This window comes from Corythoichthys intestinalis, chromosome 16 (assembly GCF_030265065.1).
Source record: "Corythoichthys intestinalis isolate RoL2023-P3 chromosome 16, ASM3026506v1, whole genome shotgun sequence".
NCBI lineage: Eukaryota > Metazoa > Chordata > Actinopteri > Syngnathiformes > Syngnathidae > Corythoichthys > Corythoichthys intestinalis.
The window spans coordinates 17,077,868-17,149,631 of record NC_080410.1 but is presented as its reverse complement, the minus strand read 5'-3'; the positions used below and the strand labels follow the sequence as shown (position 1 = coordinate 17,149,631).

The 71,764-nt window shown below is 39.0% G+C and overlaps 4 protein-coding genes across 6 annotated transcripts in view; 1 reads left to right on the top strand and 3 right to left on the bottom strand.

Annotated features, from left to right (window-relative positions):
* The first annotated feature begins 11,057 nt into the window (after positions 1-11,057).
* si:ch211-106h11.3 (CCN family member 1) lies at positions 11,058-28,964 on the top strand. Its single transcript, XM_057817823.1, has 5 exons — positions 11,058-11,266; positions 14,155-14,368; positions 18,504-18,944; positions 19,381-19,559; positions 27,376-28,964. The coding sequence occupies exons 1-5, from the start codon at positions 11,216-11,218 to the stop codon at positions 27,679-27,681; spliced, it is 1,191 nt and encodes a 396-aa protein (XP_057673806.1). The 5' UTR covers positions 11,058-11,215; the 3' UTR covers positions 27,682-28,964.
* A 5,194-nt stretch (positions 28,965-34,158) lies between these two features.
* On the bottom strand, positions 34,159-43,697 carry LOC130904902 (ATP-dependent RNA helicase DDX39A). 2 transcript variants are annotated; one of them, XM_057818002.1, is made up of 10 exons: positions 43,555-43,697; positions 42,757-42,973; positions 42,540-42,667; positions 40,485-40,761; positions 40,290-40,408; positions 40,089-40,220; positions 36,664-36,773; positions 36,347-36,491; positions 34,717-34,864; positions 34,159-34,354 (listed from the first exon to the last, which is right to left on the bottom strand). In XM_057818002.1, exons 2-10 carry the CDS (start codon positions 42,962-42,964, stop codon positions 34,338-34,340), a joined length of 1,284 nt encoding a protein of 427 aa, XP_057673985.1. In that variant the 5' UTR covers positions 42,965-42,973; positions 43,555-43,697; the 3' UTR covers positions 34,159-34,337. The 2 variants fall into 2 exon arrangements, with proteins under 2 accessions (XP_057673985.1, XP_057673986.1); XM_057818003.1 differs by lacking the exon at positions 43,555-43,697 and having other exon boundaries at positions 42,540-42,662; positions 42,757-42,901.
* A 5,194-nt stretch (positions 43,698-48,891) lies between these two features.
* Positions 48,892-59,008, bottom strand: gcat (glycine C-acetyltransferase). Its single transcript, XM_057861557.1, has 9 exons — positions 58,732-59,008; positions 55,555-55,685; positions 54,760-54,861; positions 54,527-54,673; positions 53,302-53,456; positions 53,076-53,158; positions 52,355-52,526; positions 49,347-49,468; positions 48,892-49,217 (listed from the first exon to the last, which is right to left on the bottom strand). The coding sequence occupies exons 1-9, from the start codon at positions 58,949-58,951 to the stop codon at positions 49,066-49,068; spliced, it is 1,284 nt and encodes a 427-aa protein (XP_057717540.1). The 5' UTR covers positions 58,952-59,008; the 3' UTR covers positions 48,892-49,065.
* A 3,823-nt stretch (positions 59,009-62,831) lies between these two features.
* tom1 (target of myb1 membrane trafficking protein) overlaps positions 62,832-71,764 on the bottom strand; it is a 13,416-nt gene continuing 4,483 nt past the window's right edge. Inside the window, exons 7-16 of one of the 2 annotated variants that reach the window (XM_057861554.1) lie at positions 69,042-69,158; positions 68,726-68,859; positions 68,586-68,628; positions 68,376-68,499; positions 68,071-68,137; positions 67,911-67,968; positions 66,199-66,264; positions 65,787-65,849; positions 65,655-65,694; positions 62,832-63,484 (exon numbers count right to left, since the gene is read on the bottom strand). In XM_057861554.1, coding sequence (XP_057717537.1) covers positions 63,390-63,484; positions 65,655-65,694; positions 65,787-65,849; positions 66,199-66,264; positions 67,911-67,968; positions 68,071-68,137; positions 68,376-68,499; positions 68,586-68,628; positions 68,726-68,859; positions 69,042-69,158 — 807 coding nt within the window. In that variant the 3' untranslated portion in view covers positions 62,832-63,389. The remainder of the gene's footprint in view (positions 63,485-65,654; positions 65,695-65,786; positions 65,850-66,198; positions 66,265-67,910; positions 67,969-68,070; positions 68,138-68,375; positions 68,500-68,585; positions 68,629-68,725; positions 68,860-69,041; positions 69,159-71,764) is intronic. The other variant, XM_057861556.1, reaches the window with a different exon arrangement.

The window sequence follows — 71,764 nt, the reverse complement described above, 5'->3', positions numbered from 1 at the left end:
AATCTCTAGATACATGGCCCCATTCATTCTTTCCTTTACACAGATCAGTCATCCTGGTCCCTTTGCAGAAAAACAGCCTCAAAGCATGATGTTTCAACCCCCATGCCTCACAGTGGGTATGGTGTTCTTCGGATGCAATTAAGTATTCTTTCTCCTCCAAACACGAGAACCTGTGTTTCTACCAAAAAGTTCTATTTTGATTTCATCTGACCATAACACATTCTCCCAGTCCTCTTCTGGATCATCCAAATGCTCTCTAGCGAACCGCAGACGGGCCTGGACGTGTACTTTCTTCAGCAGGGGCACACGTCTGGCAGTGTAGGATTTGAGTCCCTGGCGGCGCATTGTGTTACTGATAGTAGCCTTTGTTACTGTGGTCCCAGCTCTCTGTAGGTCATCCACTACGTCCCCTTGTGTGGTTCTGGGATTTTCGCTCACCGTTCTTGTTATCATTTTGACGCCACGGGGTGAGATCTTGCATGGAGCCCCAGATGGAGGGAGATTATCAGTGGTCTTGTATGTCTTCCATTTTCTAATAATTGCTCCCACAGTTGATTTCTTTACACCAAGCGTTTTACCTATTGCAGATTCAGTCTTCCCAGCCTGGTGCAGGTCTACAATTTTGTCTCTGGTGTCCTTCGACAGCTCTCTGGTCTTAGCCATAGTGGAGTTTGAAGTGTGACTGACTGAGCTTGTGGACAGGTGTCTTTTATACTGATAATGAGTTAAAACAGGTGCCATTAATACAGGTAACGAGTGGAGCCTCGTTAAAAGAAGTTAGACCTCTTTAACAGCCAGAAATCTTGCTTGTTTGTAGGTGACCAAATACTTATTTTCCACTCTAATTTGGAAATAAATTCTTTAAAAATCAAACAATGTGATTTTTTGTTTTTTTTTCCACATTCTGTCTCTCATGGTTGAGGTTTACCCATGTTGACAATTACAGGCCTCTCTAATCTTTTCAAGTAGGAGAACTTGCACAATTGGTGGTTGACTAAATACTTATTTGCCCCATTGTACATGAGCTCATAAAACCATAACTACCAGTGTAATCTAAACAGATGAACAATACCTGAAAAATCCGTGTCAGTACTTCTGCATTCGGCAACTGTTATATTATTTGTAATTTCACCTCATTTTGGTCACTCAAGTGGCCGGAGTATCAATCTACACCTCATGTTAACACAAGCTGCACAGATTGTTAGAATTTTGTCCACAAACCATCAACGAAGTGATAAGAACAAACATACAATCTTTTAGGTGGATTCATTAGGTTTAAAGGATACCCTTAACTTATTTCTGCTACTGGTTTTGATTTAAGGCGTATGGCGAGGTAGATCCACACTGGCACTTTGAAGCTACGAGCTCGACGCTGATCAAAGCATTCCACTTTCAACCACATATATAGGCACTGCCAGCGTTCACACATGGCACAAAAAGTCCCAGAGCCTCATCTACGCCGTGCTGAATCCATTTTTGGAGATTCCGTGGGTTCCTCTGGTTTGATTTTGTAGTTTTACCTTTGTCTCCAAACTGCTTACTATAACCGCACCTCATGTTGTTCTGTCTAAACCGGAAGTCCGTAGCAGAAAATGTCAAAGATGGCGCCGCTTAATTTTCGCATAGGAAGCTTGTCTATAAAAAATTGAACTGGGATGGTAAGCATTAAGTGATCATGTTTCCCTGCCTTTGACGGTGATAGACGTCCAATCCTCTTTGACTGGGAGGCTTGCAGTTATCGGATGATCGCTCCCAGTCAAATTGGATTGGTAGCCAATGAGTTCAAATGAAAGTGGTTAATGCTTGTAACGTTTACTGTAATACAGACGATCTCTGCTATCCCTCCCTGTCAAAATGGATTGGATGTCTATTGCCACCAATGGCAGCCAATGAGTTAACAAAATTTTGCGGTGTGGAGTACCATAACCTGCATAAACAGCATACTTATGAGACATATAAAGTAGTAGATATAAAAAGTCTACCTGATTGCAGGTTTTAGTGATAATAAAATACGACACCAAAAAACATGTTTTTCTATACCTGTACAACTAATTTGTAAATGTAAACATAAATATATATTTTCAAGATTAAAATAACTATATCAGACGGTGAGGTTTCACAAGTCAGCACATACTCTTACTGCCGATGTGGCTATGCCAGTTGAACTGATGAAATTCCACTACAAGGATTTAAAAGAGATCTGTTTTTAGACATATGGTCAACAAACCTGAAGTGATAAAATGTTCAGTGGGACAAATATTGAATCTATGAACTTTTTGACCTCACAACATAGCCACTGGCTAGCAGCCGCAGGAAGTACAGAGTATTTTCTCTCTTCAGACATTAGAAATGTTTTTTAAAAACACTGCAGCAAAACAAGGCGGAGGACGCGATGTGCAAGTCAAGTCAAATATTTATTACTGGCATCGACCGAGGAGGATTGCAGACGGTAATTGGGTGTCCTACATTAGTACAAATAATAAGATATTTGTATCAGAGCAGACCAGACAGAGTGGCAGGCCACAGTGGAGACCTGAGTCCACCTTTACCACCTCCCATCTGTCAGCTTACATGCAGCCCAGCTGCTTCCTGAAAATACCCCCAGCCTGTCCCCTCGCTAAAATCGGAGGCATAGATGTGAGATGCACACTACATTTTTTGCGAAAGAAATCAGAATCGGAATGGTTTCAGAAGAACAAAATACACGTTCTGGTGTGGTCAAGTCAAATTCCAGACTTGAACGCCATTGAGATGCTGTGGCATGACCTAAAGACAGCGATTCATTCCAGTCATCCCAGGAATCTGACTGAACTACAGCAGTTTTGTGGAGAAGAATGGGCCAAGATTAGTCCTGATCGATGTGCTAGACTGATCTGCAGGTACAGGAAGCGTCTGATTGAAGTTATTGCTGCCAAGGGGGCAGCAATAATAATACATATTTTTCCCCCTTCTATCATTGTTTGCATGATATCCATATTAAAATATGAAAAACTATAAATGTTTGGGTGATTTTAGTTAAAGCAGATACTGTTTTTTTCATCTGTGTGATTTTGACAAAGATCAAATTTGATGGTGATTTGATGCAGAAATGTGAGAAACTCCAAAGGGTTCAGATTCTTGTTCATTCCACTGTAAGTAGTTAACCACTATTATGCTAACATAAAACTCTCCAAATTCCTCTTGTTACCAGTCACATTGACAACAGAAAATGACTCATCTGTTTTACCAGTCACATTGACAACAGAAAATGACTCATCTGTGGCAGTGGCACCTAGAAGTTGACGGCATCTTAGATGTTGAGGTAATGCAGAACTTAGAATTGCCTTCCTGTAGTTGCCCTTAATGCAGCGAGTACTCATGAACATACTGGAGTGTGTTGCGTTCAGTTACAACTCCAAGAAGGAGTGGAAATAAATGCCCTGTTTCAGACCGCACTGAATGCAGGATGAGGCTGTTAAATTCAAGACTGTCCTGCATAAAACAGGGAATATGGTGACACTAAACCTTCCCCATGAAAAAAAAAACGTGAATGCCTTTTTGCCTTGTGTGACGATGCTTCCACCATACATACAGTATATGAAATTTACTATCTGTATCGACTATATGTTTGTATTGTGCACTTTATTTTGATAGTTAGTTTCCAGGGAGATGGATGTTTATCACCTTCTGATGTTTTGGCATTATTTTCCCAACAGAGGACGCTGTCCTAAGAGCAGGGGGCAAGGAATAAGGTGGTGGGTGTTTATTAGACTGTAGCGGTTGGGTTTGAACAGAGGTGTGCTGTATGTGCAGGCCGAGGTGGGATCGGTGTGTCCAGGACCAGAACACACGAGCCTCAGTCCATCTCACCGCTGGCCTCACATAGCCGTCCTGCACATGTTTACCCTCAAACTGTTTGTGAGTGAGGCTCCTTTTTCAAGGTATCACGCCCGCCCCACCGACCCCCCCTTTCTGCCAAATAAACATTGCACCGGAAATTGCATGGATATCTGGGATTTTTGAGGGTCCCACTGGAAAGCGGGAGAGGGCTCGAACAAGGGTGCTCTCTGTGACACCTTGGCGGTGAGGATGAGATGTGTGTATGTGTGTATGGGGGGGTAAAAGACTCAGAAGGGGGAGGGAGTGGCGTTGGTATCCAGAGAGGTGGGTGCGACCTTGCCTTGGGTGCTTGGAAGGGAGGACTCACACACAGTCACTCACAAGTACAGGTGACCCAGTTTCCTGTGACCCCGTCGGGAGTGTGTGCAAAGGTTGACTCATGCTACGCAGTATAAAAAAACATCAAATTTATGGTGAAATATTGGCAGCTGTTGTTGCAAAACAGATTGTAGTTCTGATTTCATTAATTTTAATTTTACAGTACAGTATTTTAAGTTTCTAATAATGATTAATATTATTAAGATAGTGATGTCACCACGATTGCTGCAATGATGAATCGATTAACTCGAGTAATTAGATGGGAAAAAAAGCTTTGAATCAAAATTTGTTGCTTCAAGTATTCGATTAATTAGATTGGTGTTGCAATGGTTTGGTTTGATAGTGTTTCATTTAGTTTTATTGATTTGGTTGGATACACTGCCCTCTAGTGGCAACAGTGAATATGGCATAACTCATGTAACATGGCTAAATCCAGCTGCTCCCTGTTAAGACCAACATGAGGTTGTTTTTGTTTGAGCTAATATTTTTTATATGCATTCGTAATTTCATTTAGAGCAGGGATAGCCAACGTCGAGCCTCGAGGGCCCCTATCCAGCTTGTTTTCCATGTATCACTCCTCCAACACACCTGACTCAAATAATCAGGATCATTATCAGGCTCACGCAGAGCTTACTGATGAGCTGATCATTTGATTCAGGTGTTTTAAAGGAGGGAGGCATGGAAAACAAGCTGGATAGGGGCCCTCGAGGACCAGAGTTGGCTACCCCTGGTTTAGAGGTATATTTAGCCGTTTTTTTGTGGGAATATGAGTTTGAACGCTTTGTTAAGAGCATTGTAAAAAAAAAAAAAAAAAAAAAAAAGGAACGGATTTTATAGCATTTAAGCTAGCAGACTTTTGCTATGCAAGTTAGCCAATTGTTCTGTTGTTGTACTTAGATCCTCATTTATCTTTTATACCATTTGAGACTAAGTGCAGGTATTTTAATTTACATTTAAATGAAAGTGCAATTCTGCATAGTTTGAAGAAATATTTTCTGAAATATATTCTGCAGTGCATTAAATGTTCCTAATCCGATTATTCGATTATTCTAACTAACTAGTTGATCGATTAATCGACTACTAATATAATCGATAGCTGCAGCCCTAGTCACCACCATCCAAAACGTTTACATATGGACAGTATAAAAATAAATAAATAAATAAATAAATAAATTTTGGTACCATCATTTTTTTTTATTTAAGATGGGTACTGTAGCAAATTATACCATTTAACATGTATTTTACCACCATACAGTACGCATATCTTGTATAAAAAAAAATCTGAATGACACCACACTGCATAATAACAGCTTATAGATCTACCAATCTACAGTAGAGGATGATAACATTGTATTTATCCCTAACTCTTCTATTTAGTACCGCTCTATCATTTTTTTCCAATTTGGATTTTTCTCATTCTATCTGGCCTGTAATTGGGATGTCATGCTATTCTGTTCTGTATACCATGTATGTCATGTGTTAGTATCAATTACCCTACATTCAATGTGCTCATGAGACATTTTTATACATGTATGCGGTAAAACAGGAATGTTCCAATATAAGTTCAAGTGAATGATCTATTTTTTCATTGGGAGTTTTGAACGTGCTTGCATCTGCAGATGGATAAACATCTCTTACCCAAAGATGACTAGGCAGCCATGAACAAGTGTTGAGTGAAAATTTTTTGAAATGTGTACGAATGGAGAAGTGTATACATAACACACCTTTTGCTAACGTTACTCTTATGTGTTTCAGTGTTTGGGAAGTCAACATTAAAGTTCCTGTTCTTGGTTTAAAAATAACTTTTGGGAGTTAATTCCGTTCCTGTGCTAATCCTTTCTACACCTTTCTCTTTGCTTGTTTTTCTATTCCAGTTATTCTGTTTTGGAAAAGGTTGGGTTCTATGTGGCCACTTTTAGGTTATGTCATGGCATTTTTACCACAGGAAAAATCGCAACATATCTGTGAGCTAACTCCTAGATCATTTGTCTACTTGTCCTAAAGAGTATTGTGAACTTGATTAATGAGTTGCTTCAAAAGAGCACGCTGGTAAATGGGCAGTCAGTCAGGGTGTTTAGCTCAGTTGTCTGTGTGCTACACTGCCAAGGTGGTGGCCTGGCTTTGATGATGGGGCAAAATATTACATATTTGACTTGAAGCAACACTAGGTAACTTTTTAACCTTTATAAAATATTTTCATAACATTTGTGATAACATGTCGACTGACAACTAATTGAATGGCACCTCGTTTATATCTTGAGGGGGTCTGTATCGCTTTCACCGGCACTAATTAACTTTGAGGAGGGTGGCAGGTAGCCTGCCACTCAAAAAAAAAAAAAAAAAACTACAAATGTGCTGAGCGCTTTTCGGCACACATCACTTCCCCCTTTCCCATTCATTATAAGGATGGAAGTTGACACAAACTCTTTTGCTCAAACTCTGCAAAGATGGCATAGCAACAAAAGAGACAAAAAGTACTGTCTGAGGAGGAAAAAAAGAGAAGCTACCAGGATATACCGAATAAACAATAGCCCGGCTTTCACTCGCTGGTGTGACCCCCCCCTCTCTCTTACGAGTTCGGTTGGGGTGAGGGGGCTAGCCACACTAAGCTACATGGTTGCTAACCATCTTATGCTATTGTTTAGCCACGACTGGATTCATTACTTTATTACTATTCATTCTTTGCACACCTGCTGGATACAGAAATGTTGTTAAATCCATCTGCAGGCGACCGGGAGATTGATTTTTGATTGATTGATGAATTTTACGACACTGCATGGGTGTGCGCTGGTCCTCATAGGAAACGCTAGCCTGGTACACCAGACTCACCGCTCTTCCAGCTATTGAGTCTGCAGATAAAATTCCCAGGGCGGAGCAAGCCACAGCAAACAGACAGCGGATGGACCAATCAGCGACGGGCGGACGTGACGTTAGTAAAGCGACAAGGGACTTGCGCGCGGAAGTAAACATACGAGGAGAGGGGAGTTTATTCAACATGGCTAGCGCGAGACAGACTGTTGTCAATTACTTGTGTCGGTGTGTTTTTGGTAATTTAAAACTGATTTTACCGTGGACTGGAACATATTCTCAGCTCTCCTGTTCGCCATCTGTGTTGTTGTGGACACGACTTCCGACGCGGAAAAGTGACGTTGCTCGTTAAGAACACGTCACGCAAATAAACGAATCTGATTGGACGGTTGATTTTGTTCTTGCTCGAGAGGCCGTTAATGGGCTGGGTTCCAGACTATTCTCACAGTGTTTGAAAAATACAGGGAGAACAGTCTGGCTGTGGCAGGCAAGGGAAACGCAGTCTTCCTTAAGGCAAAACACTACCACGTTTTTCCACTGGCGTTGCTAAAATCGACCAAAACTGAAAAGCTGCCAAGTGTTGCTTTACACTGAAGTCTAGTTTACTTAAAATGTTGAGTTCCAACTAAGTAACTGGAAACTTAAATTTTGTTCTCAATTTTGCATACGCTTTATGGTGATGGTACGTATATCTGGTCACTTCCTGTCCATATCAGGTCACTTTTTGTTGATATGGGGGCACTTCGGGGTAACTTCTTGTTGATATTAGGTCAGACTCTGGTGAATAGGGCCATTGGAAATGAATGGAAAATTTTGGCATTTAGAAATGATGTTTTTGGCAAATTTTGGCCAAACCGTTCATTTTTGGCAGAACTATACACATTTTGTATGCATTAGCATCCTGAATTTTTGATGTGTAAATGATGTGATTTGGACGAAAACTGTAGAATAAGAAGCATTTTGAACTTTCACTTCTTTCAAAAAAATAAAAAATTGTTGGGCGAACGGTAGTTTTTGGTGTGCCAAACGAAAGAGCCTGCATCTCGTGAGAATTCCAGTCATTTTGTGTTTGAACTCTGTCGGTGTGTCAAATGGTTTGGGCTAGGTAGCGTGCCGAAAAACGCTATTAAGAAAAAAACAACAAGATTAAAGATGGTATTTGCATTACATGCAAAGCTACCATCAATTAGCATTTTGAACATGCTTTTAGTGAGGCTGTTATACATTTGTGTTTGATCTTAGGATGCCTTAGAACTACAAGGAATGAAAAATCATGGTACACTAATAATCTCATTGTGCTGCTACTTGTTTAGATGAATCCAGTACGAAAAATAATCCTCTTTCTTCCATTGCCTTCGCTGCTGGCATGTGCTTCTCACCTCTCACCTCCCTCAGTGTACTGTATACATCCTCCCATCACCTCACGCTCATCTTTGAAGCTTCAACTGACTCGTTTTGAAGGTTTCCTCTGTGTCACCCGCCATTGCCTAACTTTTCCGACTATTGCCCATGAATTTCCCTTCCAGCTCTGAACATTACTTTGTCTGACTGCCGAGAATGTTTTTAGGTGAACTCGTAAAGCAAACTCGTGTCACTTTGACCATTACAAGTCCGCTGTCATCTTTGAATTGAAAGGTCAGCGGCTTAAAAGAGATTGTTTTTAGCAGGAGTGCTGGTATCCTCAAGGGCAAATGACTACCTCTGCTTTGGTGTGTTTGGAAATTTGGTAGGTTTGTTTATTCCGTCTGGGATGGAAGCCACTGATGTAAAAACGTCTTTGAAGTGTACATTGACATTAAATAGGAATATGCGGGAAAACACTGTTGTGTGTGTGCGCTGTTTGGTTTCACTAGAAGAATTTTCTCTTGACGCATAGGACTTGTTTACACGGTCCGGTTACATCACCTCCGAGCACTGACAGAGAGAGATGGACTGTGTGGGAAGAGGATGGAGGTTTTGCCAATGCAAAATGTTGCACTCTGTAAGTCTCTTTGTGTATATGTCTGTGTCAGCACAAACGCAGTAAATAAAGTGGCACTGTATCATATCATTAACATTTATCATACACAGCGTATGGCTAAATTCCTTTTCTGTAACCTTTGACCTCACGACCCCACAATTTAGTCACCTTTTTCGTTTCATATCACAAACATATCGTGTAAATTTGATAATCCCAATATCCTTCTTGAGTTATCTTAAACACAAACATACAGTCAAACGGATAGTCAAACGGAACCGAAAGCATAACCTCCACCTTTGTAGGTTTTACCAACTATGAACATTAAAAAAAATAAATGAGGCGGTAAACACTCAGGTGACTTGAAGTTCCGCTCTGAGACCCCGATTTTGGCCAAATTTCAAAATTGTCCGATATGCATCATTGGAAAGCTTGAGATGTTAATTTTGTGGGGGAAGAAAAATTTTGGACAGGAGGGCATTAAAAAAAAATTAAACAGCAAAACCATATATGGAGGTGAGAGCACGCGAGAGCAGAATTACAGATGCCATGACTTTAACAAGATATTATCGCGTACTTACCTTGTTTTGATCCAAAAACTCCATGTCGCATGTATCACTGAGTGTCAAGACACAGCTGTGAATGGCCATAGCTGGATTTTTGGGGGATTTTATGGTTGGAACAAGGTAATATAACAAGGGTCGCGATGCAGAAATCGCAGACATCAAGGAGTGGTCGAGATGTTCTTTTTCATATATTCATATATTTACCCTTTTAAACGTTTTTATTTTCAATTTTTCTTTGTTCGTATCGATTATCATCTAACATATCGGGAAAAATGTGACAGTAACAAAAAAATAAAATTTAGCGATAGTTATAAGGTAGATATCTGTGACTTTTTCACATACGCCATTTTTTTCACTGTGACGTAATTTGTTTAAAAGTTTAAAATATGCGAGTGAATAATTTTTTAAAGTCGTTTTTTTTAAACAAAATATTACACATCAATGAATGATTCTAAGCTATAATTACTTACCTTGTTTTCATGGCTGGGTTGAAATAAAAACGGTTGTGCGACGTCTGTAAATGGGGGTTTCCAGGGTAAAACGGGTAAATTAAAAATAGTTCGGGGGCTTAATGCGCCATGAATCTGCTATTGCAGCATATAGACATATTGTTCTATCAAGCACAACAGTTATTTTGGCTTCAAATAAAGCCGTTTCTTTTAAAGAGGAGTGCAAGAGCAGAAACTGCTTTTTCAGTCTTGTCTGTGTTTCCCGCCATAAATAAATAGTGGCTACTGCTTTTTCCATTTTTTTAATACAAAAATTATATTTACTGTTATCCACCTTTTAAAAAAAGGAAGAGAACAAGTTCAATCATTCATCTGATTCTGTATCGTGTTTGGAAATGAGTAATAAATCAAAATGATTAAAAAAAAAAAATACATTTTTGCTATTAGAGGCCCCCCAAAAGACAATTTTTAGATCTTTAAATTATTCGATTTTGGCTAACGAATACACTTTGACTAACAGATTGGCAAACATTGCTGAAACGTGGCATTAGCCTGGGCTATGCTAGCTTGATCTGTAGTGATTAACGCTTTAATCCATTCATGTGTTATGTGAATTGAATTTATTTTTTTCACCAGAACTAGAACATTTGCTGCCAGGCCTCTCAAGTTCAAACGGATTGAAAGACTAACGCCGTCAATGCCAGCCAATGTGTGCATGGAAAATGAAGATTTAGTATGTAGACAGGTTAAAAACATTTAAGAAGTAATGGACTCTTGCTAGCATGTCATGTGAAAAAAAACAGCAAGCAAGCAGGAGGTATGGGTGCAAAATGGACATTAAAGCTGCAAAATATTATTTCCACTTGATCATAAATAAATAAACAGCCAAAGGCCGGGTCGTCTTTGGAATGTAGTAATTCAGATTTTTATGAATGACCGCATTCATGTGTGACCACACCCCCTTTCAGTCTCAACCCCAGTTGGTGCGCGCCTTCATGGTCATTGGTTTAGCAAAGCAGCAGTGGGCGCGGCTGCTATAAAAAGCACCGCGCTCATATAAAAACAACCCCTAAACTTTGATCGATGACATTAAACAAGTGATGGAGGACGTTTCGTGAACTTTAAGTGAATTGGATGTAATCTTTTGTGCACAAACTCTATTGTTGGTGGAGCGGAAGAGGATTAATTCTTCTCCAACAAGTCACGCTTCTTGTCGTCTATGTGAATCAGCTGACAGCATGGGGAGACTGCTTGTACTTGCTGTCATGCAAGCGGTGACAGTCACTTTGGTGAGTATGGGAGCTTTATTTTTTGTCTAATTGACTTTCTTTGCACTGGGAGTGCAGACACAATGGATATACAGTAAGCAGCTTGAATAATTGTTTGTGCATTACCTAATTGTATTATCATTTGGAAAAAAGCTTCATTAAAAAAATGGCAACAATATGTTTATTGTCACTTTTTTGTCATCTAATGGGGTTTATTTGCTACAAAACAAATTATTCTAGTAATCAATATTTGATACTACATACAAGATATAATTAAGAACTGCCATAAAAAAAATCCACAAAACCAAAAAGAACATTTTTGTTGACGAGACTTTCATTTGAAGAAACTGGGTTGTTGCTATTTTTTTTTTTAAAATAATTGTTTGTTCTATGTCATACATATATTATAATGGAAATGTGAATATTCTATCGCTGCATGAATTCCAATTCATTTGTGTAAGAGGCTATTGTTTGAGATGAAAATGCTATAATTCATTCATATTCATTTTGTCCTTTATTGTAGAACAAGTGCACACAGTTTAACTCACTGACTGCCATTGATGGTGATAGATGAAATAATGAGACTTGCTCTAAAAATGAACTATTTCAACACTGAAAAAAGGGGGAAAGAATCCAACTGTTCTATTGGATTTAATATTATTCTAAAAATCAACTAATTGGTCCCCTTTGAAGACAATAGATGTCCAATCCATTCGGACTGGGAGGGGCTAGCAGTGATCTGTGATTAATAGAATTGCCCGATAATGACTTTTTAACCGATAATTGATACCTTGATATTGTTCAACTCCAAAAATCTGATACCGATATTAAACCGATAGATGCAGGGGTGGACATACCAAATTCATGATTTTTCAGTCATTTGTTGTTCATTTAATTTTTGCGCCACAAATGCAAATGGTCTTCTCAGTTTGGAGACATCTAATAGTGAATAAGTATACCTGGTGTGGTAAGCTATGACCAACCCTTATACAAAGGCAGAAGCCTTCTTAATTCACTTTGAAGGCCACATGCATATTGGCCCAAAACCGATAATGAAAAACCGATGTCGATATTATCCGGTATCATTTTAAAATGCTTTTATTGGCCGATACAACTGTAGTGTTTAACAATCACTGTAAAAGTTTAAAGACAATGTCCGTGACTGACGAACTAACTAACTGAAGTCAGAGGCACTTGAAACATGATCATTTAGCGCCAGCCTCCCCAGTTAAAATAGATTTGACATCTATCGCTGTCAATGGTAGTGCATGAGGTAAATAATGGAACAGGCAGTATACATGCATGTAGGTATTATGCTTTCGGCAGTAAAATAATGTTATGAATTAATTTCAGGTTGTTTTTTTTTTTTATTGCGGATATTTTTTTAATGCAGTTCGTTTCTGTGAAGATATTACTTTGTATTTGGGGGCTCACAGCACAAATAGGGTGAGAAAAAAAAAGATTTTTAAGACAGAAGCGTTGCACTTTATTTTTGTTCAACGTTGACCATTTACATGCCAAGTGACTATTTTTTGTAATTTAAAAACAGTTTAACCCCATTGGACCAGGCAAACAACACACAAACAAACTAAAATAGGGTGTTAAGAAAATGATCAACTACTATCTTTCTTCCCCACATTGCTTCCCACGATATTTCCAATTATTGAGAGAGGGATTGTAAGGCTTTAGCCAATTAAAAAAAAAAAGCTTCAAAGGCTGCCAAAATTCTCTCTACTCATTTAACGTTGCCTTTTAAATTCTATGTATACGAAAAACGGTGCCATTATAGATTGAACGCGACAATGCATGAGTGGGTAGTGCAGCGCATGCATTAATTGCGTTAAATATTTAAAAGTTATTACCGCCATTAACGCGATAAATTTGATAGCCCTAGTTTAAGCCAAAACTAAAGACTCTGGATGAGTGTAAGACATTTTGTCTGTAACGTTAAATACAATTAGAAAACGATTTAATTTAAAAAATATACTGTATATATATTGAAAAAAGGCATGTCAGATATTTTTTTGCCGATTCCGATACTTTGAAAATGACGTGATCGGACTCGATCGATCGGGATGCATCTCTAGCTGTATGTGCTCATACTTCAGTGCCATTGACTGCGCTACACGTTCAATTCATTTGGACTCGGAGGGACAAATGAATGAATGTTAATTCGCCACCCCCAGTTAATACAGATTTGACGTCTAGCACCGTCAAAATGCCAATGAGTTTAATGAGTGACATGGGAAGGGTTTTTCCTGAGCTATCTCTATCCTTTGTTCATACTGTCCCCTTTAAAAAGTAGGTGGGAGGAAAAAGGTATGTAAAAAAACTCCCCCAAAAATATTTTATTTTAAGGCCGTAATGCCCAGCCCCATACATATATAAACAAACCACACACAGTATTGACATTTTTATCAATGCAGAGAAGCCTCTTAAGTACCTCTACAAGCATAGAAGTTACATAACACCAGAAAAAGCTGAGAAACCCATCAGTCCGCAAAGGGGATTCTATCTGTGGTTGTTTGCCACAATCAGAGAACAATCACTTTCAAAAGACGCCTGTAGTTGTCGCAAGTTATTTGAGTGTGTGTGTGTGAGAGGGAGGGAGACGGTATGGAACAAAAGATGTAGGGGAGGTAGTGATGGGGTTAGAGAGCATCGCTTTCATCCATTCTAAGCCAGCAAAATCCCAGTAGAAGGTGACGGTTTGTTACAGATATCCCCGTGGGGATCGAGACAGAGCTGGGTATTCAGGCAATGCTCAGCCCCGCAAACTTAGAGGAATTTCTGTGATGTGCGTAACTTGAGTCTGACTATTGTCCTGCGAGTTTCTAATGTAGCTCTCCATTGCATGGAAAGTACAGCATATAGTTTTGAGAACTTGTACATCTCTTTCTGTTACATAGGTGACTGCAGAGTGTCCGGTGGTGTGCGAGTGTCCGGCCGCGCCGCCATCCTGCCCCCCAGGAGTCAGCTCTGTGCCAGATGGATGCGGCTGCTGTAAAGTGTGTGCGGCGCAGCTGAACCAGGACTGCCACGAAGGACAGCCCTGTGACCACCATAAAGGCCTAGAGTGCAACTACGGCAATGATGTCGGCCGTACCCACGGCATCTGCAGGGGTAAGAAGTGGTGGGACGGCCACTGCAGAGAGCTGTTTTGGGTTTCGATTGGGCAAAGACTGGCTCTTACTTCACAGGGTTACTACAGCTCAAGCCAAGTTAAATTCAAGACTTTTTAAAGGCGTTTGAAATTTAAATATAAAGAGGCACTAACGTCATCTTCAAATATTTTAAAGAGTTTCATAAGATAGGTCAGAATGGAAAAGTGTCTTGGTTGAAGTAGGTTGTCCGTGTAGTTTTTTATTTTATTTTATTGCAAACACATTCGCAAGTTAAATAATTCTGGAGAAGGTTGGTTTTGAAATCGGTCAAAAAACGTAGCACCAAGGTAGGCAGGCAAGCCTGTATAAATAACACAGTATTTAAATGTAGATGTGCATTTGCTGCGGTTTAGTGCAATAATTTTGTCGCACGACCAGTTCCTGTTTGTCACCTTTTTCCCACGACCATCACACCAATGATGCTTTTCTCAGTCTAGCTGAAAGGCACTTTCGTGATTTGTGCGCCAACAAAAGTCGAACTCCTCACCTGGTCCCTGACCATTTCTTTCCAGTCATTACACACCGTGTAAGTGTGTTGCCATCAATGAATGAATGTTTTTTAAGTATAAATATTAAAGTGATATAACTCAGCACTTTAGAACGAGTCACAGCGAAAGTGAAGTGCGCCTTTGGAGTCGTAACCCCACTGAAACAAGACTGTCAATTGAGTGAATATTTTATTTTTATATAATTGTGAAAGCGCAAAGTTAATATCATTTAAGAACGATTGTAGTCCATGTCTCTGCGATGTGTCAAAGTCACCATACGCATTATCACGAGGATCCCACTGACAGCCGATCAAAGCAAAGAGTATTTGAATTAGATCCAGCCAGCTGCATATTAATGAAAAACCACACACATCTGCAGAAGAACGCCAAAATTACCAGCTAAAGTAGCTTGAAATATGACATTCTGGGCACTTTCAATGTAAATTGTTGCGGAAAACCAAGGTTCTAAAAAAAATACTGTAAAAAATAAAACTTTACTGCCACTTTAAGACGGACTCAACCACAAACCAAAATTGAACAGGAAAAAAATAACACTACGGGACATCGAGTAGTGCGGTCCAGTCGTTGCTAAATGTGGATCCACTTCAACGTTGCACAGAAACAGGAAGTGACAACTCTTAATCTTATCTGTTTTATTCTTACACAAAATAGTTCCTTTAGAGATTTTCAAAGTCAAGACTTCATTGTTTTCACAGCACCATAGTTTAGTTACGGTTGCGTGAAATCTCGTGAAAATCAACTAGATTGGCGGCATACCGCTCCCAAAAATCATAGAAATGGTTTTAAAAGTAATTGCACTTAACATGATCAACTGTGTTTGTTTAAACAACTAGATGGCCACAATGGATAAGTGTTCATTTATGCAATGAGGAATCTGGATGTTGCATTTTGTTGCCGAAAGCGACTCTATAAAGTTGCACTGAATTTTTCACTTTTGTTATTTCCGTTAACAAGTTTTACTGATGTTGCCATGATAGTAAATCGCCAAATTATGTTTGAAACATACAGTGTATCATAAAAGTGAGAACACTTCCTCGAATTTCTGCAGATATTTAAGTATATTTTTTCATCGGACAACACTGACAAAATGACAGTTTGACACAATGAAAAGTAGTGTGAGTGCAGCTTATATAAAAGAGTTCATTTATTTTCCCCTCAAAATATAGCCATTAATATCTAAACCCCTGGCAACAAAAGTGAGTACACCCCTTAGAAACTATGTACATCCCTAAATGTCCAAATTGAGTACTGCTTGTCATTTTCCCTACAAAATGTCATGTGACTCGTTACAGGAGAGCTGTCAGCATTGCTGCAGAGATTGAAGAGGTGAGCCTGTTAGTGCTGAGACCATACGCCGCACTCTATATCAAATTGGTGTGCAGTGCTGTCACCCCAGGAGGAAGCCTCTTCTGAAGACAGTACACAAGAAAGCCCGCCCGTCTCATCAGACCATAGGACATGGTTCCAGTAATCCATGTGCTTTGTCTTCAGCAAACTGTTTGCGGCCTTCCTTGTGCACCGTCTTCAGAAGAGGCTTCCTCCTGGGGTGACAGCCATGCACACAAATTAGATGTAGAGTGCAGCGTGTGGTCTGAGCACTAACAGGCTGACCCCCCACCTCTTTAATCTCTGCAGCAATGCTGACAGCACTCCTGTATGAGTCACGTGACATTTTTGAGGGAAAATGACAAGTAGTGCTCCATTTGGACATTAAGGGATGTATGTAGTTCCCATGCCGTCTACTCACTTTTGTTGCCAGGGGTTTAGATATTAATGGCTATATTCTGAGTTATTTCGAGGGGAAAATAAATTATTATATAAGCTGCACACAGACTACTTTTCATTGTGTCAAAGTGTTATTTTGTTAGTGTTGTCCCATGAAAAGATATACTGTACTTAAATATCTGCAGAAATGCGGAGGGTGTACTCACTTTGTGATACACTGTAAATAAAATGGTTTTGTGATTTCAAACTAACATTTTTTTCGATCGGATCGAAGATATCTTAATGCAAATTAAGGCCTTATTTTTAAAATAAGGGATTGACTTCCTTTTAAGACTTTTCAAGGTTCTGCAGGAACCCTGCTTGAGGGTTGTGTAAGGGAATGTGTATCTTCAGGGAGGAGAATCTTGCTGTTAAGCCAAACGGCTGCAGTTTCTCTTTGATAGGAGCTTGAGGTTTGAAGCCAGAGCCACCTTTGAAAAACAGAGCACCTTCATGAGCTGCACACGGAAAACCGTCCAAGTCCGGGATTTATATAAGTAGTTCAGTGTGTACACAAACAACCCCATGAAACACACAAACACGCACGCACACACAGTGGTATTTTTATGTGTGTTTATTTGCGGGTGTTTCTATATAAAGGGGGGGTGTCCAGGGTGTTGTATGGGGGAGTCCCACAAGGGGAACGGATTTGTAAACAAGTCTAAAATCTTTTCTGGGCTAAGAATAGAATTTGGTTCACAAATTAGGAGATAGTGTGTCTGTCCTTTTTAAGTGCACTCATTAAAGGTGCCCATTACTGGTCCAAGGGTTTCCCCCAGAACTATCAAGCTCAAAATAAGTTTAACCCTTTATAAGTCACTCATTGAAAACATTGGCTACCATGGATTGTGCTAGACGTCCAATCCATCCAATGTTCAGTCACCCCTCCCTGTCAAAACAAATTGGACAGCTTGTGCTGTCAAAGGCACGAAATATGAGCCATTCCTCCCAGTTCAAATCAATAAGACTTCTACCCTTGTCAATAGCAAACAATGAGTTAAATACTATGCGGGGATTTTTTTTTTTTTTTAAATAGTCTTATTATTTAGGTAACTAGAGGGTATTTATTTTTTCTCAATTTTAAAACATGTTATTAATTTATAATTATATTTATTAATTAGAAATTATATAAAACTATTATCAATTAAAAAAAAAAAAATATATATATATATATTATATTTATTTCAAGTTTCTCTTTATTTTTTCAAAAATAGTCATTTTCCCTATACAGGGTTTGAAAAAAAAATAGCATAAATGAAGTGCAGAAAATCTATCCTAAGTATCTTTATCTCTCCCCTATTTGTGCTGTCAGCCTCCAAATACAAAGTAAAACTTCTCAAAGAAACAATTTCTTGTGGAATAATTCTATCTAAATGCTAGTTGCTACATTCCCTTTTTGGCAAACAACAACAAAAACGCTGCTTTTTTAAAAAAAAAATTCTGCAAATGAAAAACTTAAATAAATTTATAAAGTCGATTTTGTTTTTAGAAAAAATACTACAAATGTTACGTTGACTCAAAATGAGATTACAACTAAGTCGTACAAAAAGGCAAATACAGTTTAAACGAACAAACAAAAATGCAATTTTCAGTGCAATGGCTGAGAGCTAGGACAGGTTTGTTCACATAATGACTGTAAGATGTTGCCAATTCGCTTTCAAACGTATCTTCATATGCAATGAAAATCTGAATGTTTTTAATACTTTCTTTTGTAGCACAGTTTGAGGCAGGTGCAAAGGCGCAAGAAAAGCCTGGCAACTGCCAGGTTTATAAAGCTCTGGGGGGAAACCCTGCTAATCCACTCGTCTTTCCTTCTTTTAGCAAAGGCAGAGGGCCGCTCCTGTGAATACAACGGGCGAATCTACCAAAACGGCGAGAATTTTCGAGCCGGCTGCAAACACCAGTGTACCTGCATAGACGGGGCAGTGGGTTGCGTGCCTCTTTGCCCTAGCCACGTGCCCTTGGCTTCACCTTCCTGTCCGGCTCCGCAACTGGTGAAGGTGCCAGGCCAGTGCTGCCTCAGCATCGACTGCCACAAGGGAACGACCATCATGCCACCCGTGCACCATCGACCTCAACCTCCGAGTTACCCGCCGTACCCCTTCCTTCCCTACCCCGTTTACCCTTACATGAAGCCGTACACGAAACCTTACCAGAAGCTGTACCCCTACAAACCCAAAAATGAGATGGACACTCTGGGAAACGAGCTTGTGGAGGTGGGGCGCAAATGGGACAAGCCTCGTGGCCACAAGCACCTGGCGGGTAAGTCGGAGTTGTGCGTCCGTCTGTTTCCTGTGAGCAGTAAAGCACCGTGTTTTAGCCATTTTGACCCTGTAACGCACAAACAGCTCCACTGTCAGCCTTTCGCTGCGTGTATGTGTCAGCATTTACATGTGGCTTGTTTTCCACTAGCTCCCTGCACACCAGAGGTGCTCTCTCTCACACATACACACAGGTCTCATACAGCACATACCTCTGTCACCCAGCCTTCCCTCTCTGTAATCACCCTCTCTATGTGTTAGTGTTGCCTTTTCACTGAATGAGCCCAGTGTGCTTTCCATCTCTATTTGCCTCTCCTTTTCCCCTCAATCCCCCTTTGCCATTTCAACCTCTAATTTAACGTTCACTGATTTTATCCTCTAACTTTCTGACCGATTTCGCATTGGTTCTTCACGCTTGCTTTTGTTCCTTCGTACAGCGTGGAGGCAGTTGGGAGATCAGTGCATGGTCCAGACTACTTCTTGGTCACAATGTTCTCGCAGCTGTGGGATGGGCATTTCCTCTCGCGTTACCAATGACAACGCTCGCTGTAAACTGGTCAAGGAGACCCGACTGTGCAACATACGGCCCTGCAGCTCTGTGTCTATGCCAGCCAAGGTGAGGAACATTCTCAAGAAGGGCTGAAGTACAAACTAGAATGCTAGTTCTATCTATAATGCTCTGAGTCCATTCAGGAAAGGGTCACCCTCAAGGGATTCGATCAGTATTAATATCATAGTGTGTGTACAAGGCCCTGCTGCTGGGTAGCAGAGAGGCATGCTGGTCTGTTCCATCTATTCACAGTTCTGTTGCTGTGTGGCCAACGTCCCATGTGGGATGTGATGAATGATGGAATTTGTCACTTCCTTTGAACCCAATATATTCAAGGTTGCCTCAGAAAGCCAACATTAATCAGAAAGGATATGAGGACACTTTTAAATGTCAAACATCATCTGGAATTTGCCAATCCCAGTTTGGTTAGTATTAATACACTGGAGCCTTGGAAATAGTAAAGAGGGATGCTAATGTAGGTTGTGAGCATCTAAAACGAAATACGGAGTGTGCAGTATTTTAAAAGTGATTTTGTTTAAAGGATAAATTGTGAATACCAACAACTGAATAATTAGGCATTGTAAAACAAGCCCTCATTCTTTCTGGAAAATCTCTACTTTCATATTTGCCCATCAAATCACACTATCACACAAAAAATCACAAGCAAAATACCAAGACATAGGTAAATAAATAGAGTATACATTGTTCTGAGACCAAACTTTAAAAAAGAGAAAAGAATGCTTAAAAATTGTATCTAACTACCAAATAATAACCACATCCTTTTTCCCGATTCAGAACTCTTTGAATCCTCTTATCAATATCATATTTTAACCTATTTTGAACATAGGCGGAGTTTGACTTTTGGGGCAGGGGGGGCACATTACAACATGTTGATGACCCCGAAATGCAGTGTCAGCATTAAAATCTCAAGAATATTTATAATTATAAGTTTAATATGAGCGTTTTTTGTTTCCCATCATTCTTGAGTGGAATTCCAAATGAGGCTGCTTAGGCTATCTTTGCGCCAAGATCGTCATCCGTTGAGTATGGTACGCCCGCTCGCTGGTGTCGTGCCAATGTAGCTACCCCAGTCAAAAATTGTGTCCCCTGGGCGGAGCCATATGGAGGTAGATTTGTGTCTTTATTATTCAAAGACAGCAAAAAAAAAAAAAAAAAAAAAAAAGTGTTCGAATGCAGAAATAAATTTCTAACGCAAAATAAAAAATTTTTAAATGCATGTGAAAGCTTTTTTTCTTTGATTGATTTAAAAAAAAAATTTTTTTTTGAAGCAACTTTTTTGATTGAAGTAATGTTGATTTGTGTTTGGGCCAAATTTTGGCTAGGACATTTTTGTCTTTATTATTCAATCAAGCAATCCTTTTTGTGTTTGGGCTATATTATGGGTAGGACTTTTGTGTCTAAATCATTCAATCCCCCCCCCCCAAAAAAAAAAAAAAAAAAAAAAAAAATTCAATCAAAGAAAAAAATTATTTGAACAAAAAATTGCCCTCACCCCCCCCCTTTTTTTTTTTTTGAAAATTATATGCAAAGCAAATGACCGTCTAAGTTGCTAGTCACATGATCTGTTCGAAAAATAATTTTGACCCATTAGAAAAGTATAATTTTTTTGTTCATTTCATTCATTTTTGTTGCAGTATTATTCAGGGGTGAAAGTGGGCCAGAACGGTCATGAACGCAGTTCCGGTATAAGATTCAGGGCCAGAACGCAGTTCCGGTATAAGATTCAGGGCTGGAATGCTGTTCCGGTACACTGTGCTTTGATTCCGAAAATATGACGGCAACTGTCAAAACGCTATGTAAAAAAAAAAAAAAAAAAAATGCTAAGCTGCCACACATGCCAAGAAGAAAACAATCTACCAACATCAGATTTACATACACAAGTGTTAACAACAAGCATAATAAAGTGCTTGTGTAGCGTAATCCGTTTCCACCAATATTTATAATCTATTTTATTCCACGGACGGCATGAAGGTTTCCCCAGCTCCTGTAGTTATCCGAGTCTGATGATGATGAGTCACTTCAATGTGAAAATGCACGCAGCAAAGCAAAATGGCTGTACTCATTTATCCGTTCAATTGGCTGACATACTGACATGTGATCAGCAGAGATAGTTAGTTCTGATTGGTTCAAATGTGCATGTTTTCTGGAACAGCAAAAAAAAAAAAAGTTGAATTGATGCGACAAAAAAAGAGCAATGCAACATAAAATGGATCAAATCTTTAAGAGCAACGAAAGAGTTGAGGAGGCTTATTTATCATATTTTGTTTTATTTGCTCTGATGGGGAGGTTCAGAACATCTTAGCTGTCAACGTGCCCTTTGGACTTATATTTGTCCATTTATTTTAGGCTACTTATTCATTTCCTTATGATTTAAAAAAGTCAATTTTCAAACTATATTTCATTTCACTCTGCATAGTATAAGTCATTTGTACTTATTTTTCTGAATGTACGTTACTTATATCTTTATCATTATTTAAAAAAAAAAAGTAAATGTTTACATTTACTTCAGTTTTAATATACATCCTATGTTCTTTAGTAATTAAAATTGAGATTTGGCATTGAGTATGTGAGGAAATAAGGGAAAATAAAAATTAGGAGATGAAGGTTGGGGTCATAGCTTTTTTTTGTTAACTTTTATTTTGCAAATCATTGAAAAAATACAAATTTGAATGAAAATCAGTTTTTGTATGTGTTCTACAAATAACTGTGCTAAAACAGTTTTCTTTGCATTTCAGTAGTTCCCCCCCCAGAAAAAAAAAAAAGAAAGAAAGAAAAAAAAAAAAATACAATTTCTGGCTCCGTAGCGACCTTCATGTCGGGGAGTTCCGGCAAGAAATTCTCGGCACTTTCACCCCTGGTATTATTGCTTTACAACTTTTATATACATAGGAAAGTCAATTACATTCAATGACACTTTTCGGCCACCAGAGACCTGGACCCCCTGCCCCCCTCTTAAAATCCGCTCATGATTTTGAAGCCATGTCTTATTCATTCTTCCTCTGGCTAACATACAACATTCACCCAACAACTGTGTGAGTCACAGTCTCCGAATAAAGCCGGACATATGCACAGACTGATTCTAATCTGAATTACCTATATAGTATGACTTAGATTGAAGTGCAGGTTAACGGACTTTTGGCAGAATAACCAATTCAATTCCAATTAAGGCAAGTATGTGTGTTTGTGGGGGGGGGAAAAAAAGCTAATCTATAATTTTAAGATGACTTCTATATACCCCGGTAATGTTAAACTTGCCTCATTGAACCCCATCTTCTGTGAAAGACTGTGTTTTGTCCAACAGAGTCCAACAGAATCCTGTACTTCCAATTTGTGAAAATGAATAAATGCATTCATCTTCAATAGTCTTCATCGGGGTCGATTTTAGGCGCGACAGCCCAAAAAAACGCACTAACAAATGACACTCACTTTTACACTTAAGGCCATTTTTGTCTCAAAATTGAACATAATGTTGATACTCCTGCAATGTGAAAGGAAGTTGAATTAAGCATTGGGAATTTATGAAAACTCCAAATAAGAAGACAAGAGTTGAGATTCATATCCAGAATTTCAAAAAATGAGAAAGGCATTCTTAACGACAAGCTCACTATGCTAAGAATAAATTCAACAAGAATTTGAAATTCATGTGAAATGTGCTGATCTCATGCTACTGATCCAACATTGCCATGCAATACCCCCTTAGGAGCTGTGAATAGTGCAGGGGTAACATTAGAGCAATTTGTAAAACCCGAACATTTTGGGCTTAAGTTGCCCTTGAGTGAATTTTTACACCACATACTTTTGAAATTTATTTGAGTGCTTCTAGTCTACTAGATTGAACAACATTCTGTTTTCTACTTTAAATAAAGAAGCAATATTATATGAACAAAACAGAATTTTAAAAAATCATTCACCAGAGATGTAATGGAAAAAAGAACATTTAAAACCAGAGTTATATTGGTGCACTACTTTTTTTCCTTTTGAAAATGTAAATCTATGGTATAAAGTCCAATTAAATGCATCTAATAGAAAAATATTGTATTTTGGAACTGTCACAACACTTCATAACAGTATTATTATTTGTGGGGGTTTGTGATTGGAGTTCCACTCAGCTTCTCTTCACTGTGTGATTTCAAAAGCACTTGAGTCACCAACTCTGTTGTTCCCTCACATTTAATACACAACATCCCCCAACAAATGTTCTGCCTACGCAGAGCCACTCAGGAGGCTGATGGCTGGTTACGCACCTGTTTCACGTAATATTTGCATAGCTGTCGTAGGCGTTAAAATGTGCATCAATGTCATTTGTTACTTATTGTTGACATGCTCTTAACCCATGTGGTGTTCTGACCTTTTTTGTTTTCTCTGCCCCTCGACTTTAGAGTATTAACTTTGCTTTCAAGTCTGTGCGTTTGGATAATGACTTGTTTCACACTGCTAATGCCGTGAAAACGGTAACACGATATCACTAAGCTGTCTCAGGAATGCTGTTTTCTGCCATCTATTTACTTTAACACTCATCCAGTAGGTGGTGTGGAGGCATGCTGTATTATCTAACTTTTTTAAATGTTAACGTCTCCCATGGTGAAACATCCATGCTTGAAGTCCTATTTTCAAAATTTAGGAATTGATATATTGATCAATTATACGTGAATTCTGTTGATGGAAATGTTGATTAATGTTGTCTTTAAGTGACGTAAAATGTAGGAGTGCCATCAATCTAACCAGTAGAGCTCTGTTAATTTATTGTTGTCAAGTGAGTTGTTAAGAGTAAATTAAATAGTAGAAAAAAAAATACATTTCTTGGATACTGTTGTCATGGTACTAAAATTTTTAACTCGATATCGATATTCCCCAAAAAAACTCGGTAAAATTTACAATACTGTGAAATAAAACAAACAAAATTGAACGTTATTTTTTGGGATATCCAGTCATGTACACTGCTGGCCAAAAGTATTGGCACCCCTGCAATTCTGTGCAATGAAAAAAAAAAATCCAAAATGGGCCGGGCAAAAGTATTGGAACCCTCAGTATTTGGTAGCACAACCTTTCGACAAAATAATTGCGAACAACCACTTCCGGTATCCGTCGATGAGTTTCTTACAATGCTCTTTTGGAATTTTAGACCATTCTTCTTTGGCCAACTGCTCCAGGTCTCTGAGGGGCCGTTTACATGGTGACTCTCTGAGAATACGAACAATTTCAAATTTGCATTTTCATTTGCGTCTCCATATGAACAATGTCGCAATTCCACATGAAAACGATGTAGTATTCATGCCAAGCCCTAGGGGGCAGTACAGATTTACCGGGCGACAGAGAATGATGCACTTTGACCCCACCAAGCACCCTCAGCCTGGAAAAAAATATGCCCGCCCATTTGAAGCGATGTCATTTTTCTTTTGTTCAAAAAGGCACAAAAATTGAAACGTTCAACATATTTAATTTAAAAATATTATTAAAACAGTACATTAAAGCTGACATTCCGCCATATTTGCTGTTTTTAATGTTTAGTAGCAGCGCTGCGCATGCCCAATGTGACGTGTACGAGCGCTGACTTTAACAGCGCGCTCTCGCGCGGCAGGAGCCTTTGATATGCATGCTGAGGAAGCCCCCCTCAACCCCCCGCAATCGGATTCTTTCACTTTGGAGGCAGGATTCAGAATTTTTCGTTTTCGCCTTCCGTCTTCGCCAGCACCATATGCACGCGAGGCGAGTCCGCAACTCAGTCATTGCGTCTTTGTGTCGCAGAGTCGCCATGTAAACTGCACCTGAGATTTGAAGGGCTCCTTCTCCAAACTGCCATTTTCAGATCTCTCCACAGGTGTTCTATGGGATTCAGGTCTGGACTCATTGCTGGCCACTTTAGAAGTCTCCAGTGCTTTCTCTCAAACGACTTTCTAGTGCTTTTTGAAGTGTGTTTTGAGTCATTGTCCTGCTGGAAGACCCATGACCTCTGAGGGAGACCCAGCTTTCTCACACTGAGCCCTACATTATATTGCAAAATTTGTTGGTAATCTTCAGACTTCATAATGCCACGCACACAGTGAAGCAGTCCAGTTCAAAAGGTAGCAAAGCAACCCCAAAACATCAGGGAACCTCCGTGTTTGACTGTAGGGACCTTTTCTTTGAAAGTCCTCGTTTTTTCCCCTGTAAACTCTTATGTTGATGCCTTTTCCCAAAACGCTCTACTTTTGTCTGACCAGAGAACAATCTTCCAAAACGTTTTTGGCTTTGTCAGGTAGGTTTCAGCAAACTCCAGCCAGGCTTTTGTATGTCTCTGGGTCAGAAGTGGGGTCTTCCTGGGTATAGTTACACTTACTGATGACACTGCACACGGTAGACACAGGAACAATCAGGTCTTTGGAGATGGACTTGTAGCCTTGAGATTGCCCATGCTTCCTCACAATTTTGCTTCTCAAGTCCTCAGACAGTTCTTTGGTCTTTCTTTTCCCCATGCTCAATGTGGTACACACAAGGACACAGGACAGAGGTTGAGTCAACTTTAATCTATTTTAACTGGCTGCAAGAGTGATTTAGTTATTGCCACCACCTTTTATGTGCCACAGGTAAGTAACAAGTGTTGTTAATTACACAAAGCAACTCATGATTTTTAAAAGGGTGCCAATACCTTTGTTCGGCCCATTTTTGTAGTTTTGTGTTAAATGATAATGATTTCTTTTTTCCCCCGCATTCTCTTTTGTGTTTTTCATTGCAAGCAAAATAAATGAAGCTATTACTACCAAAGCATTTGTAATTGCAGTCATTATCTGGGAGAAATTGCGCATTATGTGCTGGAATTGCAGTGGTGCCAATACTTTTGGCCAGCAGTGTAGCTCTTAAAAGCTATACTAAAACTCTTTAAATGAGTTTATTAGTAGTAGAGGTCCAATCCCTTTGTAATGGGAGGGTAGCAACGAATGAACACTGGACCATTCGCTGCCAACCCTCCCATTCAAGTGGATTGGACATCTAGGGCTGTCTACAGCAACCAATAATTTAACAAAGAAAATGCAAAAAATATCCTCCATTTCAATCAAAGTAGGCAAAATCAAATTGACCCGATGTCAACAAATTTTATAGTGACCTGAGTCTCGACACTCTTGCAACCAAATATCATATCCCAATACATTTCAGTATCGATACTTCAATACTTTTACAACTACACACGAGTGAGTGAAGTTTAGTCTTAACTGGTTGCCAGTCAATCCCAGGGCATATACCGTTCTCAAAAGTGTTACGTGGGCTCTCTAGTGGGCAAAAGATTGACTGAATTTAAAAGGAAAGCCAAGAATTTCATCATGTGCCTCCCTGAAAAAAAACAGAATTTCATCTTCGTTATGGTAACATTGGAGAAAAAGGTAAAGAAAAGCCAGTATTGCCAGGAAGTGGCCGCCTGGCATGGGGGCAGATATTTTCTCGATGCTGGTAGATTTTGGTTAATCAAATCTGAGTATTTAAGATTGCCCTCACTTCCTCGTGGCGTCATTAATATTCATTATCACATGCACCTGTGCTCGAGTCAATCAGGTATGTATGTGTGTGGGTATAACAGATGTCATAAAATGGCTGCTCACCTAAGCTGCTCCTTTTTTCTTTTGGGGCTTGAACATTAGGGGTCTAAAAATTGTGTACCACATAAAGTTCATGTATACCGTGTTGGCTTTCCGTTTAAGTACATTACCTTTTTCCCCAATATCTAAGCACAGTACTAATGTATTCTTTAATATGCGTGTTTTTGGGAACGTGACATGAAACTGAGGTGGATGGAGACCAGCTGATAGAACATGCTTAGAATTATTTCTGACAAAGCAAATTCACTTTTTATGATGAATCTCTTTGTGTTCCTCACTTTCTTCCACTACAGAAAGGAAGGAAGTGCTCCCGTACCCACAAAGCCCCCGAACCCCACCGCCTGTCCTACGCCGGCTGCAGGAGCACTCGCCTGTACAGGCCTAACTACTGTGGTGTATGCAGAGACGGCCGCTGCTGCTCACCCCGTCGCACACGCACCGCCAGCGTCACTTTTGCCTGCCCCGACGGCGAACGCTTCACCAGATCCGTGATGTTCATTCAGTCGTGCAAGTGCAGCGACGAATGCAATCACCTCAACGAGGCGGCCATGCCCCCGCAGCTCTGGCTCTACGGAGACACACACAAGTTCATTGACTAGCTACACAAAGCCTACATTCCCATAAACAACGAAAACAACATTGAACATGGAACATTGAAACCCCCACACCACGCAGTCTGCATTTAAGAGGGTTAAAAGGCACTCCCTATTTCAGAGTACTTGTCAATATATATATGTATATTTTTTTTTTCATTTTCATTGTTTGTCTGTACTCAATCTAATGATATTTCTCTTTTTTTTGCTTGTGTTCAACAACCTTAATTGAGTCAAGACATATTTTACATTAGAACAATGGCTTTCAAAAGTGTGGTGCGAAAATCTCACTCTAGTACACAGATGTCAAAGTCGAGGCTCAGGGTCCAGATCCGGGCCACACTCATTTTATGTGGCCCACGGAAGCAAATCATGTGCAACAACTTCATATTTCTTGCTCTGATATAAAAGTTTAAGATTGTAACCCTTAAACTTCTATAAATCTTAACTTTTTGTTACCAGTCTTTCAATTGTTTCTGATTTAAAAACAGCTATCGTTGAGTTTGTCCCGTACGTATACTGTACGTAATGATGTGAGGTGAGCATACATTTACGTTTTCGCAGTCATAAGGGCCCTCTGAACTATAAATACGATGCGGCACATGACAAAAATGTGTTTGACACCCTTGCTTTAGTAATATGCAAAAGCTAGACTAAATTCAATTACATTTTTTAAATTAATTTTTTTTTTATCCACCAGTGTATGAACCAATTGTAGTTCAGTTGTAATCAACTTAAACTACAAAAGATTCTTATTTGTTTAAAAACACCCCCCCCCCAAATATTTAGGATTAACTTTTAAGTGTAATGCCTTTTAACTCAATCTTTAAGTGGATTTCCATTTTTTTCTTTAAAACAAGTGCAGTGCTAATGCTCAAAAGAAAACCTTTGTCTTTATTCTTAAATATTTAGCGTATAAATTTATTTTAACTCATTGCCTGCCAGTGATGTTGATACACTACAAATTCATTTTGACGGGGGGGCTGGCAGCACTCAATTAAAAAATTTTATCCTCATAAAGACCTGGCATTTCAATGATTGACCTACATAGGGTTAAACATTTTATAGATAATTATTATTAATTTAGCTTTCTTAAACACATTAATTGTAGAAAACAGGTCTATGCCAGTGACATAGTGACCAGAATTAACAATTATTGCTCTTCCACTAGACAGCAGAAAGTACAGAAAATTTACACTGAATGAGCAAATCTGTTAATCAAACTTTTTATGACTGTTTGGTGCCGTCAAGTGTCCATGTAAAATGTCTTGGCTCAGTAAAGGTTAAAATTAACCTTATAGCCGTCAACAAGTGAATGAGATTTGAAGAACAAAATTATATTTTTTACATATTTTTGAAATAGGGAGTTGCTTTTCAATGATCCTGTAGAATCTCTGTCCTTCCTGTATCTCTGAGTGTGTGCGGATTTTTCGAGGAGAAAGGCAAGAATTGATCAGTGTAGATTAAAATGTGGTGGTTTTTTTTGGGCCCTGATGGAGAATTTCGCTTCCTCAAGCCAGCAAGCTGTGCATCATGAAGCCCCTTGAACTTTGAGACTTTTTGCTTGCTGGGGATGTAAATAGCTAAGATAGTAATACATAATTTTTGCTGATTTAATTTGTTGTTCATGAGTGAAAGTGGTAAAATAGTACTGATAAACCAAAACGTGGAGGTGGACAGTACTTGGCCCAAAGGCCTGATGTTGATGTCATTCAGACACACACTAGGCCCTCATTTGGTATTTATTCATTCATATTTATTGTTGGGTTTCACACACAAACGACCGAGTTTGGAGCGTCCGAGTGACAAAACAGCTAAGGTCTGAACTACCACAGATTGACCTTGATCATATTAATGATGGATGACGGTTACAAAAACAAAAAGATGAAATGATGTGTTGAGGTTTGAAATGCATGTCAAAGGTTGTTTACACAGCTGGATTTATCCCCCGCTTTGATTCCTCAAGAAACTGAGGCATTTAGCAGGCATGGGAGCAACAAGCCTGCATGAGAATCTGGTGTAGGGAAAGCGACCGCCTGTTTCTGTGCAAATTACAATCCTGAGAGATAAATCTTTGCTCCCTGGGTTGCTACAAAAATAAAAATTGCAAACTGTTTGTACTGAGGTAAACCTATCATTTGTGAAGGGAGGGCGCAACCGCCGCGCTGGCGAAAAAGACCTGTCATCAAGCAGCTACGCTTGGAGGCTGAGTCATGAACTGGAACCATTAGTCATGCTTCTTGCTTATACTGGAAAGTGGAGGCAATGAAGGGACTGTTGTGAGAGGCGCCTCAGAACAGTCAACAAGAAGCAACTTTTTATGGACATTTTTGGGAACTTGATGCAGTCCTTACAAAATACTTATTTTAAATCATGAGACAAATTCTATTGAAATAGTCCTGCTGAGCCATAGTGGCTTAAGCATTTTTTAATAAAACCACAAAAGCTTTCTTAGTGAAATGGTGTCAAAGGTTTTTGCCGTGTGTCCTGTGCCGTTTACCTACATAGATGCCGTTGCTCTGGAACTATACCTTTAGTTTTGATATAGGGACACACTAGAGCAGCAATGTCCAGGCTGTATATAGGCCAACCTTTTTACCAGTTGTACTGAAATAGTCCATGTATATTTTAGCACTGAATACATCTGGGTTGGGATCTTTTGTATGCATCTCAGTGCAAATGTTGAGGATTGTAAATCTATGAGTGTACATTAGACTCCATCTGTAATAATTACAGCATGATTTCAAATGTTTATTTCATTAAAGACTTCTCTAGAGTCAATTATTTTGGGTAGAAAGAAAACAGAATCGGCCTTTATATACATAACGATGAGTCAACATGTCATGCTTTACATTATGAAATGTTAACATTTATAGTCTATGCATAGGGGTAAACTTTTGAAGTCACATTAGATTTTGGAAATGGACAGGTCATTTGCAAATGAGTAATTGAAGAAGAAAGAAATTTGCATTAAAAGTGGGAGAGGTTTTAAAATATATATATAAATGCAATTACCCATCACATATTGCTGGCGTCAAGTAGAATCCTTGCCTCTCCCAAACCACCACTTTCCAGGAAACCCGAAAAACTGTTTTTGTTCAGCCATGTATGCTGCAGCATTAAATAGAAAAAGGAATTTTCAGCACTTTGTAATGGTGCATTTTTGTTAAAAAATAAAATGCAATAATACCAGCGGTATTTGGGACTGAAAAATAAGATTTGTGAAGAAATATACTGCACTTTATGCAACCATTATTTTGTTCATGGAATTATACTGGTCCTTCTCAAAAAATTAGCATACCGTGATAGTTAATTATTTTCTGTAATGTACTGATAAACATTAGACTTTCATATATTTTAGATTCATTACACACAACTGAAGTAGTTCAAGCCTTTCATTGTTTTAATATTGACGATTTTGGCCCCCCCCAAAAAATCAAGAAAAAGCAAAAATCCTTATCTCAAAAATTAGCATATCATGAAAAGGTACTCTAAAGAAGCTACTAACCTAATCATCTGAATCAACGAATTAACTCAAAACCCCTGCGAAAGATTCCTGAGGCTTTTAAAAACTCCCAGGCTGGTTCATTACTCAAAACCACAATCATGGGCAACACTGCCGACCTGACTGCTGTCCAGAAGGCCATCATTGACACCCTCAAGCAAGAGGCTAAAGACACAGTAAGAAATTTCTCAGCGAATAGGCTGTTCCTAGAGTGCTGTATCAAGGTACCTCTGTGGGAAGTCTGTGGGAAGGAAAAAGTGTGGCAGGAAACGCTGCACAACCAGAAGAGGTGACTGCACCCTGAGAAAGATTGTGGAGAAAAAAGGGCCGATTCCAGACCTTGGGGGACCTGCAGACACAGTGGACTGAGTCTGGAGTAGAAACATCCAGAGCCACCGTGCAAAGGTGTGTGCTGGAAATGGGCTACAGGTGCCACATTCCCCAGGTCAAGCCACTTTTGAACCTGAAACAGCAGCAGAAGCGCCTGACCTGAGCTACAGAGAAGCAACACTGGACTGTTGCTAAGTGGTCCAAAGTACTTTTTTCAGATGAAAGCAAATTTTGCATGTCATTCGGAAATCAAGTTGCCAGAGTTTGGAGGAAGACTGGGGAGAAGGAACTGCCAAAATACCTGAAGTCCAGTGTCAAGTACCCACAGTCAGTGATGGTCTAGGGTGCCATGTCAACTGCTGGTGTTGGTCTACTGTGTTTTATCAAGGGCAGGGTCAATGCAGCTAGCTATCAGGAGATTTTGGAGCACTTCATGCTTCCATCTGCTGAAAAGCTTTATGGAGATGAAGATTTCATTTTTCAGCACGACCTGGCACCAGCTAACAGTGCCAAAACCACTGGTAAATGGCTTACTGACCATAGCCTTACTGTGCTCAATTGGTCTGTCAACTCTCCTGACCTGAACCCCAGAGAATCTGGGGGATATTGTGAAGAGGAAGTTGAGAGATATAATTAATTGTTGGTTGACTTTTTATGTACCAAAACCTTTTTTTTTTGTATTGGTCGGATGAAATATGCCAATTTTTTTGAGATAGGGATTTTGGTTTTTGACTTTATTGTCAAAATCATCAATATTAAAACAATAAAAGGCTTGAACTACTTCAGTTGTGTGTGATGAATCTAAAATATATGAAAGTCTTATGTTTATCATGTTTACAGAAAATAATTAACTTTATCACAATATGCAAATTTTTGAGAAGGACTAGTACATTTAAAATAAGTTACTGATCAAGCTCAATTAACACTGAATTAATACATATTTACAAATTCAAGGAAAAATTCCCAAATGAATTCAACAATTACAAGACCAGATAAAAATCGGACGTTGGCCTTAACTGGTCAATAGGCCATATTTTGCTCACCATTGGGCTATAATTCAGAACATGATACTGGGGTGTCTAATAGGATTACTTCAAAAAGGTGTCTTCCTGCAGCAATAAAGCACCTACAAAGCAGACAAGCATCGTTTTTTTTCTTCAGGGCCCTCCTTGAAACAGTTTAGCTGCCATTCACGGCGCTAGCTAGACGTCCAATTCATTTTGATTGGGAGTAATTTGATCAATTACTACTCCCATCTTTGCAACGCTGTTTCCGTTACCGAGAATGTGAAGGCGAGTGTTACTATTATTTGGTTGAATCACACGCGAGATGTCAGAGCGACATGGAGATAGCAGAGTGGGGCAGCAGAGGAGGGAAGGGAGTTGTGACGCAGTCGCAAACGCGATTCTAGGTGGCTCTGAGAGTTAGCATAGCATTCGCCTTCTCGCTAGCATTAGCATTTAGCGTGGGGAGCATCATCTTAAACTCTCGGGCAACTTTTTTTTTTTTTTTACACATACAGTTCTTGCCGTTGAGGTGGGTACAATTAATTTAAAATAATGGACTGCTTTCCTGTTGTGTATGCAATATCATTAACAAGTATGCATTGTCGTAGTAGATGTGACAATATTTGTTTTTTTATTACAAAAAACAGTCACTTGCCGTAAACTTTTCTTGATGTTTCCATAAATCAGAGCCTCATCTGCATGTTGTAAAATATATCTACAGTATACATATTTGGATTGTGACGGTACAGACAGGTCACGGTTCAGTACGTACCCCGGTACCGGGGTCACAGTTCGGTGTGGGTTCAGTACAACAGGAAAAACGAGGCTTTTTCTCTCACAGCATTTGACCTTTAAAGTTTGTATACCATTACACTCTTATATAGGTGAAATTTTTAAAAATGTAAAATGTGTGACCTATGTTTTTTTTTTTTTTTTTTAAAAGACCATTCAATTGTTTAATATAAACATTTGATAAGACGTTACATAATTGATCATGTAATAAAGTGTAGAACATTTACTCTGCGGAGTAATAACTCTTACATTGAGGTGACAGAGTTACAAATCTCCCAAAAAGTAATTGAGTTAGTAAAAATTTTTTTTTTTTGGAAGTAATATTAACAACACTGTCCAAAATAATTTGCCCTAGAAAGGGTTAATCAGGTATATTCTTAACTCAGAACCATGTAGTTATCAGTATGTTCCTATTTTTAGATACTGCAGGTCTTAACCAGAATGAGTTACTGTGTAGTTTTAATTTGCATATGAAATTTTCCAAAATGCAATTTGTTCATAGTGGGCTATTACAACTGACATGGAAAAATACATGCAATTTTTCATTTCAAAATAGCAACTGTTTATTGAACAAATCACTTTCTTGTGAAGAACATGAAAAAATATTTCTAATTACATTACTTGCAACATTTCCTCTAGAAAATATGAAGATAGTGTTACAATAACTTTTTTCACTTTTACATTCTGATGGCATACATATGGTTTTATTGGCGATATAATGAAGTCCGGGGGAGAGGGGGCAAAAGATTCTCACATGAAGGGTCCCCGAAAACATGAAAAGCCCAGGTTTTGCCTACAATACAATCAAAACATATCTGGAATTTTTAAGTTGACAACAGAAAAGCAAAATGGCTTTTTGTAAAATGTTTAATTTCACTAAACAAAAAACATGACAAATAAAACAATTCATATACCATGTACCCAAAAATGGCAATAAAAATAAAGTGTGATGAACTGGAACCAGCGGAGCTTTCAAATAAAAACAAAGTAGGTCTAAATCGAAGAGGATGTCTGCCAGGCCAGGAGATTCATCTGGACTGCTCAACTAAAGTGGAAAAAGTTGGCAGACATGAGAGTTATGTTTGTTAAAAAAAAAAAAAAGCACAACAGCTGAACATACCAACTTCTCAACAGGTGAAACATGTAAAAGCCATTTAAATTTAATGAGAGCTATGTAGCTGCATAACATCACCAACTGTTTTCCCAAGTTGCCGAAACGACTCAATAACACTGATTATCTGCGGGCCGCTCTTGACATCAGACTCCACTGAGCAGTTGCACGCAGGATAATTACAGGTGATTTACAGTAAAGTGACCACAATCTATCTAATCCACAAACCATCCCAGTGGGTCGGACCACCGGGCTCAGCGTCATTACAGCTGCTATTAGAAAATGCCAGGACTTACTGTAAGAGGAGATGTCGATTTCATCGGGCAGCTCGCCCACATTGACCTCAAAACGGTCCTGTACGTCGTTCAGAGTCTTGGCATCAGTCTCGTCCGACACAAAGGTTATAGCCAGGCCCTTGGTGCCGAACCTACCAGCGCGGGCAACCTGATAAAAGCAAGGATGCCAGCTGTGAATCATAAAAGGGGCAATTGAAGTAGAATTTGACCCCTTGTTTTAAAAAATAATTAATAAAGGGGGGGTACCTTTTCTCCTTATCGTCAATATGATCATTTAGTATTTAGAAGAAAATGAACGTCAACTATACACAACCATGAGGAACTGATACATCCAACAACAGTCGTATTGAGCGATCGTTAGAAGGCACTAGCAAACCAAGATCATTAATAACTACACAACACAAACATAGGGTAACAAAAATGAACTCATTGACTGCATTAGACGTCCAATCCATTTCGTCAATGGCACTGAAAGATTGCATTTACAGTCATCCCTCCCAATTTAAATGAATTGGATGTCTATCGTCATCAGTGGCAGGCGATGAGTTAAATGAATGAGGTGAACATACACAGTGTCCCTTACATATAAAAGTGTGGCGCACCGCCACACCAAAATAAATGCCGTCACGCCTTGCAAATGTTTTTTTAAGATAAATTTATAATTTGTATAATTTAATAATACATCTAAATGAATATCTATAGCTCATTATTCACGCACTATTTGCCAGAAGTCTGAAATAGCACGTCAAATACAATTTGTTGTTTTACATGCTTTATTTTGAAAATCACATCGGTTCCCCTGTTGCGAGCATGAGTGACTGTGTTGGTGCGGCGTCGGGAGAAAAGTCCACATAAAGATATTTGTAGTTAATGAATGTAATTCTGGTTTAAACTGGTGAAAACGGCCTTAACATTGACATGATGTTTCGGCTCTTTTTGGCATTCTCGTAGTAATAGTTCGACTTTTTTTCTCTTGCCTCATCTACATTAAATTATTATCCATACAATTATTTATGCCAATGCTTTGTCGTAGCTCCCAGCTAAGGTTCATGTACATAAAGTGCGTAGTGGTTTACAGCTACATTACCAATACGTGATAACACTTGATTCCCCCTCGTAGCAAATCTCGTCTATTATTTTTTATTTGGCCTGAATACTGCATTGTAAATGAAGATCGTCATGTTTTAAACATTTCATTAACCTGGCTAATGAAATATTTCAAAATGATCTTTGTTATGGTTCTTCTTGGAAAGAATTTTTTTGTTAAATGAAATTCTCAGTCATTATATGAAGCATTCGCCACGGCACAACATGTGGGGCTCTCAGACATTGATGCAGTCCAAAACCACCACAGCTTCAAAAACTCCTAGGGGAAACCCTGAAACAGCAACTAATACTACTACAATAGGAAAAAAACCCAAAATAAACAAGGAATAATCATTAAAAATATATCTTGGCATATTGTCCTCGTGATATAAAATGGTTCATATGGTAATCTAGGATTTTTTTCTAGGATTAGTTTGATATTAACGAATGCTGTGGCCAGCCAGATCTGACCTACAGGCCTTGTTTGATGCTGGCTTTTCATAGAATAGGGGAGATAAGTGAAGGAAATATTTTGCATTCTTACCCTGTGTAAGTAAGTGTCTGAATCTTCTGGCATGTCGTAGTTGAATACTATATTGACTCGCTCGATGTCCATCCCTCGACCAAAGAGGTTTGTGGCCACCAATATGCGTCTTTGGAAGTTTTTGAATTGCTGATAGCGAGACAGTCTGCGGAGGGGAGCAAAGTATCATGGGTACAGCTGCTCTCAGCATTACTGGAGCACTGGCCTCTTTGAAGCAATTATGTGTCATGCGAACTGGTGCCACTAAATGCAGCATTAACATACTTGGGAGGTCAGCAGAGCACACTTCATGAAAGGAACACGTGTGGTAGTCTCACCTCTCCTCCTGAGCCATGCCCTTGTGGATGGCGATGGCAGGGAAATTCTGCTCCACTAAAAGTTGCGACAAGGCGATGCAGCGCTGGATTCTCTTGACGAAGATCACCACCTAGATGCAGAACAGGGAATAACACAAACATATATGAATACCGTACATATATACATACATACATACAACCCCCAACCAAAAATGGTAAATGGTGTTATACTTATATAGCGCTTTTCCACCTTTCAAGGAGCTCAAAGCGCTTTACACTATCTCGCCATCTACCTACTGGTGACGCAGCAAAGTATGGAATCACCAGTCTCGGAAGCACACTCACTCATTGTATTATGTAGAACAAACTCAGATAAAAATCTTGAAAAAAATAACGAATTAGTTCAAAAGTGCAACTCTTTAGCATTCTGAAACACTAAAAGCAATGAAAACATTTTGGTAGTCAGTAAATGTTACTTTTATAGAGCAAGTGCAAAGAAATAAAAATAGAATCACTCCATTCTGAGGAAAAATATGGAATCATGATAAATCATCAAAACACATCTAGTATTTAGTTGCACCACCTCTGGCTTTTGTGACAGCTTGCAGTCTCTGAGGCATGAACGTAATGAGTGACAGACAGTATTCTTTATCAACTTGGTGCCAGCTCTCTTTGCTTGCAGTTGCCAGATCATCCTTGCAAGTCGGAGCCTTGCTGTGGACCTTTTTTTTCTTCTCCAATTTCCACCACTGGTTTTCAGTAGGGTTGGGATCTGGGCTATTTGCAGGGCATGACATTGACTGGATGAGTTTCTCCAAGGAATGCTTCAACAGTTTAGCTCTGTGGCATGATGCATTGCCATATTGGAAAATGATGTCATTATCCCCAAACATATTTTGAATTGAAGGGATAAGAAAGCTGTCTAAAATTTCAATGTGAACTTGTGCATTTATTGAAGATTTAACCACAGCCATCTCCCCAGTGCCTCTGCCTGACATACAGCCCCATATAATCAAGTACTGAGGGAATTTTGATGTTTTCTTCAGGCAGTCATCTTTGTAAATCTCACTGGAACGGCACTAAACAAAAGTTCGAGCATCATCATCTTGTCCAATGCAGATTCTTGACTCATCACTGAAAATAACATTCATCCAGTCATTCACAGTCCACGATCGCCTCTCCTTAGCCCATTACAGACTTGTTCTTTTCTGATTAAGTGTCAATGATGGTTTCCTTTTAGCTTTCATGTATGAAAATTTCCTTTAGGCGATTTTGCAGTTCTGTCACATACCTTGACTCCAGCTTCCTCCCATTTCTTCTTCATTTGTCTTGTTGTACATCTTCTGTTTTCAAGACATATGGGCTTTAGTTGTTTGTCATGACGTTTGGATGTCTTCCTCGGTCTACCAGTACGCTTAACTTTAACAACCTTGCCATGCTGTTTGTACTTGGTCCAGATTTTTGATACAGCTGACTGTGAACAGCCCACATCTTTGGCAACCATACATGTAGCGTTATCTTCTTCAAGAAGTTTGATAATCCTCTTCTTGGTCTCAAGAGACATATCTCTTGGTTAGAGTCATGATTCTTGTGAATCCACAGAGCTAAGAGGCATTTTAACAGTTGAAAATGTTTACATTTTAAGTGTTTCATTTTCTTAAAAGCAAAATAAAGGCAGTCTTTTGGAAAGTCAGTTTTTTTTTTTATATGCAAAACGCAAACCGAACCGAAACAGCGATCCCAAAACTATTTCAGAAGTGAAACAGTTTATTGGACTAAAAGAAGATGTGCAATATGCATCAAAACTGAATTATACATGGGCAAAAATTTGGGCGCCCAAACAGGAAAAAAAAAAAAAAAAATCGGTTTTCAATTAACCAGTCCTAATAAATTACAGGTATTCAAATCAACAAAATAACAAGGGTGCACCAGTTTTCCACTTGAGTTTTTTCTGGATGCATATTGCACTGTTAGACTGATATACCTAGTTTCGATTCTGAAAGGTTACAATAAGTGACAATGATGGAAATCGTCAGAGGTGTCCAAACCTTTTCATTAAGCTTGAGAACGATAAACCGATACGACCGGATATCCGGTTTTACAGGTGAGAGATACAGCTGTATCAATAGTAAAGTTACCATTCGACAGTAATTTGCCATTAAATATTCAATGAACCGATAGCAGAGCTAGAACTCGGCTATCGCGAGCACAAGAATCGGCTTCTAATGCCTAGTTCAATGCAATGCTTAATATGATAATAATTTAGCTTTTACATGCTGTGCTTGTGTCATTCACCACACAGCGTACTTAAGATTGTGACCGCCGTCGTGGTTGCCTCAACTTCCCATTCATTTCGGCAGAACCGTTAGTAGTGGCAGTCATTACCCAATCGTCACGGTCGTGTCATAACAACGCGAGAGCTAACAAAACCACTGTAACGCACGCTCCGTAGTGTTTTCTTCACAGCCCAAAACAAAACTAGTAGTGGCAACGAAGCAACATGCTAAAACAATGGACAGTTTGCGCACCACACTAGCGACGTGCAGCGATTGATTTTCAACGCACCCCGGAAAACAAAAGTCGGACTTTTGAAGTGACGAAGGCAGCCAGATCTGTTCAATCTGAAGCGGTACAGAGATCGTGAGTTTTTAACCCTGAAAAATAACCCACTACAATGGTGGAAAGGGTGGCATATTGTTTCTACGAAACGCAGTCTACCTAAACATGAACATGTGGATAAGTTGATCTTCCTCAAGAAAAATCTGCCCTTCAAAAAAGATAGACAGTGATGAGGAATAAAAAAATGTGGAAGCACAGGCATAAGTGAATGACTTTGCTGTGTATAAGGTTAAAGTAATGATTATAGAGCTGTCTGTCTAAAATGCCATGTTTTTAATACCCCACTCATACCAGTGGTAAAGTGTATTTTATTATTTATGATAACACTAGCAGGTTTAATTCTTTTCTAGAACTGCTGCATATAATTAATGTTTTTTACTTGTACGATGTTTATGTTTAAAGTTCGCACTTAAATTACTTACCTATTGTGTTCAAAACACCAGGAAATACAGTAATTACTGCACTTTATTGTTGTCTGTCACTGGAGTTTTATTTTATTATCAATCCCATCCAACAAAATGACGGTCATATAGTAAGCTTTATTTTTTTAATAAAAAAAATAAAATATAACATTGGTATGAAATGTTGTTGTTTAATTTAATCTTTAATACTGTACGAACACACAACAAATGCTTACTATCGTATCGTTTTCATTCTGCATCGAACCGTATCGTTCTTCAACTGTATTGAATCGTATCGAATTGCTCGCCCTTAAAAATGTATCTTTTTTTAATCGAATCATAACCTGTGTATCTATGTACATATCGAATCGGCTTCATGCCAGAGATTCCCAACCCTACTTTTCATACCACTGTAATTCATCTCACCTGGTTAAATTCTAGCACATCAAGCAGGTCAAAGAGCTTGCGGTTCTTCTCACTATCCTTCAGCTTGCAGTAGTACTGTTGTAGGCCGTGGAGGGTTAGTTTGGTCTCATCATCCACAAATACCTCCATGGGCTAAACAAGGGACAAACAAGTTTAAGAGTGGTCAAAGTGCAAAGCAACACGTTTTTCGGTTTCACTTACATCCTGCATGAATTTGCGACAGACTGGTCTGATATCCTTGCTTAAAGTGGCACTGAACATCATGACCTGCTTCTCGTGGGGTGTCATTCTGAATATGTCCTGTACGTCACATCTCATGTCTGCAAAAAAGACAAAAGAAACTAATAAACTACTTTTAAAAACAATAATACCTGAAAATCTCTCACTAGAACCTACCGAGTTGCTCCAACATTTTGTCGCATTCATCCAGAACAAAATGTTTGACGTTTTTCAGACTAAGCGTTTTGTTCCTGATGAGAGCGAGGATGCGGCCCGGTGTTCCAACGACTATATGAGGGCAGTTCTTCTTCAGAACATCCTCGTCGTTTTTGATAGGCAACCCGCCGAAGAATACCACTGTTTTGATGTTGGGCATATATTTTGAGAAGCGCTCATATTCTTTGCTAACCTGGAAAGCCAGTTCTCGCGTGTGAGCCATGACTAACACTGCTACCTATGGAGAACAAACACAAGGATGTGGTTGGTATAAATATTAAGACATTAACTCTTTCACTGCTATTGACGATAACAGACGCTCAATCATGTGGCGCTTTTCATCCTTCTGGTGTTAAATGATTGTCACTAGTAGACATCCAATCCATATGAACTGGAATGGCTGGTAACAAATGAAGATTCGTTCATTCACTACAAACCCTCCCAGTTCAAGTGGATTGGCCATCTATCGCCATCATTGGCAGTCAATGAGTTAGAGGGACAGACAACCTCTATCATGTGCATATCAATGGAAATAATGTTATATAAATTGGGGAAAACATTCTGATGTGTAAGAATTGAGAATTTTTATTTATTTTTTTAAAAGCCAGTATTTCCAGGAAGTCGTCGACAAACCCTGAGGCAGACATTTAATTAAAGCAAGTACTATTTTAGCTAATCAAACATAAGCATCCCAAATTGCCAGCCCTTCCTCATTAGTAGTTTCTTGTATTTAGACTTTTCTCCACGTCAGAAGTTTAAGAAATTTGCCATTTGTATACCTAAATACTTTGATCAACTGAACTTTCATCCCATTGAGATTATTCATAAAAGGTGTTGTCTGTGCTTTTAGTTGCAGTCATTGTTATTGTTCATATTTAAAAAAAACAACAACAAAAAACCAAAAACTATCCCTCCAATAAGAGGAAAAAAATGGCAACTATAAAGAATACCCCCCCCAACTGACTGTGCTCAAATCATGTTTTTTTTCCTCGCTAGACAGGTCGAAATTTTCACATAAAAGGTATCGATAACACATAATGAACTCAAAGTATTTAAGTTTGCAAACAGCAAATTTAATAGACCTCCAATGATAGAAAAAAAATTATGCTTGAACACAAACACTGATATCACATATATGTGCACCCATTTTGTGAAGTTAGTTATACCAACTTACATACATACTGATTAGATTTAAAAACAAGCGCGAGTGATAACGGTACTAATGATGTCACGTTGAAGGGAGGGATATCTCGGATACTCGCATTTGAGGCCAAAGTAGTACCGGCGTTCGGCCATTTCTTACTACGCGGCGAAACGTCCTACACAATGCTCTGCGCAAGCATCCGCACGTATGCGCACATCGGTTAGAAGCGGCGAGTACTCACTATTTTTGTTTTTTTAGAATGTTTTCATTGCCTCAAAAATACTTTTTACATGTATTACCCTCTCATACTTTTAACCATTGTGTTTTTTTGTGTTAGCTTTGAAGCAGTTGAACACATTAGTCACGTAGCGTATTTAAACCGTCCTTATTTGATATAACTACATTTAAGTATTTTCGTAAGGCTTTTTTTTAGTACGTTCTGCCTGTATGCATCTAACCAAAAAAAGTTTAGAGCGCACGGTAGTACTTTGGTTGTCAAATTTGACTAATGTAGCACGCTTCGCTGATGTAGCAGATTTTGGCAGAACACCGGCACTCATAAAATGTCCACCTCCATGAATCACTTCCTAGAAATACTGACTTTTATTTACACTTGTGTCCAATATAATAAATGATATATCATTAAAAAAAAAAAAACTGTATTAAAATGTTTTTCCCCTCTAGTTTTTTTTAAACAGGATTCTTTTCTTTGGGCTGCCCATGATAAAAGGTCGTCTGTCCCTTTGATACAAAGACAGTTAAAAATACCTTTGGATTAGAGATGCCACTTTAGATTTTTAAAATACAATAATTAATAAGTCATTTTAATAAGTAGATACAAAATAAACAATGTAGATATATGGGATACTAACCTGTCCATCGACTGGTTCAATTTGTTGAAGAGTGGCCAACACGAACACAGCAGTCTTGCCCATTCCAGATTTCGCTTGGCAAAGGATGTCCATACTCAAGATGGCTTGTGGGATGCATTCATGCTGGACTATCAGAAAATTATTTTGGATTAACACTTTCTATGAACAGAAACGTCCGAGTGATACCAGCCTATCAGAGGTTCAAACAGGGCATCACCTTCAGATGGATGTTCAAAGCCACAGTCGATAATGGCACGGAGTAACTCTGGTTTGAGCAGGAAATCCCTGAAGCCAGAACTGTGGATTGAAACGTATGAGCCCTTCACTTCCTTCTTTCCGGCGGGGGTTGCGCTCTCAGGTGCTCCTTGAGGTTCGTCGTCGTCTTCGTAGTCGAGCAGCTCATTGTCAACATCATTATCTGCCATCTTGTCCACCTAGAACAGTGAAATAATATAATAAACTCCACTTAGCAATATCAAAAAAACCTTGGCAATATCCATCAGTCAGAAGACAACAGTGTAAGAAATTCACCCATGTTAACATGTGAACTGGCCAATCTAGAGTACTTAAATTTAAGGCGATACAACTAAGGTACAGTGCGATAAAAGAACCTCATTCTGTGGAACATAGCTAAGGCTAAGGGCTCGAACTTCAAATATGCCGGGTAGACGAGCACTCCAGTCGGCATTGTTGCATCACAATTGCTGGGTTGGCTTTTTAACAAGCGAAATCCTACACTTGCAGAAATCTCACCGTGGTGTTCGAGTTTAACAACTAAGCGACTGGGGGTGAATTTGAACAAAACCAAGCATGTACTTATGATACTTCCACTCACTAGGTGAGCGCACCTCACTAATGCTAGGCTACAATACGCTAACCAGGTTCCAGCAGCATCCCGATACAAACACGAAGGAAATGTAAATGCTCATTGTTTGTTCCACGTTCAACTAAAGAACAGTTCCACATGACGCAAGTGGAGACGAGCCGGCTAATATTATCAACTTTAATTCATTACCTAAATGTTTAGTAGTAGATGCCACTCCAGCAGTGAAGCGAAACCACATGGGAGGCCTCATTAGGTTTATACTAGCAACCGGAAGTCCCGCCCCTGTCGACCCGCGCCTACATCATTGGTGGATTATGGACTACGAAATAAACAGAAGTCAGTGATTGGACAATAGTTAGGATGCAGACGAGGTTGTTGTAGAAAATAACCGGGTATTGTACTTTGCTAGTTAACTTCAACTCCTTCCCCGTTTCAATTTATCGGTTTTAGCCACAAATTGAGGATTGAGTACCTGCAAGGTGGCTAAAATAGCCTTCAGGTCTACCTGTCTGAATAAGCAAACTAGTACCACTAATACTACTTCACTCATGTACAGTCAAACTATCATGATTCCCTTCCCCCACTTGTTTTATGTTTGTTTCCAAATAAATCAAACTATACAAATATCCAACAAGCCTGCCAGTAGACTACTTGCAGTCTTTTAATGTTACAATCATTCATTGAAACAAACACAGAACAGCTTAGAATTATTATCAGTGTTGTCACAGATTACTTGAAAAAGTAATTTAATTACCGATTACTGATTACGCCTCAAAAAAGTAATCTAGTTACTTTACTGATTACTTTATTATCAAAGTAACTAAGTTACTTTAAAAGTAATCTATCAGTTACTTTTTACCCATTTTTCTCCCTCTGCCACCTCAACATAAGAATGACAACGGAAAAATATCACATGTAACTGACTTTCCGATGATTGAATTTAAAGGGGAATATCAGAATTTTGCGCTAGCTTAGCCACTCCGGAGCCCTGAAACTAACAAATATCTGACAAACTGCTTGGAATTTGTTGAAATCAACTCCACAGACCAACTAAACCCCGCTAACTCTAAGATCAAGCCTCATGTCAAAACTTCTGAATTTCGGGTTATGGTTAACAGCATACCAGTGCCAATGTAAAACAATGCAAACTGACGGCACAATAATCAACAACACACAAGTGGATTGTACAGTGCAATAAACACAAAGGTGGTGGCGGGCGCGGATGCGCGTGCAGCCGTGCACATTAACAACCTGGAAGTACTCCTCTAAACACACACGCCGTCAATTTGGCCACAAAACGTGGCGGCAACTAAGCACTTTACACTCAATCGGACTTACAACACATCCCACAGATACTAAACGAACACATCACCTCACGGCATCAATGTTGAACACGCCTATGATGTAAACAAAGCTTGCCAACTTGGAGCGATGACTGCCCGTCATCGCTAAGGCAAAGATACGAAACGGCCGCGCATGTAGGGGGTCCAACATTTTGCTGATACTCTCCAGAATGATGGAAAAATACTCACCTTCATTCATGGATATCCACAGATCAACATTCCCTCGCAACGTCTCAACACTCGGCGCAAATGCCCACCTGCCTCAGTCCCACAACACGTGACGCGAGACTAAAACAGGAAATAGCTAAGAGGTTGTCCTGGAAACACGTACCGGGAACCTTTTATTTTAGCATTTTCTATTCAAAATGCTCTTCGTACATGACTACAATATTCTTCATTCTACATACGTTATGAGGCAATGAAAAAATAGTAACGCAGAGACACTAAGGAAACTAACTTTAATCAGATTGCTGGTGTAGAAAAATGAACGCGTTAGATTACTCGTTATTGAAAAAAGTAATCAGATTACAGTAACGCGTTACTGACAACACTGATTATTATATATACAGTACCCCCCCCCCACACACACGTAGGGAATATGGCCGAAAACACTCAGGTGACTTGAAGTTCCGCTCTGAGAACCCCAATTTGGAAAACTTTCAAAATTGTCCGATATGCATGTGTGATACATCATTCGAAAGCTTAAAATCTCAATTTTCTGGGGGAAGAAAATTTTGAACAGGAGGGCATTTAAAAAAAAAAAAAAAAAAATTAAACAGCAAAACCCTATTTGGAGGTGAGAGCACGCGAGAGCAGAATCAAAGATGCCATGACTTTAACGAGATATTATAGTGTACTTACCTTGTTTCGATCCAAAAACTCCATGTAGCATGTACCACCGAGTCTCAACACACAGCTGTGAATGGCCATAGCCAATCAATCAGCATCAATGGCCATTTTGGGGGATTTTATGGGTGAAACATGGTAATATAACACAGGTCGCGATGCAGAAATCGCAGACATCAAGGAATGGTCGAGATTTTCTTTTCTATTTACCCTTTAAACGCCCCCCCCCCCCAATTTTTCTTTGTTTGGATCGATTATTTATCATCTATCATATCAGAGAAATTGAGTCAGTAAAAAAAAAAAAAATACAATTAAGTGATAATTATGAGGTAGGTATCCGTGACTTTTTTACAGACGCCAATTTTTTCATTGTGACGTAATTTGTTTAAAAGTTTAAAATATGCGAGTGAATAATTTTTTAAAGTCGTTTTTAAAAAAACAAAAAACAACTAAATATTAGACATCAATTAATGATTTTAAGCTAAAAACGACAGACATTTCGAATAATAAATTCAATTACTTTCTTTTTATGGCTAGGTTTAAACCAAAGCAGTTGCGCAACGTCTGTAAACGGGGGTTTCCAGGGTAAAACGGACAAATTAAAAATAGGGGGCTTAATGCGCCATGAATCTGCTATGGCAGCATATAGACATATTGTCAGGGGTGAAAGTGGCTAGAATTTCTTGCCGGAACTCCCTGACATGAAGGTCGCCACGGAGCTAGAAATTTTATTTATACTTTCATTTTTTGGGGGTGGGGGGGTCAAACCTCCTAAACTGCTGAAATGCAAAGAAAACTGTTTTAGCACAGTTATTTCTATGACACAAAAACTGATTTTCATTCAAAATTGTATTTTTTCAATGATTTGCAAAATAAAAGTTAACAAAAACAGCAATAACCCCAACCTTCATCTTCAAATTTTTATTTTCCCTCATTTCCTCACATATTAAATGCCAAATCTCAATTTTAACTACTTAAGAACATACGATCTATATGAAAATTGAAGTTAATGTAAATGTTTTTTTTGTTTTTTTTTTTAGTAATAAAGATATAAGTAACATACATTCAGAAAAATAAGTACAAATGGCGTATATTATGCAGACTGAAATGGAATATATTTTGAAGATCGCGCAAACATTGACTTTTTTAAATCATTACGAAATGAATATGTAGCCTAACATAAATGAACAAATCATCATCGTCAGACTCAGAAAACTGCCCTAGCTGGGGAAACCTCCATGCCGTCCGTGGAATAAAATAAATAATAAATATTGGTGGAAACGGATTACGATACACAAGCACTTTATTATGCTTGTTGTTAACACTTGTCTACGTAAATCTGATGTTGGTAGATTATTTTCTTCTTGGAGATGAAATGCATGTGTGGCAGCTAAGCAATTTTTTTTTTTTTTTTTTTTTACATAGCGTTTTGACAGTTGCCGTCATATTTTCGGAATCAAAGCACGGTGTACCGGAACAGCATTCCGGCACCAAATCTTATACCGGAACAGCATTACTGTCATATTTGTGTGTGTCTCAGTTCTTTTTCTTTCCTTTATGCAGCACCTGATTGAGCCAGATTGGCGGGGTAATGCGACACACCTGTGCTTGATTAGGAAAGCTCAGTATTTAAGGAAGCTTGTCACCATCTGCAAGTGTCGGACTATTGCTTGCTATTTGCCTTGCTTACCGCCTGTGTGTTCATCGTCATCCTTCGAGTTTCCCGACGTTCTACGGTCGTATTCTGGTTTGGTCATCTTTACTTTAGTGCTCTTTTGGGCTTTGTAGTCAGATTCTTGTACTTTGTTAAACTCGCATTTTTCGCGTGCTCCCTTTGTTGTATTTTATTATATCCGCGTTTATTCGCGTGCTCCCTTTGTTGTATTTTATTATATCCGCGTTTATTGGCGTGCTCTCTCAGTTCTACTCGCATTTTGGCGTGCTCCCTTTTGTTGTACTTATTAAATACAAACATTAGCTCTACCTGATCTCCTTGTCTGTTTTTGGGATCCACATCAACGGCTTGCCGTTCATAACAATTACGGCCCTGAATCTTATACCAGAACTGCATTCTGGCCCTGAATCTTATACCGAAACTCCGTTCATGACAGTTTTGGCCTACTTTCACCCCTGCATATTGTTCTATTAAACCAGACATGTCCAAAGTCCGGCCCGGGGGCCAAATGCGGCCCGTAGTCAAATTTAATCCGGCCCCCAGCGTCTGTCATAAGATCAATAACGTCTGGCCCGCACACAGATTTAATAAATTGGTCAGCAGTACTGCTTACATTACCCCGTGTGACCCTTCCAATTTTCTAAAATGGTGACAATCAACAACAACAACAAAAAAAAGAGTTGACTGCGACAGCCGATGCTTCAAGGATAGGTGGAAATTCGACTATTTCGTCACTAAAATACGCAACAACTGTCTGTCTCATTTGCAAAAAGACAGTCGCTGTTTTTAAAGATTTCAATGTGAGGCGATATTACCAAACAAGACACGCTGACATGTACAAGATTACAGGAAAGATACGTAGCGAGAAATTGAAGCAACTTGAAGCTAGTTTAATTTCACAGCAGCAGTATTTCGCAAGAGCCCGAGAGTCGAAAGAGAACGCCACAAAGGCTAGTTGCGAGATGTTGAAATAATTGATTGAAAAAATAATAAAGCAAATGTGACGCACAGAAGGGCTAGCTAAAATTTGCTTAAATATATTGTTCTACATAAAGGACGTCAGCCAAGGTCGGCCCCCCACATTTTTACTACAGCAAATCTGGCCCCCTTTGCAAAAAGTTTGGACACCCCTGTATTAAACACAACAGTTGTTTTGGCTTAAAATACAACAGTTTCTTTTGAAGATGAGTGCAAGAGCAGAAACTGCTTTTTCAGTCTTGTCTGTGTTTTCCACCATATATCTCTCAGATCGTGAGATGTCACGGCTGAGCGGTTGCTTCATAATTCAGAGATAAAGGATTCAATTCCATGCTTCGTACTTCATGTGTAGAGTTTGCATGTTCTCCCCCATGCCTGCGTGGATTCTCTCTGGGTAGTCCACTTTCCTCCCCCAAAAACACGCATCGTGTGTTGAATGCTCCAAAATTCTCCCTCAGTATGGGTGTGAGTGCGAATGGTTGTCTGTTTCATTGTGCCCTGTGATTGGCTGGCAACCTACTCAAGGTGTACCACACCTCCTGCCCATAGTTAGCTGGGACAGGTTTCAGCTCCCGCATGACCCTCGTGAGGTTAAGCGGCACAAAAAATGGACGGATGGAACTCAAATTGGGGATGCTTACAAATGTATCCAATTTTGCATCTTTAAAATGTTCTAATGAAGACAGTCCCAGACAAATGCATTAAAGGCATTTTGGAAATCTTTCACTTTATTTCAGTCTCAGACAGTCAAAGACTTCATCCATATCATTTTTCTAACCATTACAGACGAATTTCAGAACAGGCACTTTACTCATTATCAAAACAATAGTTTTAAGTATTTATTTCTTAGTTGTCCTTTCAGGAGATGACACCATGCTTCCTACCAGTCTGAATAAAAGCATCAACGCAGTGGTCAATGTCTTCATCAGTGTGGGCGGCTGAAATTTGAACACGAATTCTGGCTTTGCCTTTCGGAACGACGGGGAAGGAAAATCCGATCACATACACTCCTATGGATGAGAAAAGTGCATATATTATATATATATATATTTTTTCATCTTAAAAGTTCATCTCTAAAGTATGTACAGTATTCACTTAGATTGGATGCATAGGAAAAAACTATTTGACTTATATCCTACCTTGCTTTAACATATCATCTGCCATTAGAGAAGCAAGCCTTGCATCACCGAGCATGACTGGACAAATTGGGTGAGCGGAGCCCGAGATCGTGAAGCCGGCCTGTGTCATGTTATTCCGGAACCTGTAACAGAAAACATGATTACAATCATATATCCGTACAATAATGAATAATAACCTGCAATGTCATAATGCTTATAAATCAGTTTATAGCGTAAAGCAGAGTTCTTTTTAGCAGCAAGTTTAACTTGTCTTAGTCTATTGGACGAAAATACTTCGTCATGTTTTAGTCATTTTAACATGTGTTAAGTTTTCATCTAGTTTTCGTTGACAAATACTCAAAAATCCTTTCCGTCTACATTTAATTGACAAATATTAAACATGTTTTTGCCCGTAAAAATTCAAAGGTTTCAGTCCCCCCCAAGGATAAAGGTTTCCAACAATTTTGAATGATAAGCACATAATGTACCGTCTACAAGGACACGCCGACTTTGTGAGGGGTTTCCAATGGTTTTATTTACAACTGGAATGACGGAAAACTACTATTTTAAGCCGTAGCCAACGCCAAACAAACAAAAACAACACAACAATTTAAGAGGATGCTCGCTACGCTAAAGTTAATGCTAACGGGAGCGCAAATGCTAACGCTACGAGTTACATTTAGTGTGTGATTATCACTCAGCACACGCCGTTAAAGGCTGAAGCAACATTGAATATTCTCTCTTGCCCAGATAAGAAAACAAATCTTACCATGCGGCTGGCTTCAAGAACATGATTGTTTATATATCTTTGTTAGTGAATGAGTTAACCACAAGTCACTGGTGACTGTCAATGTGGGGGTACAGGACATTTAACATGAGTGACACAACCCAAACACTGCTACTATTCAGGCTGACTAACTACGCGTACAATAAGAAAATGTCACACATTGTGAGCATATGATGGAAACTATGGCAAATTTTCATCTCGTCAGACAAAAACTGGCATTCGTCTCGTTGTGTTTCAGTCTCCTAAGACACATGATCAGCTTGCTATCGTCTCGTCATTGTCATGAAAAAATTGTTCATCGACGAAATATTTTCATCATCGCTGACATAAACAACAATGGTCAGTGATAGCAAGGTTTTTCCTGTTTCTGATTGCGCATTAATTTTTTTAGAACATGCACTCAAATTTCCACCTTTTGCTTTGAGTTTGACACAAATGTCATAACAACAGAGAATAAAGAAATGCTAATATTCTTTTCTGTATTTCCTAAAACCATGTTAGTCATAGGCCTGTTGCGATAACAAATTTTAATGTGCGATAATTTATCTAATAAATTATTGCAATATGCAATATTATTGCACCCCCCCATTTTTTAAAAACCAATTTACAATAATACAGTGAGAATACAGTATATATTAATAGATCAAGTTCACCCATTTAAACGTGATAAATATTTACTCTTAAATTCAAAAATACTTTTTGAGAAATCACAACTAAAAACAATAGACCATGCCTCTTAAGTAAAAGACAACACTATTAATACCGCACAGAAACACAGAATAAATAAAATGTGTTTTCGAGAAAAAAAGATAAAATTGCACTTAATAACTTAAGCATTTAGGCAAATGAAAACTTTTCCCCTCATAGCTTCTGCTATGGTGCTCCATAGGAATGCAATGATACAGTTAAGTCACTGTTCGGTACGATTTTTGATACGGGGGACACGATTTTCATTCCGATTCTTTATATTTAATGCTCTGAAAAAAAGAAAATAAATAACAATTGTATTTTTTGTTTCGTTTTTTTTTTTTTTTTTTTTTTTTATGATAATGAGCAAAAATGTAATTGCCATAATATAAACATGCATTTTAGTGCATAATATTTATGTGCTTACTTCTTACTGATCTGAAGAAATTTTGTATAAAAGTGCTGAGAACAATCTTTACTGTTTGTAAAGTGAGGCAGGGCACATTGTTGATTGCTACAGCTCTCTTAGCAGCTAGGTTTACTACATGAGCAAGACATCCTATTTGTGGTCCGAATCCATCTGTGTCACGTACTGAATCAACAATATTTGCAGCATTATCTATAGTCACTAGTATGGACTGATTTGGTCTTCTTAACTTCCATTCAGTCATGGTGGTTTATAATTCATCGATGTAGTATATGGACTACGTGTCCCATGATCACTCTGGGCTCACGTAGCCAATGGCACGGGACGTAGCACATCTAGTTTGCTATTTCATGATATCTAGTGTGTGCGTGCTTAAAAAAGTTAGCAAATGCCACAGAAGCCACAGCTGCTCATTAATGCACAACACCAGCATATGACAATCGACTTTCATAAACAGGACGAGCTTGAAGCACAGCGCTCTTAATTTGCCACTGAATGTTCATCATGTCAGCTGTCCGTCGTCAAAGCGAGGTTGTTCGTAGCAGCCAAGTCAGTAACAATGTTTTGGCGGACTTCGTTGTAAATATCCGGTGTTGTGCCGAAAAATAGACGCCCCGCGTGAAAGGCCACCCCTGATGGGAGCGTCCACACGTCAACAACACCGGCATGCCGAAGATGGTCCGCAGTCAATCCGGAGCACTGAAGCGGCCAGTATACGTTGAACAATCAGATATACAGTAATGGGAACGATTGGATCCGGCGCAATTTTTTGCCGGACCTGGAACGAAAATGCATTTTGCGTAGTTGGTAACAAGGAATCCGAACTTTTGACAGCACATCTGCCGCACGTGCACACGAGGCGATAAATCGCAGCGGAAAAATTACCGCCTTCATTTTTATTTATCGTGCGGTAAATAGAATTATTGCATATTGCGACAGGCTTAGTTAGTTACGCCTACTATTTTCAGCCATACAGTATTTTGGATCACCGTACATGTGCACGACTGACAATATAAATGGTTCATCATCTTCATGCTGTTTAAAACCTAAGATCACAGTGTATTGTTTTAGCTAGGATTATTCCTGTCCTATGCAAACACTATGAACACTGTCGAATAAAATCGCTACCTCATGGTTTTGGCTGACATGCTCTGCGCAATCTCATTGGAGGCGAGTAGCAGCTCGACGGCCCGCGTGGCACAGCCCACCACCGGAGGGGGAAGGGAGTTGGAGAAGAGGTAAGGGCGAGAGCGCTGCCTCAGCAAGTCAATGAGGGGCTTCGGACCTACTGTGTAGCCACCTGACATGACAAAAAAAAAAAAAGACAAACCATGCAATTACACTTGATTTTGTTGTTGTTTTGGAACGTTTTGGCATGCTGGACATCTGTGTCCACATTCCGTTTTTTGAAAAATTCTAATTGTGCAAATGCAAACATAATGATTACACGTTTATCGCCGTCAATGGGAGCCAGTGAGTTGAGGAGACAATAAAAACACAGAGAAGCTGAAAACAAGTTATAATAAAATGGATAAATGTAGAAAAAAATGTAAATAAAGTGAAAAACATCTGTCTCAAATATAATCTTTACCCGTTTCTTTCACCCTATTTTTTCTGTCAGCCCCCAAATACAAAGTAATAACTACACAATGAAACAAACCCTCATGGACTAATCTTTTGGATAACTTACTTGCTAGATTTCTTTTTTGGGTAAAAGTACAACAACAACAACACTCAATCATTTTCTTAATCCTTCGCCATAGACACACCTTTGCATTGAAAAACTACATAAAAAGAAAAAGGAAATAAAATTAATAAAGGACTGAGATTTAAAAACAATAAAACGCACCAGCTGCACCTCCTAGTGCTTTTCCCAGTGTGGAGTTTACGATATGAACGCGGTCCATCTCTCCCAACAGCTCATCGGTTCCTCTGTGAATGAACATAAACTTCAACTTCCACACAATAGTGGGCTTCAGAACTTGTCAACAACCACTAGTAGCTGGCATCTGGGTGTAGACCTTTTTCCAAACATCACTGTAGCCTTGCATGTAAAGGTCAAATATTGTACTCACCTCCCACGGGGCCCAAGGAAACCAGTGGCGTGGCATTCATCAATGAACACCATGGCTCCGTACTGGTCAGCCAGATCACATATTCCTGTTAATGGTGCCACATCGCCATCCATTGAGAAGACGCCATCTGTCACTACCAGCCGCATGCGACATGACTGTTAAGCACAAATGATTATGAGGAGTCATTAGTTCAAGTTTTTTTTTTTTTTTTTTTAGTTAAACACTCATTTTTTTACTTCACAGCAGAACTATGAATAGACCTTGTATCGCCCCTGCTAAAATGGCTTCAGAGCGTCCATGTTGGCTGGTGCGACGTTCCTATCAGAATCAATGCATTGACAGTCAAATTGAGTCATAACTATCTTATTTCTAAAGCAAATTTAAAAAAGATATTGTGATCATTGTCAAAATAATGTGTTTCATTAACATCGGAGCAGAGGTGAGCGTCAGGCGACTGAAGGAACACTGAGCTGAGCGGTTTGTGCAAATTCAAGCGGGACAAGTGCGAGAACGCCGATCCCAGTTCAGGAGCGAAGGAACCACAGCAAGAACCGCTGCAGGAATAGTTAGAAGACACCGATCCAGAAGGAGAACGAGAATCCCAGGTCTTAAAAGTTGTCGTTTGTGGTCCACCAAAGCAGCCCCGGTGGCCCTCTGAGCTTCTTCTGGAACATTCTGGTTCTTCAATCATCTGCTGCTGTTGTTGCTTTTTACACACCTAGGCCATGGCCAGGAGACTAGTGAAGTTAAGAGCAGCGACCAACAGGGTTTCACTCAAACCAGCCGGAGGGAGGTGTGCGTCCACCCCCAAGTGTGGCTAGTATGACTCAAAAAATGATGTCCACATACAGTATATGGACACTAGTTCTCAATTATAATCATGTTGTTATTAAAATAAAATATATACATATTATTAATCAGTATTTTTATATATTTTACATGAATAAATAAAATTAGATTTTTAAAAAATAAAAATACAACTAAAAGGAATAAAAACAAATATACTCTGGTCATGGTGACCAATAACAATCTTTATATATACTTCCAATTTGTTAGCATTTAACTCATTGCCTGCCAGTGACAATGACAGACATCCAATTCAATTAAACTGCTGTCAATGCTCATGTTTCACTGCCACTGACAGCACAAGGTCAAACATGTGTTGGGCTTTCTCTGCCGTTTGTTCCTATTGTCTGAAAACGTGAACAGAAGGTTCTCCATATACCTGTGACTCCTTCAGCTTATTCTCCAAATCATTCAGGTCGATGTGTTTGTAGCGCAGTCTCTTTGCCCGACACAGACGGATACCATCAATAATGGAGGCATGGTTAAGTTCATCTGACAACACGGCATCGTCTGGCCCCAGCAGAACCTGCAGGAGTCAGTGACCTGTCTTAGCTACCATTCATTCATTCACCATTCATGTACCAAGATATCACTTGCTGGAGATTGACCCACCTCAAACAGTCCAGCATTGGCATCAAAACAACTGGCATAGAGGATGCAGTCCTCCCTCTCGTGAAACTCTGCCAACTTCTGTTCCAGGTTTTTGTGCAAATCCTGTGAATTACACACATCATATTTGCGCAGGTAAAAATGGGGCCGGTTTCTGGAGGATCTGCCTTCTCATCAAGTATGAAATTGGGCAACAAGATCAATGTTGTGATAGCTGCCAATTCTGAAATGTTGTCTAGGCCGAGTAATTTGTTAAAGTTTTCTGTAATTATTTCCTTTGTTCAAATAGAACAAGAAAGATTTCCATAAAACACTTAACAAACAACGGAAACTGCAAAATGTGAGAGAAAAAATGTAGGTTTCCATTAAAAAGACCGACTCATATGCATAATGTAATGCAATTCATCCAAGAACTTTCAAAATATAAATTAAATTACAGACAACAGAACTATGAATTTAACACTGCATCATGCTCATATTGTAAATCGTGGATAACAGTAGTATAGACTAGCACTTCATCATGACATCACTACATCCATAATCATTAACTCATTGGCTGCCATTGACGGCGCTAGATGTAAAATCTATTTGACTGAGAGACATTCAGTCCTCCCAGTTTCAATTATTTGGATGTCAATCAGGCAGGCAATGACTGAATATTAGCCTACTAATGGTTTCTTTAATTTAGCAGAATCAATGAAATACTGGTCTTTGAGAGGCATTGTTATCATCAAAACCAAAGTTTTGCTAATGTTTTGACTACAGATTTGTGCATTCCCTGTTGATTGGACACTTTACCTGAGTACCGCAGATAAATCTGACAGAGCTCAATCCAGCGCCGTACGTTTTTAGTGCATCAATGCCTGCTTGCACCACTTCTGGATGACTGGATAGTCCAAGGTAGTTATTGGCGCAGAAGTTTAAAATGCCTGAGGGAAAACAGAAATCTCAAGTCAGGGTCGACAACCTGCTGCTCCAGAGCCGCTCTGCGCTGAAGCCATTGCCATATACACAGTATATAGAACATTGTATTGATGAACTCTGACGGTAGAGGGTAATACTTTTCTACATAAGAACTTGTGCACAGAACACAAATTAATGCTCATTGCCAGAATTCCAGATTGGAAGCTGAACTATTAATCACATTTTCAAAACATATTGAACATGTTTACATTGGTTTAAAGCCTAAAACCATATTATGAATGGGTTATTGGCTGAGCATAAACGTGTAATTGTTTTGGAAAATTAAAAAAAATGAAAACATTTTTTTTCAAATGTCCTACATAAAAAGCTAATCTGTTCGCAGCAGATGATAGGATTTGGAGAATATTTGCTGGTGAGATGTTGAAGTTCAAAGGATTTGGACAATAGCATACTGCACGAATGCTATTTTTAGACCGTAACGTCGCCATCGTAGCACGGAAGTGGGTCATTATAGACACGCCCTCACATAGAATCCATGCTATTTCCGCTTGTTTTCTCCGGTAATCTTTAAAAAAAAAAACATGCCGAGTAAACACCGCTGCTATGGAACTTGTAGAAACGACTCTAGACATTAAGACATATGAAGGATGTTTTCTTCATTCGTTTCCCGAAACCAAAAACTTGAAGGAAAAAATGTGGAGAATGGATCAACTTGCGTGGACGTCCAAAAGACCAGTTAAACGCCAGCAAGGTGAAGCCATTTTGATATTGCTACTTATTTTTTTAGCGTGGCGGTTTGCCATGCTGCTTCTGTCTGACTATGAATGACCTGAAAAAAATTAAAATGGTATCTAACTGCCACTGTTTCTGTTGTAAAAAAAACAACTTTCGTAAAGGGGAAGTGTAAATACATTATAGAATTAATATTTGTTATGAATGAAAAAAATTAAAGTGTTCGTTGGCTGTCACTGAGTAGCATTTGCGATCGCTACACAAAAATAGCAATGTAAATTGCCCCAAGAAAAGACAGAGACGTAAGACAACAAGAGGATATAATAGAAAGAAAGACAGGGCATATGGTGGTAAAGGATAGATTGTTGAAACAGGAGAATGTCATTATCAGTGGTGTAAGGCAATGCACACAAGAAAAAGGTGTTGATAAAAAAGCAACTGCTGGATCAGGTCAGCTCTTTTTCCCGTCTTTTTCAGCCCTCGACACTCAAGCCATCTCTTTAACTGAACATTTGTATGTTCTTCCACATCTACACCAGTGAATTTGGCACCAGGGACATCATTTTCGGACAGAATTGGTAGGTTTAGCTCAGTAAACATCTCGTTCGGTCATTATTTCCATGCGTTTACCGTTAGAGACAAACGGGAGGTTGACCCGCCTAGCAACAATTGCTAACGTCATGAATATCAATGTTGCTTGCGGTACGCCATTGGAAGTTAACCATGTGTAGCTGCATAATCCCAGCACATGGGGAAAAAAGTGCAAACAAAACAACACAAACACAAGTAAAAGCTGCCATATCAAACAAGACTACTGAATAATCTGATTTGCATGATCCCCGAAGGCGAATATTAATCTTTCAATTTACTTTATTTTTCTTGTTGCACAGTGCACACCTGACCAGGGTTGTCAACAGACTTGCAGGGGCCCGGGGACAAGAGACAATTATATGGCCCCCCATCCCACTCCTGCCACTGGCTTGTCACAACAACATACGCAGTACTTTTAATGCTTTGTAAGCAATGACAGTGTAAATTTTCAAATTATTTGAGATGGACAGTTAAATTTAACAGACTGTAATGTGATGTGACTCAATAAAATCAAACAATTTCCATCTATTGAACCATGTAGGCTACAATACAGTACAACTGAGAGTGCAATACCTGCCTGCTACGCAACAAAACAGTATAACTAAACACAGGTATTAGCGTTTGCTATAATACACAGTGGGTTGTAAACCCAAGATAAATCCAGCCGCCGGACCCTGTTCAGCCTCACGCACCTGGTCCCCACAGACTAGTTTATATACCTGATCTCCCATCACCTTCTTTCTCCTCGGCTCAACGCCAGAAGCATCTCATGTCATACCGCAGCTCAATAGGCTACAAGCGGCCGGTGACAGACTCGAATCGGGCTTTGGTCACGGTGATCGCGAATGTAAACGTTCTGTGTTAGCAGCTGTTGTTCTCTTACAGACATCACCGTCCACAGCCAACTCTAGCCCTAATTCTCTGGCTTCTTGTTCCCATTTAATTTTTTTTTTTCTCGTTCACCTCTATGATCTTCATCTCATTTTCTTTTTTTTCTTTTCTGCGCACCCGATTTATGACGACTCGCCATGTTTAGAGTTTATAATAATGACAGATTTTAATTTCCCGCTTCATGGCACGTACGTAGTGTGGCCTTGAGTACGCCAGAGCGAGGTCAAACCATTCTCAGCTAAGACAGAGGGTGTGGGGTTGGGGGGCGCTTTGGGGAAAAAAAGGAAAAAAATATAAATTTGAAATATTCAATATGTTAAAGTTTATTAGTATATATCGAGTAGAACATAATATTTAATCAGACAATTACTTAAATAAAAAAGAAATGTGTGAATGTAAAGTAAAATAATTTAAGGGTCATTCAGGGGCCCCTATGGTCTTGAGGCCCTGGACAACACACACCTCAGTCGTCACATACGTGCAAGCTTGGATGTCAGAATGAAAAGGGCACGCAGACGCTTGCTCAAGGGCACTTTGACAGTAATAGAGAAGCAGGCAAGCTTTTGTCCAAAATTTTGTGTTCAGTTTACGTCCCTCCTCAACGGACGATTAATGACCGTCCAATTCAAAACTCCAGGCAGTTATAGATGAGTTATGAACACCCACAAAAAGTTTATTCTACATTTTACAGCTTATTACAACGTGCCGTTCAGGAACTGTTGACAACGTTTGTACAAATTTCAACGATTTCTTGTTTGAGCGCTACTGACTTGATTGTTGTAAAACATGGCCCACGAGGAATATATGTTTTCCACCGCCAATATTTTGCTTTCTCACCCCCACGGCTTCCGTCCACGTTGATGTGCGGTCCCTGTTTGGAAGTAATGATCCTCTCCGCCTTCCACGTCCCCGCCATGCGAATAGATTCGAGCTCGCTGTTCAACACAGCTCTGGCTTCAGCAACAGCCGCATAACTCCGACTCACAAGCGAGGTCGAGGACCGCAAAACCCCCCGGAGAGGGTTCAACAAAGTCCAGCCAGCTTTTCCGAACGACATATTGGTGAATAAGTGCTACTTCTGTCAGAATGCACCGGAAGTTGGCGGCGACAAAAATGAACAGAGGGCGTGGCACTTTGGACCAATCAAATACCAGGAAACATTCGGTCGCTTATTTGTGTGTCCAATTAGATTGCAATTTGCATTTCCTGACAAAAAAAAAAAAAAAAAAGCCACCTGTTGCTCAACATTGACACCTAAAAAGAAACCGAACCAAATGTAAGAAAAAGGATATTTATCAGTCGTTATAATTTAACCCTTTATAGGGCAAGTTAATATTTTTTTGTATTAAAAACAAACAAAAAATAACCCCATGATGGTCCCTCAGGATCAGAATGAATTGGACATAATCATTCAACGCCCGACATGCAATATTCCAGTTAAAATGGATTTGACATCATTCACTGTCAGTGGGAGTGAATCTACTGAATATTATGAAATTAAGAAAAATCAACTTTAAAGTCTTATTTTGAACCATACCCAGAATATACAGTATTTGTTTTTATTAATTTTATTTTTCACATAATCATTTTGCAGCATCGTGGAAGAGTGTTTAGCACATACGCCTCACAGTTATGAGTAGGGGTGTGACAAAATATCAAAATGGTGATATATCGTGATACTTTGTATCACAAAAGGTTATCGATATGCTCCTGCCAAGAATCGAGATATCGTTTTAAAGATGTGTCAATGTCTTTAAAAAAAAAAAAAAAAAAAAAAAAAAAAAAAAAAGAAACCAACAAGTTGCTACCAGAATCTTCCACCATAATAGTGTTTCAGTTAACTATAAGGCTGCATTTGCACCGAATCCATTTAGACTGGGAACGTTCGTTCATTCGAAAACAGAGCATTCACAGTCATTCTGTCTGATTTTCAGGGCATTTACAGGTCATTTCCTGTTCAGTTTGAGTCACTGCCTATTCATTTGGGTGATTCCCAGGTCACTTCCTGTTCTGTAACACAAAATAAACAGGAAGTGACCCGTTAAATACCCAAAAATCAACAGGAAGTAACTGAAAATCAACAGGTATATGACTTTAAATAGCCCTAAATTACCTCATTGCCTGGCATTGGCTGCCACTGACAGCCATAGACGTTCAATCCATTTGAAATGGGAGGGATGGCAGCGAATGACATTCGCTGCCACCCTCCCAGTTCAAATGGATTAGACGTCTACTAGTGATAAACTCATTCCAATTCACAGCAGAAGCTTGTTTTTCTGTTTATTAGTTGTTTGTAGAATATTTTAGAATGATTTCCTGACTAATGTATCGATAATCGTTGAATCGCCATATCATCAGATCATCGTTATCGTGAGCTTTGTATCGCAAATCGTATCGGATCGTGAGATACCAAGAGGTTCCCACTCCTAGTTATGAGACTGTTGGTTCAATCCCAGTTCCGGCCTCCCTATCTAAAATTTGTACATTCTCCCCATGTATGTGTGGGTTCTCTTCCACATCCCCCCAAAACATGACTTTTAGGCTGATTGAAAACTTCAAATTGTCCTTGTATGAGTGTGTGGGCAAATGGTTGTTTGTCTCTATGTGGTCTACGACTGGTTGGCAACCAATTCAGGGTGTACCCTTCCTCCTGTCCGTTGTTAACTGGGATAGGCTCCAGCACCCTCGCGAGCCTTGTGAAGATAAACGGATCAGCAGATGAATGAATAATAATTTTTAATAAATGTATGTTATGAATTAAAAAAATATAGAAATATTAATTTAAATATTATAATTGAGATCTAGTATCCATATATGTAGACATTACTTAGATCATTTAGGAAATTTTTTTTTATGTCAAATGTGAATATTTTGGCCCCCTGCAATTCTGTCATACAATGCTCAATTTCTCCCAGAAAATGATTGCAATTACAAATGCTTTGGTAGTAATGGCTTCATTATTTTTCTTGCAAAAAAAAAAAAAAAAAAAAAACACAAAAGAGAATGAAAAAAAAAAAAAAAAAAATCATCATTTTACACAAAACTCAAAAAATGGGCCGGATTAAAGTATTGGCACCCTTTGAAAAATCTTGTGATGCTTCTCTAAATTATTTAATTAACAACACCTGTTACTTACCTGTGGCACATAACAGGTGGTGGCAATAACTAAATCACACTTGCATCCAGTTAAAATGGATTAAAGTTGATTCAACCTCTGTCCTGTGTCCTTGTGTGTACCACATTAAGCATGGAGAAAAGAAAGAAGACCTAAGAAGTGTCTGAGGACTTGAGAAACAAAATTGTGAGGACGCATGGGCAATCTCAAGGCTACAAGTCAGTCTCCAAAGACCTGAATGTTCCTGTGTCTACCGTGTGCAGTGTCATCAAAAAGTGTAAAGCCCATGACACTGTGGCTGACCTCCCTAAATAAGGACGGAAAAGAAAAATTGACACGAGATTTCAACGAAAGATTGCGCGGATGGTGGATAAAGAACCTCGACTAAAATCCAAACAAGTTTAAGCTGTCCTGCAGTCCGAGGGTACAACAGTGTCAACCCGTACTATCCGTCGGTGCTGAATCAAAGGAGACTCTATGATAGGATACCCAGAAAGACCCCACTTCTGACCCAGAGACATAAAAAAGCCAGACTTTAGTTTGCCAAAACTTACCTGAGAAAGCCAAAAACGTTTTGGAAGAATGTTCTCTGGTCAGATGAGACAAAAGTAGAGCCTTTTGGGAAAAGGCATCAACATAAAGTTCACAGCAAAAAAACGAGGCCTTCAAAGAAAAGAACATGGTCCCCACAGTCAAACACAGCGGCGATTCCCTGATGTTTTGAGGTTGCTTTGCTGCCTCTGGTCCTGGACTGCTTGACCGTGCGCATGGCATTATGAAGTCTGAAGACTACCAAAAAATTTTGCAGCATAATATAGGGCCCAGTGCGAGAAAGCTGGGTCTCCCTCAGAGGTCATGGGTCTTCCAGCAGGACACTGACCCAAAACAAACTTCAAAAAGCACTAAAAATGGTTTGAGAGAAAGCACTGGAGACCTCTAAATTGGTCAGTAATAAGTCCAGACCTGAATCCCATAGAACACCCGTGGAGACATCTGAAAATGGCAGTTTGGAGAAGTCACCCTTCAAATCTCAAAGACCTGGAGCAGTTGGCCAAAGAAGAATGGTCTAAAATTCCAGCAGAGCATTGTAAGAAACTCACTGATGGATACCGGAAGCGGTTGTTCGCAGTTATTTTGTTTAAAGGTTGTGCTACAAAGTATGAGGCTGAGGGTGTGAATACATTTGTCCCGCCCATTTTTAAGAGTTTTGTGTAAAATTAAAATGATTTAACCTTTTTTTTTTTCATTCTCTTTTGTGTTTTTTTCACTGCAAGCAAAATAAATGAAGATATTACTACCAAAGCATTTGTAATTGCAATCATTTTCTGGGACTAATTGAGCATTATCTGACAGAATTGCAGGGGTGCCAATACTTTTGGCCAGCATTGCACATGACCCAAAATGTGATGCCCATCCATGTACGTATATGGACGGCAGGTTTTTATGGGATTAAGTTTTTTAAATTACTAAAAATAGTCTCTTGCCCTGTAAAGACTTAAAAATATATTTTAAATGTTGAACAAACCATAGACATGAACAAACGTAATATAAATAAAGTGCTACCGCCATTTCGTGATGTTATCCCCCAAAGTAATAACTTCACAAAGAAATAATCTCATTCTCATGAAATAATGTATTCCATAACTAGTTGTGAGGTTTCCTTTTTGGCAAAACCAACAAAACAACAAACAAAAAACTCATTCAATATAATAATTCATGAAACTGATTTATCGCACAGCCCATCCAAAATAGAATACTTTTCATTTCTAGCACACTAAAATTTGTGAGAGTGAGAGATTACATTAAAAAAAAAGGTGCTTGGTAGTTTGGTAAATCATTTAATTGCACTCTGCATTTAAACTTGACAAAGAAATATTATGGTGGTAAAAAAAACAACAACAAACAACTAAATTATGTTTCCTTTACATCCTGTTTCAAATATTAACATGGAAAATGCCTCAACTTTTCATATCAGGAATTTCTGACATTTATGTTCACATAATTTAACAGTGTTTGCTACGTTGACTGAGGTGTTATCTGTAACTCATTATAAGCCACAAATATTCATAGCAATATAGTTATCTATGTTGCAAAAATTGTTTAAGTAACAATATCCCACGTTTCCTTCAACAGTAGGAATGTAATCATACAAATTGTGCAAATGTTTGCATTACAACCAAAATTAATTACATCAAGTAAAATCCTCTGCTCCTCATCCACTCATTAAAACCCCAGCAAAGCAAAAGCAGGATATACAATAAGTAAATATGGGCTGCAGTCCTTCATTTGCCTTCGATACATGATGCCAAAATACATCTCCATCTGTCCCTTATGCCAGAGGGACTTTTTTCGACTTGCGAGTGGCAGGCTGAATTGCAGCTCAGGATTCGGAGTGGTTGGCATCCTGGGAAGACTGTCGCACTGAAGGTAACCGCTCAGCTGCTTTTGCTCTTTGTGCCAAGAACCTGTCAAATTCTTCAGAAGGTGGCAACCAATATCAGACATAAAAACACTGCTTCAGAAAAAAAAAAAAAAAAAAAACGGAATGAAAAAAAAACATTAAATAAGTGTGATATCGAATACATGCCACTCTAAAATGATACCTTGATTAACAAGTGGAATTGGTTCTGTGACTTAATTTACCTATATACAAAATGTATTTTCCCTGAAATGCCATGTTTTACACCACCAAATACGCCAACATTGGAAAAAGAGCGCTTTTTTTAGGAGTGTGGGTGAATTGTCACCACTCCTTGTTATTTTTTTTATTTTTGCATGTGACTTTTTGCTGTGTGATATGACAATATTTATCGCCAAAATGATTGATGATTTATGTCACCGTAATTCTCTCGTCACTATGGTCATTTACTAAACAGACCATTTTGCTCTGACTGCGACTAACTACATCGATAAGGAACTTCTATAGACAAGTTTCTGAGGTACTTCCGCTTTACTTCCTTATGTCTGCAGACAACTTCCGTTTTAAAATGTCTCCATCCAAAACAACAGAGGAGCTGGATTAACATTACTCATCAAAATCCCATAAAAAAGACAATTTGGAAATACCGCGTCCATCATCAGGACAACATATTCATGAAAGTATATGTGGAACCAAGCTTGTTCCACCACTGTAACCGGGTATTTTTGTAGCCATGTTGCAGCTTTGTTTTGGAAGGGATGTTCTTCCTATCCCTGCATTTTCATGTGTCTGGTGCTCAAAAAAAATATCTCAAAAAAAGCTAAAATCTTGCGCATGAAATGACTTGTTGCCTTTGATATTGTTATTATGATGATGATTGTGATTATTGGGCGGCCGAGAGGCTGGGGCTGGAGGCGGTGGCTCGCCTTGCGGCGGACCGTCAACCCGATTTCGAGATCCAACAACAAGCTTTTTAACTGCAGCAACTTTAAAATACGCTATTGGAGCTGGAATTTACGAGGACATTGGGAGAAAGCTCGTCTGGTGGCCGTAATGTCGGATGAAAGTTTGGCGAAGCGCCAGAGCTCTGCTGTCTGATATCACATTCTCGTATGCTATTTTTCCAAAAATTTTATAAATTGTGATTCGTTGACCTGTGTTGCACATGCAACAATCGTTTTGAATAAAACAAGAAATAGAATCATGTTGTCTAAATGTCTTATTGCGATCAATATCTACAATAAAAAAGAATGACATGCTATTTTTGTTTATATGTACATAGAGTACCTTGTAGTATTTCCTTGTAACAACAAAATCCGTGTCAGCCCTTCTGCGTTCGGCAAATGTAACATTATTTTAAATTACACATCATTTTGGTCACTCAAGTGGCCTGCGTATCAATCTATACCTTACGTCAACACAGGCTGACAGGTTGTTATAATTTTGTCCACGAATGAACAACGAAGTGATAAGAACAATCATACAATCTCATCTACATCTCATCTACGTCATTCTGAATCCATTTTGGGAGATCCCGTGGGTTCCTCTGGCTTGATCTTGCAGTTTCAACTTTGCCACCAAACTGCTTACTTCAACCGCAATTCATGTTGTTCTTTCTAAACCGGAAGTTCGGAGCAGACATTTTCCAAGATGGCGCCGCCCATATTTCGCTCAGGAAACCTGTCTATATGTCACAGCAGTACCACAGAACGGCCTCCAGATGCCTCTATCCCAACAAAACAGACATTTTCATATAATTTCCCTACCACAGATTCTTACCCTGATTGGGGGATCAAATACTGAAGTGTTTTCCCATTGTCACCACAGTAAAATGATGGATGACTAGTAAGCCACTGAATACCAGCAATAGGTGAGTGCATACCCTACACAGACTGCTTCATAATCGGGCAAATCCACCACGATACCTCTAGCGACATATTATTAACTTGTGGTACAGAATCAAAATAGTGACTGGCAAATAATTATGAGGTAGGTGAACACACAGTGACTTAATTTGATCAAGTCCCATCATCAACTCATGTGTTTGTGCACTCATAAATTAAGGTACAACTGTATTTGAACAGTACATCCAAACCCTCAAAACACTGCAGTAGCCAACATAAAAACACAACCAAATGTCTGTTGACATATGTACAAGTCCAGTCGGTTACTGATGGGTAGTATTGGTTTGTTATGGAAAAGTAATTCATCTGAAAGATTGCTCACCTTCACTTGTGACACCTTCAGAGTCTTCAACGTCGTCATACTATGTCGCAAACAGAAAATGCATGTTACAGTACGTGAACACAACACAATATTACAAATATTCGTTATGCAAAAAAATATTCTATTGTTCACCTCATCATCCAACTCAAGCCATTTCTCAATATCATCCATTACGTTTGACTGCTTGACAGGTATCTAAAAAAGAAGGGAATATATATCAAATAGAATAATGATGGTGGCTCCCTCCCCCAAAATACAAGGACACAAAATTAACACCACAACATCACACAGAGCAAATGGAATATCAGGACAGCAAAGCAAATATTTCCATGCTCACCAACGCCAAATGAAATCATAATTGAAGTCTTTGACATTTTGAATAGCATGCAAACCAAACAATTCATGGGCTGAAAAAGTAAACCACTGACCAAAGCAAAAGTGAACCGCAACCTCATTAAGAACTACAGGAACAACAACAAAACTAATAATAATAAAAAGGGATGTAGGGAGTAATCAGGAACATTTTTTTAAAACATGAACCCACCATTCCCCTTTTAATCATCCAGTCTAACTTTGGTGAGGAGCTGTGAGAGGATGCTGGGCTGTAATCCTTTGTTGCATAGGTAGAGAATTATTTCAGAATAGGTTATATACTGTAGGTTAATATCTATTTCTGGAGACAAATTATTAAATCACTAGAGGCAGAACAACACAGCAAGACACATTCATACATGTGAACAACAATAGGCACTATCATATTTTAATTAGGGCTGTCAACTGATTAAAAATTTTAATCGAGTTAATCACAGCTTAAAAATTAATCGTAATTAATCGCAATTCAAACAATCTCTAAAATATGCCATATTTTTCTGTAAATTATTGATGGAATGGAACGATAAGACAAGATGGATGTATACATTCAACATACTGTACATAAATACTGTATTTGTTTATTATAACAAATCGACAAGATGGCATTAACATTATAAACATTCTTTCTGTGAAAGGGATCCATGGATAGAAAGAGTTGTAATTCTTAAAAGATAAATGCGAGTACAAGTTATAGTAATTTTGATAGTTTGTATATTGTGACTAAATATTGCCATCTAGTGTATTTGTATAGCTAAATGAAATGTTTGACTAGAGTTTGACCAAAGTCTCAGTATTATTTTGCATAGCTATTTTGATTGGGAATGCCAGTTCTCTTAGCATTGAGCGCTTTTCCTTTTGTGAACATTACTATTATTATTATTTGGACAGATATGCATGCAAATGCATGATGGGAAGTTGGGCAACCATGACTGTCAGTGGTGGCTGCAAATGGTATATCTTCTCTGCGTTGTGTACAGGGTGTTAAGAAAAAGATCATCTCCTGTCATTCTTCCCCGCATCGCTCGCTACAACAGTTATAAGTGTAGTGGAAGAGATGGCAAAGCTTATACAAATAAATAGCGCGGTTTCAATGAATGCCTGTGTTCACTCCACTCGCCTGTCTCTGCCTCTTAGCTCTCAATATACATAAAACGGCGCCATTGTAGTCTGTTCGCGGCAATGTGTGAGTGGGTCGTTCCGCGCTTGTGTTAAATGCGTTAAATATTTTAACGTGATTAATTTAAAAAATTAATCACCGCCCGTTAACATGATAATTTTGACAGCCCTAATTTTAATGCAGTACTTGGGTGTTAAAGAATTGGTACATCGTTTCAAAATCTAACAGTAATATGGCCTATTAAATGTAACTCTTTCAGTGCCATTGATGACAATCGACGTCCAGTTACATGGCTCTGAATGGCTGTATGGCTTTGAATGGAAAAGAGTTTTTTACTACCAGTCGTGCAATCTATTTGAACTAGAAAAGCTGGCAGCGAATGAACTCCAGCCCTTCCAATTCAAATGGATTGGTCTATCGCCGTCAAAGACAGCCAATGTCTTAATGTTAGTCTAATGTTTTACAATTACATTCACTACCAGTGCAAAAGCTTGGTGTATTAAAATAGGGTTAAAGACAGTCAATCTGCATTTACCAGGCAATTCATTGAACAATGTAAAATGATAAAATTGGGGGTGGACACCATCTTCTTCATCCTTAGGGTCTCAAGTCAGTAGTTGTACAGCTCATCTAACAGCATTAACATTAAGTACTACTACAGCCAGTACCTTGACAGCGATTTATTGTGTTTTTTTTTTCTCGTCTCAAGCAACTAGCCTTTTTCTCGAGCTGCATAAGCAATCTAGGCACACAACAACTTTGCTTACCACTTTAGAGTTTTCCTGAGCTTGAGCAAGGCCATCCAGTCCAATGTCTATATGCTCACTGAAACCGAATTCACAACAGATAAGGCTAATTATGTCTAAACATCTGGAAAATAAAACATCACAAAAGCATATTATTGCCTGTATGTTATATTTTCAGTACCTTGCTCTTTGAGTTGAGCCATTTGTTTTGTGTAAAAATGCATCCACGTCATCTCCTTCCCTTGTGTCTGTTCAAAAGACAGCCAAATGTTTTGTGAGGTGAAGGAAAGCAGCTGTGTTGAATTTGTAGAATAGAAAAATGACTGAACCAACTGAAAAAGCACAGTATTAAACATACAGTAGTTGGATATGATGTATAGAAATGCAAGATAATCATTCATTTTCACAAGCAGTTTAATGAATTAATTATTTTCCAAATAAATACAACAATTACATTCTTTTGCAGATTTTAGGCAAAATACTTACTGAGCCCTGCCATCCGGCTGGACAAACTGTCCTCTTTTGATTGTGTGAGCAGGCCGCCATTGATAGCTGTTGCGGCCCCCGATTCACTAATATTGAGGTCTTTTAGGTTTACATATGTATGGCTCTGTAAATACAAAAATGATGAGAAGTGCGCTGTCAACATAAAAAAAAAAAAAAAAACCATTTGTGTCTTTGGACCAAGTGATCTACCTGTTGGGTTGTGTTTGGGCCATTTGCTATTTGTCGCTCAAACCTTAAAAGCAAACAAATGATCGCAACAAGTGCATCAATAAAAGGATTTTCTGAATGTTGCATCCCCGCTACCCCCATTAAAAAAAATACCGCTTTACCTGTGATAGCGCGAGAAGGCAGTGTTCATCTCGTCATTTGTTGCTAATAACTCTTCGATCAGTTTCTCCTCACTAAGCCTGGGGACAATCTTCACTATCCTGTCCTGCATTTCCTTACATACTGTGTATAACTGCTAATGACACAACCAAAGAGAATGTGTGGGTTGGGGGGGTTGTGATAGTGCAGATGTGGTACATAGATAAAGTGCGAGATCAGTTAAGGGCAACATGACTTGGTGGGAAATGCTATATTTTCAAGCAACATTGTCTTTTAGTCAAAAATAAAACATGTACTGTATATGTGTAAGTTTGGTACCTCCAGCAACTCCATGTCAGCTTGTTTTACCGTGACAGGATCCAGCTGACTCATCATATCGGACATCATTGTGAGGTTGCTCCTCACCACTCCCAGCTCTGCCTTTAGTGCTCCTACCTGGAGTATTAAATGTTAATAGTTTGCATTTTGCAAACACATAGTACACTCAACCCTTTCAGTACTGTATTGGGATCTTATATTACAACTGTATTTTAAATAGGCCTTACAATGGATTTATTTTTAACTAAATGTGATTCTTGAGAGGATAATATAGACAACAGGCTAAGGCTAAAACTACAACCCCTAGCAAAAAGTATGGAATCACCAGTCTCGGACGAGCATTCACTCAGACATTTTATCGTGTAGAATAAACTCGATAAAAAGGTTGAAAAAATAATGATTTAGTTCAGAAGTGCAACTCTTTAACATTCAGAAACACAAAAGTAAATGTTACGTTTTTTAGAGCAAGTGCAGGGAAATATATATGGAATCACTCCATTCTGAGGAAAAAAAATATGGAATCCTGAGAAACAAACAGAAATAACAATCAAAACACATCTCTAGTATTTAGTAGCACCACCTCTGGCTTTTATGACAGCTTGCAGTCTCCGAGGCATGGACTTGATCAGTACTCTTCATCAATTTGGTGCCAACTTTCTTTGATTGCCGTTGCCAGAACATCCTTACAGGTCAGAGCCTTGCTGTGGACCATTTTTTTCAATTTCGACCACAGGTTATCAATAGGGTTGAGATCTGGGCTATTTGCTGGCCATGACATTGACTGGATAAGTCTTTCTCCAAGGAATGCTTTCACAGTTTTAGCTCTGTGACATGATGCATTCTCATCTTGGAAAATGACAAACATATTTTCAATTGAAAGGATAAGAAAGCTGTCTAAAATTTCAATGTAAACTTGTGCATTTATTGAAGTTTTAACCACAGCTACAGTTGTGGTCAAAAGTTTACATACACTTGTGAAGAACAAAATGTCATGGCTCTCTTGAGTTTCCAGTTATTTCTACAACTCTGATTTTTCTCCGATAGAGTGATTGGAAGAGATACTTCTTTGTCACAAAAAACATTCATGAGGTTTGGTTCTTTTATGACTTTATTATGGGTGAACAGAAAAAAGTGATTAAATCTGCTGGGTCAAAAATATACATACAGCAGCGCTAATATTTGGTAACATGTCCCTTGGCCATTTTCACTTCAATTAGGCGCTTTTGGTAGCCATCCACAAGCTTCTGGCAAGCTTCTGGTTGAATCTTTGACCACTCCTCTTTACAGAATTGGTGCAGTTCAGTTAAATTTGATGGCTTTCTGACATGGACTTGTTCCTTCAGCATTGTCCACAAGTTCTCAATGGAGTTTAAGTCAGGACTTTGGGAAGGCCATTCGAAAACCTTAATTCTAGCCTGATTTAGCCATTCCATTGCCACTTTTGATGTGTGTTTGGGGTCATTGTCCTCTTGGAACACCCAACTGCGCCCAAGACCCAATCTTCGGGCTGATGATGTTAGGTTATCTTGAAGAATTTGAAGGTAATCCTCCTTCTTCATTATCCCACTTACTCTCTGTAAAGCACCAGTTCCATTGGCAGCAAAACAGCCCCACAGCATAATACTACCACCACCGTGCTTGACGGTAGGCATAGTGTACTTGGGGTTAAAGGCCTCACCTTTTCTCCTCCAAACATATTGCTGGGCATTGTGGCCAAACAGCTCGATTTTTGTTTCGTCTCAGAACTTTCCTCCAGAAGGTCTTATCTTTGTCCATGTGATCAGCAGCAAACTTCAGTCGAGCCTTAAGGTGCCGCTTTTGGAGCAAGGGCTTCCTTTTTGCACGGCAGCCTCTCAGTCCATGGAGATGCAAAACACGCTTGACTGTGGACACTGACACTTGTGTTCCAGCAGCTTCTAATTCTTGGCAGATCTGCTTTTTGGTGATTCTCGGTTGAATCTTCACCCTCCTGACCAATTTTCTCTCAGCAGCAGGTGATAGCTTGCGTTTTCTTCCTGATCGTGGCAGTGACAAAACAGTGCCATGCACTTTATGCTTACAAACAATTGTTTGCACTGTTGCTCTTGGGACCTGCAGCTGCTTTGAAATGGCTCCAAAAGACTTTCCTGACTTGTTCAAGTCAATGATTCGCTTTTTCAGATCCATGTATGTATATTTTTGACCCAGCAGATTTGATCACTTTTTCTGTTAACCCATAATAAAGTCATAAAAGAACCAAACTTCATGAATGTTTTTTGTGACAAAGAAGTATCTGTTCCAATCACTCTATCGGAGAAAAATCAGAGTTGTAGAAATAACTGGAAACTCAAGAGAGCCATGACATTATGTTCTTCGCAAGTGTATGTAAACTTTTGACCACAACTGTATCTCCGCAGTGCCTTTGCCTGACATGCAGCCCCATATCATCAAGGACAAAGGGAATTTTGATGTCTTTTTCAGGCAGTAATCTTTGTAAATCTCACTGGAACAGCAACAAAGGTTCCAGCCTCATCACCTTGTCAAGAGTCAAGAATCTGCATTGGACAAGGTGTCAAGAGTCAAGAATCTGCATTGGACAACGTGATGATGCTGGAACTTTTGTTTGGTGCTGTTCCAGTGAGATTTACAAAGATGACAGCCTGAAGAAGACATCAAAATACCCTCAAATTTTAGATAGCTTTCTTATCCCTTCAATTAAAAATGTTTGTCATTTGCCACAGAGC

Bases quoted from the DNA above. Each gene is read 5' to 3' on its own strand.
- LOC130904902 (XM_057818002.1), bottom strand. From the start codon at position 42,964: ATGGCAGATAATGATGTTGACAATGAGCTGCTCGACTACGAAGACGAC. The intron at 42,668-42,756 runs GTGATGCCCTGT...ATTTTCTGATAG, and splicing joins CTTTGAACATCCATCTGAAG to TCCAGCATGAATGCATCCCA. The intron at 36,774-40,088 runs GTGAGATGAATT...TTCTGCATCTAG, and splicing joins ATGTGCTAGAATTTAACCAG to GTGGTGATCTTCGTCAAGAG.
- gcat (XM_057861557.1), bottom strand. From the start codon at position 58,951: ATGTCGTTCGGAAAAGCTGGCTGGACTTTGTTGAACCCTCTCCGGGGG. The intron at 54,674-54,759 runs GTGGGTCAATCT...TGACTCCTGCAG, and splicing joins CCAATGCTGGACTGTTTGAG to GTTCTGCTGGGGCCAGACGA. The intron at 49,469-52,354 runs GTAGCGATTTTA...TTTCTGTTACAG, and splicing joins ATGTCAGCCAAAACCATGAG to GTTCCGGAATAACATGACAC.
- si:ch211-106h11.3 (XM_057817823.1), top strand. From the start codon at position 11,216: ATGGGGAGACTGCTTGTACTTGCTGTCATGCAAGCGGTGACAGTCACT. The intron at 11,267-14,154 runs GTGAGTATGGGA...TCTGTTACATAG, and splicing joins AAGCGGTGACAGTCACTTTG to GTGACTGCAGAGTGTCCGGT. The intron at 19,560-27,375 runs GTGAGGAACATT...CTTCCACTACAG, and splicing joins CTGTGTCTATGCCAGCCAAG to AAAGGAAGGAAGTGCTCCCG.